General features: G+C 48.5%; 3 protein-coding genes across 3 annotated transcripts; all 3 read right to left on the reverse strand.

The window, feature by feature from the left end:
• Window positions 1–14,833: 14,833 nt before the first annotated feature.
• On the reverse strand, window positions 14,834–20,470 carry LOC135811886 (uncharacterized). The gene is made up of 2 exons (XM_065325129.1): window positions 17,451–20,470; window positions 14,834–16,497 (listed from the first exon to the last, which is right to left on the reverse strand). Exons 1-2 carry the CDS (start codon window positions 20,409–20,411, stop codon window positions 15,679–15,681), a joined length of 3,780 nt encoding a protein of 1,259 aa, XP_065181201.1. The 5' UTR covers window positions 20,412–20,470; the 3' UTR covers window positions 14,834–15,678.
• An 8,168-nt stretch (window positions 20,471–28,638) lies between these two features.
• On the reverse strand, window positions 28,639–36,140 carry LOC135811887 (uncharacterized). The gene is made up of 2 exons (XM_065325130.1): window positions 30,784–36,140; window positions 28,639–29,946 (listed from the first exon to the last, which is right to left on the reverse strand). The coding sequence occupies exons 1-2, from the start codon at window positions 35,788–35,790 to the stop codon at window positions 29,134–29,136; spliced, it is 5,820 nt and encodes a 1,939-aa protein (XP_065181202.1). The 5' UTR covers window positions 35,791–36,140; the 3' UTR covers window positions 28,639–29,133.
• Window positions 36,141–42,278: 6,138 nt separating this feature from the next.
• Window positions 42,279–50,607, reverse strand: LOC135811888 (uncharacterized). Its single transcript, XM_065325131.1, has 2 exons — window positions 45,347–50,607; window positions 42,279–43,912 (listed from the first exon to the last, which is right to left on the reverse strand). Exons 1-2 carry the CDS (start codon window positions 50,339–50,341, stop codon window positions 43,091–43,093), a joined length of 5,817 nt encoding a protein of 1,938 aa, XP_065181203.1. The 5' UTR covers window positions 50,342–50,607; the 3' UTR covers window positions 42,279–43,090.
• Window positions 50,608–56,364: the final 5,757 nt, after the last annotated feature.

A 56,364-nucleotide genomic window follows, 5' to 3' on the forward strand; every position in this document is an offset into this window, starting at 1 on the left:
ACTTGACTTGTCAGGGCTGAAAGCTGAGCAACAATTTGTTGCAGAACAGATTGGACGTTCGACTTCGACCGAACCGCCATGGACTCTTCATCAGGATTGTGCAAGGCCTGTAGTGAGTTCTCTTCGTATAGCTGATACCATACTTCACCAACAGCTTGCACCGCGATGGATGAGAAAGATGTGTCGGCGCTGTGTCTCGCCGTGTCCAAGCCCTTCACCAGATCATATGCAGGTACCGGGCATGCTTTGATGTGCAGCTTTTTCTCTTCTCGCCACATGAGATGATTCTCTCCAAGTAATACTTGCATACTGGCAACTTGACATTCCCAAGATTGCAGGAGACCGCTGCCAGCAGAGAGATTACCAGCACTACGTAGAGTGTCTTTCAGCTGGTCATATGTACTGGATAGCACGGACTGTGACGTCTTCTCTCCAAGCAAGGACAGTGCCATCAAACACAGCATGCGTGACTTGGACACCAGTGGCGAAGTAATGGCACCACTATCAGCTACCAGCAGAGTATTGGCCAGCATCTGGTCTCTCTCAGTGAGCTTGTCCAGTGCATGCGATACCAGGTATGCGTAGCACACTGACCAGGAGTACAGGGAAGCCTCCTTGGCGAATCTTGACAATTCAGTCTTCGACTTTTCCGCGTCGAAAAGACCTTCGGCACGTGATAACAGCATGGAGCAGATGGTGAGACCCTTGTCGAACGTCAACTCTTTGTTTTGAGTGTTCTTCAAGAGATCGGTGACAACTTGGCCGGCAACAAGCGTAGCGCCATCCCTGTGTGCAGCGAATGCTGATAAATACTGCTCCCGAGCTTCCTCGAACAACTTCATACCGCGCACTCCTTCCACGACCCAAACGCGCGTTGTGACCATAGCCGAGAAGAGTGTACCCATAGAGAAGGGCAGGACCAGGTGCAAGAGACGATTATCACCGTAGTCAAGGGCGGCTATCATTTGGTGTGTGCCAGCGCCAGGTAGTTTAGCACAGTGTTGTGACAGCGTATCAGTGATCATCTTCAGTACTGGCCAGTCTCTTCCCACCAGTGTATGGCATAGAGAGGTCACACCAAGAAACAGTGCACTCAGGCAGAGGGCACCGTGTTTGCCTTTGCTCACCTGTCCCTGTGTTCCCCAGCTGAAGATCTGCTCGTTGGCAAAGACACCTCCAGCACACATCACCTTGTCCGACGCCATGTTCATCATCGTCGCTATCATCTTGGCTTTCCAGCTCCGGAGGCGTGGATAGATTGATACTGGAAGATCAGTGTTACAGAAATCACAAGTCACGCGGTACAACTGGGTCAGTGCCAGGGTGCTGTTGAAGAGACTGTTCGTACCCAGCCTGGACGCCTTCTGTAACACATCAAATATCTTGTCACGTGCCCCAGAAAATGCCTGAAGCTTGTTGACGAGGCTCTCCTCGTCAGTGTGGTTCACCTGGATCAGGTGTGCAAAGAGACGACGCAGAAATGCACACCATTTCTCAGCCAGACCCAGGATATCCATAGTACCAGCATTGGGAGCAGGCGGTGCAATCTGAGAGAGGAGATTCTGCAGTAGGATGAGGTGACGGTCGGTGGTCGCGTTACGACTGGCCTTACTGGCTATAGAACTAGGCTGATGACAGGACAGCAAACCAGCTGCCAGGCTTGGTAGCGATGCCGGTGACTTGCAGGATTCGTACAGCTTCAGCAATGATTTCGGCACGTTGCCGAGAACACGCACTAGTCGAGCATCAACACGTTTCAGGGTACTGCTGCTGTTGTTGGTGTTGTTGTTGTTGGTAGGACGGCGGCGATCATTGGAGGCTGGACCACGTGACTGTGTCTTCAGTTCATGTTGCAGCAAGTGAGCAAGAAACTTAGCGTGACCGTCTGTAGCTCCAACGTTGCAGACCATTAGCGCTGAGAGTGCATCGGCTGGAATAGGCTGAGCACCGAACTGATCCTGTGACGGAGGAGCAGGCCATGGAGAAGCTGCTCCATTCGATGCCGTCTTGCAACCGCTGCCATTGCTGCGGGCTTGTGTAGAGGACACGGTGGAATCATGTGCGGCGGCCGCGTCTTGGCTGCTGGCAGGTTTCAGTAGCCCAGTGTCCAGTAAGGCTTGGATGTGTGCAGGGGGCAGCATTGACGCTTGGAAACACTCAACGGGAAAGCAGGACAGCGCCTCGTACGCTGCCGAGATGACGGTGGTGCTGCTCGCAGGCTGTGAGAAGATCATCCTGAATAAACTGGAAATGAGCTCATGATACAGTGCCTCGTCTTGGCGACTTGGCAACTGTTCTCCTTGCAACTCAGCCATGGACCCCATCAGTCTGCAAACGGCAGCTTGTGCCAGCTCCCTGGTTTGCATGCTGAGCTCTTGACCCAATGTAGTCCACACCGCTTTGAACTCGACCACCTCGTTCAATATCATCAAGTGAAGACTGCGAGTGGCCATTGCGATCACCTCTCCACGCACATCCAATCTCACTGGAGCCGAAAGCAGTCTACGGATGATGGGCATGACGTCATTAGCGTGTTGAGATGACCGCGTCTGAGCGATGTCAAGAACTGTTGCAGAGCATGACATCAGCATCTCCGACGATGACGTCATGTGTTCGGCGCACACCGTCAGAACCTTCAGCAACTGCGGAAAGAGACGATCCATCTTCTGCCAAATTTTGCACACGAGACGCAGCGACAGCGGCTGTAGTGATGCTTGTGCCATCAGCCCTGTTATGGTGGCAACCACTGGTGATAGCATGACGTTGTGTGTGACCATCTCAGGCAGAGCGTGTAGAATAGCTAGCTGCACGTCCGCTTCCATAGTGCTGACGTTGAAACAGTGTAACAGCATCTTCAGCAGGTCATGTGACAGCGGAGGGCACGCCACTGCCAGGCTCTGCATAGCCAACACGGACGCTAAGCGTAGCTCTCTGCACGACCACCCAGAGACCAGGACGGAGCTGACCACCATTGCTACCATGGAAAACTTGTACAGGGACGGCGTGTCCAGAGCAGCCTGCGGATTAATCTTCTTCAACTCTGACTTCATATGATCAAACCATAGCTTACACAGCTCGGGTTCGCGTTGAAACAGGAGCGGCAGGCGGGCTGCAGAGCGGATGTACTGTGCCAGTGAGCTGACGAACGGGACTTGAACTGACTCTGCGGCGATGGCGTCTGCGCCATTCAGGCTATGAGCAGCGCCGCCACCTGCAGTAGTATTGATATGACTACCACCAGCCAACACCAGGCTATTCTGTATAGCAGTTTGACACTTGAGAAGCAACGCAGCTGCGGATGACGATGGAGTAGATGATGTAATAGTAGTAGTAGTAATATTAGTACAGTACAAGGGCAAAGCACCCAGCGACTGATCGGCGGCACTGCTCATGAACGGTAGAAACTTCAATAGTAGATTTAGAATGATGGTGGCGAAGAGAGTTGGCTGGCATGTCAATACCACGTACAGACTTGGTACAAACACAACGGCAGTGGTCGCAGATGCATCAATGGACTCGATCTCCTTCAGCATGACGTCAAGAGGTTGATTGTTAGCCGCCGCCATGTCCAAAAGCCATGACGCAGCAATGTGGTACATGGATAACTTATACGACTCCTCAATTGCGGTGGCGAAGACTGACAACCACACTAGCTTCCTGACTCTGCGATAGCATTGCAGAGCGCTCATACTGGATTCAAACCTTGACATATTCCTACTACACAGCCAGTCAATGAGCAGTTTGACAACGTAACACACATAGCTGCTTCCATCACGCTGCTGCTGCTTACCGTTCTCATGCGACGGAACGCCATTTACACTCTTTCCACTCGGTACCACGTCGTCCATGTCGGCTTGCATGGACTCAAGAGCGCTCTCGACCAGAATCTCCACCAGCCTCTCACGATACTCAAAACCCACGTTGTCATAGAGAATGAAGTGGACGACGGGCTCGGCAATGCTCCACAGTCTTTGCTGCTGCGTGTGGGTAGTAGCCGCACTGCTGTGTACCGTGGAGAGAAGGTGACGCAGTGCATGCACCACCGCCACTCTGGCACTTGGGTAGTACCTGAATGCGGACACCAGTGGATGTGAGCCATGGCCGCTGTTGGACTTGGATGAGCTGTTGAGTGCCGACCAGAAATTGTTTTCCTTAGACTCCACCAACAGACTCAAAATGCTGCCAGTGATGATCCATGTACATCTGGCAGAGGAGAGAATACTAAGCAGCCGCTGTGTAACAATCTGTGCTGACCATTGGCCGCAGCGCACACGTCGCAGCAGTACATCGCAGCATTCTGACACAACAGCCACACCCTCGTGCCCACAGCTGTCCAGGAGAAGCTGCAGTTCCGGTGTGAGTTGCGACGCTGAATCAATCGCAGCTGTGTCGCTGATAAGACTTTCTAGACGACCAATAGCCGACGTTTGAATGGAGACTGAGGGGAATGCAAGCCTGGATCTGATTTCTTCCATGACCGCCATCATATATCCGAGGCAACAGGAAACGCAGAGTCAATTCGAATCGATGATCACAGCCGAAACCGCTAAAGTGATTCTTGAACTGACTTGAAATACACAACACTCAGTTCTTCTTGCAAGAATGATCACTGGTAACTTTGTTCATCTGGACAGCAAGCGTCTGCAAGATACAGCAACTGAAAAAGTGAACTACTGAACACCCGATAACGACAACAACGACTGACTGACGTTCGTCTCGCTCACAGCAAAAATGACTGACCTTGCAGAGATAGGCGTATGAACGAACTAAACAAAAATGACACTGTTTGCAAGGGTTTTATCAGATACTAATACACGTGTGCACTGAACTACACGTAGATCTACGAAGCCTAGCTAGCTTGGCCCGCTACTGCGCTAGTCTTGGCCCGGGCGTCACATCCTAGCTAGCTACCTACATGTAGCCTTGTACTTGTAGGTCTATGGTCTACGTGGGGCTAGGCCGTTGGGGGTTGATATCCACGCGTTGTCATTTTAGCTCGAGGTCATCACTTGAACCCACTCAGTGCCCATGCCAGTGAGCAGCCGCCTTGGCTTGGCATACTAGTACTAGTAGTAGTACCTTCTTCTAAGGTCCTTTAGTCTTTAGTCTTTAGTTTAGTATTATAATACTTTACAGATTACAGTCACAATGATTGTCATGATGAGGTGCGACCATAGTCATTGTACCGGCACATGAGTCATGAGTCATGACTGTGTGATTGTGTAGACACGTGCACGTAACAGTAAAAAGTCATGTACTACTCACACCTTTTAATTCTTTACTCTTTAGCACTAAGTGTGACTGTACATTTACCTGGCCACGTGCCACGTGTCATTGCTACAATCATAAAAAGCACGTCGGTAGACTCTACGGTGTAAAAGGTCGTCGGTAGCGATGTAGTCAGGTAAATGCATACTTGTACAAGCCATGTATGAAGCATGCCCAGCCGAGGCAGCTACATGTACTTACACGAATCCGGAGAAATGATTTTAGAAGTTTTCTTTTAGAATACTGGAGATCGCTATGGAAGAAACGTACGCGACGTGAATTTCAAACAGACGAAGGAAACGAGGCAGCTGAAAATCAGATTCATTTTTCAAGCCCATAGCAACTAAGCTTTGGTTCAGTCTGTGGACCTCACCTTCAAAAATCTATGGCCATGCTGATTAGAGGCCGTAGACCGCAGTTCATGCAGTACTTTACCTGTACTAAAAAATAAAATAATTCGGCCGGGAGGGTGAAAATTTGGGGCTGGGCGCGGACGATAAACAATCATTTGTTTTACTTGGCCTTAGCCTACAGATTACAGTGATCATGATGAGGTGCAACCTTGTATATAGTCATTGTACCGGTGTCACATGACTGTGTGATTGTGTAGACACGTAACAGTACTACTAATAATAATAAAAATGGCAGTTCGCATATCACTCATTGCATGAGCTATGAGGTCAACGCATCTGTTAACAATTTCGAGCCAACAGTACTATACCGGTATATCTTTACTTATAAAGAAGAGGCACCTGTGACGTGTGTTTGTCTGTGTGTCACGCAGAAGCGCTGCGGAGCAGCGCTGCCCTGAGCACGCGGAGGGTGCGAACAGTGTAGCTAGCTAGCGGCCGCAGAAGCACTGAGCACGCGAAGCGTGCGAATCGTGTAGCTAGCGGAAGCGCCAGCCACAGAAGCACTGAGCACGCGAATTAAGCGTGCGAATCGTGTAGCCACCACCACGTGCTGAGCACGTGTGCTGTTCATGTACTTGCTTCACCCGGCGCGGCCGCATATGCCACGTTCGGCCAGGCAACGCTGGCGGGGTACCGGGTGCTGCTAGTAGTAGTACTAGTAGTCTATAATGTACTAACACCTTTACTCTTTAGCACTAAGTGCTACATACATATGTACATGTACATGACTGTACATTTACCTGGCCACGTGTCATTGCTACAAAGTACAATCATAGAACTGTGACGTCGGTATGTAGCGAAGTGGTCTGTAGTACCAGGCTGGTCGTTAGTCACGGTGGTCTTTAGTTACAGGTTTTTACTGTAGGCACATGTAGATCTACTTCTGTACCCGCTGAGTGAGGGCACCGGCCCGGGATTTCCATGTACCCGAGGGACCACGACAGTAGTAGTACTAGAGTAGAGGATCGAGGAGCGAGCAGCTGTTTACAGCTGTTGTCGAACAGGGCTCAACTTCCGCGTCATCCATCCCACTACATGGTACTACTACTAGTATACTCAATCTACATGATTGTATAACAAAACTCACACTATGCCAAAGCCGCGGACTGGGTTCAAGGGAGTACGTAAAGGCCTTTACTTGAGAACGGTTTTGTTCAGGGAGTCGTAAAAGCCCGGGAGAGGACACGGGATGCGCGCACGCGGACGATGTTTGCCTCGGCCAGAAAGTGAAGCACGCTAGGCCGGCGCGGCCGGATCTGCTCGATCCACGGCGCTGTGCTTGTCTTCAGGGCAGGGAGTCCTAAAATACCAATATTTTACAACTCGTTGTTGACACCATTATCCGAAACTGGTGGCGAAGGAAGGATAAACATGATTGTATGTCTGTCAGACTCAGTACAGGGGTGGGGAGTTGAGTGTGTGTGTGTGTGTGTGGGGGGGGGGGGGGGGGGGAGGCGTGTGTATGTGCACATGTGCTTGTACTTTTGTGTGTGTTTGTACAGTGTTTGTGTGTGTGCTTGTGTGTGTGCGCGCGAACGTGTGTGTGCATTTTTGTGCACAATTCCGTTATGAAGTACAAATGATAGGTTTACCTTTTGTACACTCGCCAAGACTTCCGTTTCTTAAACGGCTCAAGTCACCGCGTACTCAGTATACGAGTAGAAAAGTGTTGAAATTATCAAGATTTATAAATAACGACCTGCAACCATGTACAATGTAGATAGATAGGGAACACACATTGATTGTTTTTAAAAGAATCCAGGCATTATCATGAATCATGGAACGAGTGCGTAATAATGCTCTATGTTGCGTTTTGACGATGCTGAAGGAAGGGAGCCGTCGCGATTTACTCACAACACACGCACAGAAGTCCACTCGACTGCAATTTCTGACACAAATTCATAAATCCACGAGTACGCCGAGGAAGCTCAGCGGATCTCCACAAGAACTTTCGCCCATCACCTGCAATGGAATATGGGCTGTATGCTACGACCAGCGGCTAACACGGGAAGTGGCGTCATTTTCCACAAATCTCGTTTCATTCACAACCATTTGACTGCAATTCAGTGCAATTTCTGCCACAAATTCAACTCCACGAGTACGAGGAAACTCAGCGGATCTCAACACGAACGTTGGCCCATCACCTGCAATGGAATATGGGCTGTATGATACGACCAGCGGCTAACACGGGAAGTGGCGTCATTTTCCACAAATCTCGTTTCATTCACAACCATTTGACTGCAATTCAGTGCAATTTCTGCCACAAATTCAACTCCACGAGTACGAGGAAACTCAGCGGATCTCAACACGAACGTTGGCCCATCACCTGCAATGGAATATGGGCTGTATGCTACGACCAGCGGCTAACACGGGAAGTGGCGTCATTTTCCACAAATCTCGTTTCATTCACAACCATTTGACTGCAATTCAGTGCAATTTCTGCCACAAATTCAACTCCACGAGTACGAGGAAACTCAGCGGATCTCAACACGAACGTTGGCCCATCACCTGCAATGGAATATGGGCTGTATGATACGACCAGCGGCTAACACGGGAAGTGGCGTCATTTTCCACAAATCTCATTTCGTTCACCCCAACTCAAATAAAAGTGAAGTACAATTAGGGATTTGTCTTGCATTTCCATCGCCTCAGAATAAATTAACTTCGATAAACTGAGAGAGAATGAGTGAGGCAGCTGGAAGATGAGGATGAAAATAGAGATCAGAAGACTCGACGGAGCAATCGTCTCCGTGCTCTAAGAGAAATCGGAGAATGTCCCAATTAGTATTTCAAGAAGACATCACAATTTTCGAAAATAATAATTTCCTTGCCTCGCAACACCGTTCCCTGGCAGCGTTCCCCGGCAGCGCGAGGCAAAGATGTTTTCTGGGAATGTGTGCCGTGTCCTCTCCCGGGCTTTTACGACTCCCTGGTTTTGTTCACAACACCAATTTGTGGGATGGACGACGCATCTCAACTTCCCAAGATAATGTTCCTGTTTCCGGAGCGGCACTCGTTGCGTACTCCCTTGAACCCAGTCCGCGGCGGCTTTGGCATAGTGTTAGTATTACTACTATTGTATACTTATACAGTACAATGATTTTGTAGTGGCATGGATGACGCAGAATTAACAGTTACCGGTAGTTGCAGCCGTGTTCCATAACAGCTACTCGCTCCTCGATCCTCTACTCCGCTGCACGCCAGCCGTCATGCCGAGGCGATAGTCTACTACTACTAGAGAGGTTTTGCAGAGCGAACGTTCGCAATGATTTTCGCGTTCCGGGTTGCGAAAACTATTGCGAACGTTCGCGCGAAATTTGTGTTTTGCATGTTTTTCGCTCCCAGGAATTTTCGCGTGCACTCGCTTGTTTGAGAAGTGGTCTTCATCCGATTATTTTGTTGTTGCGAGTGACGGCACCCTGACTGAGTCATGGCCTGAGACGAGAGCTCTTTGACTACCTTGTCCATGGCCGGAGACTCACAGACAAACGGGTTGGCTTGTGCCGTAATCTGGCGCATCAACACCTGAAATTCAAAAAGGCATCGTTGATGTAACCGGCTCTGAGCAGTGAGAAGACGAGCAGGTAGGAGATCGGGGCCATGATGGTTCCGGAGATGATACAACACGGGCTGCCACAAGTATAGGAAAGCTAGCACCCGCGGACCAAGCCAAGAGTAGAGATCAAGCACAAACATGAGGATTGAGGGTGGCTCACCGCGCACGAACAGTCCACAAAGAGCGAACATTACTGAGAACGTTTGCATGTTTCTCGCTCCAAGAAAATTTCGTGTGCACTCGCTTGTTTTTGAGAAGTGTTCTCCATCCGATTATTTGTTTGTTGCGAGTGGCGGCACGCGCACCAGGTACCCTGAGTCACGGCCTGAGACGAGAGCTCTTTGACTACGTTGTCCATGGCCGGAGACCCACAGACAAACGGGCCGGGTTGGCTTGTGCCGTAATCTTGCGCATCACACCTGAGATTCAAAAAGACATCATTGATGTAACCGATTCTGAGCAGTGAGAAGACGAGCAAGCAGGAGATCGGAGATGGTTCTGGAGATGAAACAACACGGGCTGCTAAAACTATCGGAAAGCTAGCACTCGCGGACCAAGCCAAGAGTAGAGATCCAGCACAAACATGAAGATTGAGGGTCGCTCACCGTGCACCAGGCTGACCAGCGGTCCACAAAGAGCGAAAATTACTTGGAAAGTTTGTTTCGCGTTTCCTGCAACTTTCGCGTTCAAAACTGCGAACGTTCGCACGAAGTTTCGCTTTTCGTGACGTCAAACGAAAATTCGCGCGAACGTTCGCTCTGCAAAACCTCTCTACTTACTAGCGGTCTCCGTGAAAACTGATGTCACACTGATGACCTGTAACTGGTGTAAGGTTGTACATGACGCAATTGTTAGATTGACAGCATGAAACAAGGTGGAGGACACTGTGTTCGAAAACAGTGACCTTACTGCAACCTTCCGCGGTGGGACCGGGGCTCTGCCAACCGCGGAAGGTTGTAGGAAGGTCACTGTTTCCGAACACAGTGACTGTGTCCTCCACCTTGTTTCATGCTGTCAATCTAACAATATGCGTGAACTATAACAAGGTTTATCTAACACTAGTTCTGAACGTGTATTGGGTTATATTATTATACTAAAGTTGTACTTGTAGTTGTAGTAAGAGTGTATAACCCCCTGGGGGGGGGGGGGGGTTATACTCTTGGTTGTAGAGTGTAGCACAGATCATCTCTGACATCAGTTTCCACGGAGACCACTATTAGTCGCTTATAATAGGGCTTGAAAGTGCTACGTCACAGCATAGCAACAATTAATTTGAAAAATTCAAAAACTGGATCCACTTGGATCCAGTTTTTGTATGAATACAAGCACATTTCAAGCGATCTTACTCACAGCAAGGTGATGTAGCCAGTGAAACTGACTGGATTGGCTAATGGGGGCGGGGTGACAACTGGTGGCGAAGAAAAAGTCACACCTGCGTACGACATGCGTGGTTTGCTATGCACCCACACACTGAGGCAATAGCAAAGTCACACTGGTGCTGTTTCCTGATGCTGGTAGTAGCGACACTTGGCTTGCAGCTGCAGCCATGCTAGCTGTAGCTGACCTTTAATGAAATTGCTTTAGACTGGTCCGCTAATGTGTCTTGTACTTCGAAGTATGATTTGCATCCTTTGTGGAAATAGTTGGGTTCTGCGAAGGAGTGTTTCCATCCTGAGCGGGTATAAGGACAGACAATATTTTGAAGAATTGCGTGTCGCTCCCTACATGGGAGCTCGCGAATTTTCCTGCCGACTTGACACTTGACTGACTGACGACAGCCACCCCTGAGAGCACTCCAGAAGTCCATCCAGCCTTCCACTTAGCAAACCTGCAAGAAAGCACCACTCCGGACTCCCTGATCGATACACAGTGTCTTCTAGAACTCACCCCTCATTAGTTCAACTAACTAACTTGAGCAGGCTAAAGAAATGTGTGCACCGAGAAGGCATTTCCCAAATCGGCCCGATTTTTTCACCTAATCGGCTTTGCGATCGGCTAAGAGAATGTCCAAATTCGGCCATATTATGAGCCCCAAAGTCAGACTTCGGCTCAAAGCAGTACTTGAATTCACCGCTTGTAATGCAGTGTCAGGGATTGGTATTATATAACCCAATACTAGTTCAAAAACTAGTATTAGATAAACCTTGGTATAGTTCACACATATTGTTAGATTGACAGCATGAAACAAGGTGGAGGATACTGTGTTCGGAAACAGTGAGCCCAGTGAAGGATCAGGCCGATTCAGGCGCTAGGCAAGGCCATGTAATGGCGCCAGAAGGGTAGATCTACCTGCAAAAGGTGATACCGGTAGGGTAGTGGACCGTATGCGTGATAAAACAAGATGGCGTCAATATCGTGCAGGAGAAGACTGGGGTGTTGGCGTCCAGTGTACAGACACCAGTCACATTTCCTGTGTCTTTTGCAGCATACAGGCTGAGACCTATCACTGTAGAGTCCACTACTGCATGAGTTATATTTGTACCAGGGAGTAGTAAAATACAGGGAGGTGACACGAGCATGTACGGCCAGTTTGACGATTGCCTCAGCACCGTTTTCACCCGGCGGGTGAGATTGGGGTACTATGCGTACCGAAGTGTGTGACACGCGCGCGGATCAGGATTCTCTCGATCAGGGAGTAGTAAAATACCTACCGCCAAAGAGACTCCTACTGCAGCCCGTAGAAATTCAGCGCTGAGAATTTCCAACAATTGTTTGCCTTTACAAAGTTTGGTACTCGACCAAACTACCACTATGTCAGGATAGAAGTCCAGCAAGAGTGGTATCACTTTGGGAGATATCCCTGCGTGCCGTAGATTTTTCCTGTGTCGATACAAGCTGTTTACGACGACGTAGCCCGCATTTCAATCCTTGACATACTTAGGAACATTTTATTCCGAAAAGTGAACACCCGAATCTCTAGCATACCATAATATGAAATGCTCATCATCACAAAGAAGGTAGAGAAGTACTGGTTGATCACAACTGAGGAGAAATTAGTGCCGATCGTGTGGTGTCCTAGAGATTTTTTCGACTTCGAAATCGGTGCACTCGCTTTTCATCTCCAATCGTACACGTATTGTTCTCAAGGAAATCACCTTCGTTCTATTGCTCCATGCCGTCGATCGGGACGAATTTCGGAAAGGTGATACCTTTCCATATGATGATGACACAGATGTATCACAAGAGCAAAACAAATGCTGTTCCATAGGATGGATAGAGCTTTTCTCGGAATTAGTTCTTCGACAAATACTCAAGATTGATTCAGCAATTTGAAACTCGGATGTTGAGCCATAAATAAATGTGGAAGAGAAAAAGACATATGGATACGAGTTAAGAGTAACTCTCCATCACTGTAACATGCTTGTACAATTCGTTTTCGCAAAGCTTCCCTTTCTTTACTTATCTTTGATATTTATGACCCACCCAAGTTGGGTGGTGTGCTGCTTTGCTGCTTCGAATTGTAGTTAGACCGCTTTGTCAAATATCGTACTGGTCTCGTCATCGTCCAGTAACAATCGACATTCTTTGTTCCGTTGGGACTGTGGCTTTTGCTCGTTTTCGTTGCGCTTGCCTTCCCCTCTTTGGTCTTTTCCATAACCTTGAACCTTCCAAGTTGGAAGGCTGTCGGTTAGTGCTACGGAGATGTGTTAAAGCTAGGTGTCAGGACGTCGAATGTTTCAGTACTCTGTCAGTTTTGTGCCTAGTTATTGCACTTTCTGACTGTATATAGTATCATGTTACAGTGATGGAGAGTTACTCTTAACTCGTATCCATATGTCTTTTTCTCTTCCACATTGATTCAGCAGATCATCTTTTTTTGCGAAAGAAAAAAAAACAAGCGCGAGGTACCCATCAAAAATCACGATTAGTGGCGTGTCACCTCCCTGTATTTTACTACTCCCTGATTTGTACAATACATAGCAGGCGTACACGGTGTGCCTCGCAGGACTGCGAGATGCTGCAGAAGACCAGGTTCAACCTTTCTGGAGGGCCATTCACCGACGGCGGGCTACACGATGCTGGAGGAACTAGGTTCCAGTGAAAACCCAAGATTCCTTTGCTCCTGGACGCTCCGACGGGTTGTGATGTCTGCCAGGTGCGCAGTAACTAGTATTTTCATCGCTATAGCGAGGACGACGCGGATCGGCAAAACTCTCGCTCACAGCCATCACCAGCCTCTCAAAAACATCACTTGGCATCCCCCAGAGCCTCTGAGGTATAGGAGAAAGCCAAAACAGCTCACAACAAACAAAAGCTAAAGACGATGGAAAGAGAGCATGTCAACAACAAGACGAACAGGTTGAAGTTCAAATGGTTTTGAACACTCTTACCACCAACTATACCACTTCTTTCAATAAATCGTGACGGCATTTTGTTTTAACGAGTGAGGAGATAGCTTCTTCTGCGCTCTTCCATCGTAGTTCTTCTGAGTGCGCCGGAGAGTACTGAAGTATGAGAAAAGTCAAAACTGAATCCTGAGCTGCGAACCCCAAACATGGCATCAAGACACGTGCCTGTTGCCAAGTCGTTGCTAGCATTTGGCCAATCCCTGCTTCGTAGTAACAAGAGGACATAACCCCAGGGGGTGGGGGTTATGTCCTCTTGGCAGTAACCATTCACGCTACCGTCTGTTTTCTCTTGCTTATTTGGCTGCAGACAGATGGAATAGCGCTCCATCTGATATCCGCACTGCTGCATCATCCCTATTTCGCCCTGCATTACTTTCATTCTTAGGGTACCCCGTAAGAAGACCTTGAGTCGGTGGGGACTGCCCTATTGAAATATGAATAAATACCGGTAAAAATGTGAAAAAGAGGTTGGTGCGACTTCGGCGATAGTACTAGTAGGAAGAAGTCCATCGAACCGTCCACTCGGCAAACCTGCAGGCTGCAAGAAAGCACCACTCCCCGCTCAATACACAGTGTTTCGGGGAATTCACCCCTCATCAGTTGAGTCAGTCAACGGAGCGTCTCTTGAAGTTTGTATCCCTGGTGATGTTTGTGCCTGGAGAGCAGTATAATATAAGTGGTGCTCTTCAGGCACAATCTTCCTCAGCCTACTCAAGGAATCGTTGTTGTACCGTTAAGCTAATGCCAGTAATGGGTTAATGAACAATGCAACACGAATGAACTTTTATAGAACAACCAAGGAGCAACAACTTAGTGACAGTCACTGAAAGGTACAATCACGTGATTTGTAAGGAAGAAATGATAAAATTTTGAAAATGAGCGAACATACACCTAGCGGGTGCTAACAACCGTTGCTAAGGCCATGGTAAAAATTATCTTTGATTTCTCAAGTACGCGGGCACCGATTTTTGGCGGCGTACCGACGAGTTTTTTTTAATTCTATGCAAATGCGCGCATGAAAACGGTCAATCCGAAAGGAATGAATCGAGGAGAATACTAGTACCGGTATTTTTCAACTCCCTGGCCTGAATAATTATGACCATGTACATATGTGTGACCAAGAGTGCATAAACAGTTTATGGACTCTTGGTGTGACCCTATCTTTGGAAATAAAAAAATTGTGGGAAATAAAATATAAAATCGCTCGCTCGCACCGATTTTCACAGGCTCATGACCTGAGAATCAACTTTATTTGTTTTACCATGGCCTAATCAAAATACTATTATGACAAAGTGATGACTGACTGGTAATAGCAGAACAATCCGCAGGTCTATATCTGTGCTTCGTGAATATAATCTCTTGATTATTAAATATGTATGGGCATGCTGGCAGCTTTCTGTCGCTCATCTTCTTTCTTCATACTGGTGATATTGAGAATCTGTCTTTTTCACTCACAAAGCAACTGTTCAGTACGTGGGGTAGTGGTCTACCAGAGCAATCACACTCACCACCGTAGTGGTTTTCCAGAAATGAGTAGAAGCAAAAACCACACTCGCAGCCACATAATAGATAAATAGCCCAAAACATCTAAATCATCAATCAACGAACCGCCAGCAAGCGGGAGAAAACTCAGAAAAGATCGCAAAATCAAGTGAAAACGGCATGGGTGACTGGGCAGCAGGGGAGCGCCTGAAAACAATGACTCCCTACATTCCTAGCCGCGACCGCTCAACCGGGCTAGAGGAAAAACACGCCTTTCGGCCAAAAAAACCTTTCTAATTTATTAATTCCTGCCCCGCTGCCAGTCAGACCCAAGAATAGAGACAACAAGAAATTGTATGTAATAACCGGTGTATGTCATAATCATAAGCCACACACATCGGCATAGAATATCAAGAAGAACAGCGGAAGACCCCCATAACACCAGGGTGGGTGGGTGGGCAACTTCAACTACCACGAGGAAAAACAAAGACCACGATGGCAGGTTCAACGGAGTTGCGTATAACAAGAGCAAACACATGAAAATATCTGTGAGTAAAAAATACGTTTTTTGCACTCTTTCGCTCCGCTCAGGCGTGTAAAAACAAATAGTTCAAGCATTGGACGGCATGTTTGCAGCAAGTACTCTGCGACAATCACGGAGACTGGAAAGACAAATAGCATCACGGTTGAGCTCGCTAACCGCTGTCTCCAGTGCACCGAGCACATGGCCAAGCGCCTTCAGAAACACAGACATGGCCGGAACAGCAGCCAGTGATGTCAGTGAACTGGGCAGACATTCACAGCCAGTGCGCATAAACCAATCGGCGAGCCAGAACCTTGTGGCATGCTGGTCTAGTCTAGATGCGGATAGAAGAAATTGCTTGTCACCACCGGACGCTAGTAACATGTTGTGGAGTAAGCTATCCAGAGGGGGCTGCTGCTGCTGGTGGTCAGGGTGGTCAGGGTGCAGATTAGATGCTGGTGATGAAGTCTTGCCACTGCTGCTACTGCCGCTAGAGGTGAGGGTGGCGGTGATAGTGACACCGCTGTTGACAGCTTGAAGGAGAGATGAGCAGCAGGAGATGATCATATCAGCAATCAAATGTGTTGTCGATCGCTTTGAAGAGCTCAAGCGTTCCAACACTTGCAGTAGCGAAGTAGAGAATGCGGATGTTTGCCTGTGACACGCTAGGCTGCTTAGCAACATGATCATGTCCACTATTTGATCATCCGGGCAGTTATCCACTACAGTTTCCACCGCCATGAGCAACGGTCCAACGCCATTGTCTGAGTGCATGGCTTCAAGCATTCTGAACGCAAACATGCGCAACGTCAACACCTCAGACTGGTGATGATTGGCTTTCCTGGCGGCCTCCTGGCTGTATGCCCTCATCAGGCTTGGTGACAAGTAGATCAGATCAGAGAGAACCTGAGAATTGCATAGAGAACACACCCACACATACACACACACACACACACACAAACACACAAACACACACACACACACACACACACATACACACACACACACACACACACACACACACACACATGCGCGTGTGCACGTAGCCAGAAGAGACGTATTACGTCATTAGTTGTCCAAACATCATCTATTGCCCCCCCCCCCCCCCATAATGGAGAGCTTGTGCATACAGCCGTCGGTGTATGGGAGAGGAGACACTTGCAGAAATTATGCATGAGCATCTAATGACTAGGTCTAGCAACACATCACGTACATGTATGTGACGGCTGCAGTGACGTTAGTGGAGTGATTTGTGCTGTGACAATCAAAGTAACAACCAGTGGTGGTGCACACCCAATTTCCACATTCCAAGCCGTTGTAAATATTCTCTCTCTCTCTCTCTCTCTCTCTCTCTCTCTCTCTCTCTATCTCTCTCTCTCTCTCTTTAAAAAATCTACAACTCGTTTGTTTGTTTACTGTGTTACTCAACTGCCACTACATGCTCTGTCCCATCCGGCAGCCTTGAGAAGGAGAGAAAGGAAAGTCACGTACGAGACAAACAAATAATAGAGCGCATGACTACTGCAAATACTACAACGAATTTGTTTGAGAACAAAATAATGCACTGGAATAGAATTCCCTTCGAAGCTAGAATGGGGTTTGTGATGAGAAATTGAGAATCCTTACAGAAGCTAGGGAACTAGAACTAGGCGGAGAGTTTGGCTAACTGTTACACACTCCTGCAATCAGCTACAAAGTAAGACTAAGAGTATGCGTAATACAACACAAATTAATAACATCATTGTAATACAGAACTACTTGTACTAGTAGTAGTCTATTTAACACCGGAGTGTTAACCTTCATGTAACCTAATCATTCACAACTGACATGCAACAATACACAAACTTCACAGCACTAACCTTGCTCTCGTTAGAGTTGATCCATTGCGTCACCACAGGACAGAGAAGATCTTCCCAGACGATCTCGCCGTGGTCGGTGTGATCGCGACACGAGCTCCAGACGTTCGCGATGGCCTCGGGCAGGAAGGCCGCACACTGGTGTTTCTCCCTGTCAGCAAATAACTCTCCGAGCGATGCACACAGGCACTTTAATTCTACACTCGGTAACTTCCCGCTGTATAGCCTGGACAGGAGAAGCTTCTGATTATCCAGAGAAAACTTGAGAAACGTTCCGTCGGTGATCAGGTTGACCAGCATGGTGCTGTCGTATTCTTTAGCGTAGCTCTTCAACAGTATTGTCAGGCACTCGCTATGAACATCTCCAGGAGCGGACGACATTCTTAGCAGTTTGATCATGACCGATGACCATTCGAATGTGGGTGGGATTTCCACGGCTTGGCACAGCGATCGTAGCAGTGTATGAATACACGGCCACAGCATTGTGTTGACAACGCCATCACCTGTACGAGTAGGAATGGTTACTTGACTTGTGAGGGCTGAAAGCTGAGCAACAATTTGTTGCAGAACAGATTGGACGTTCGACTTCGACCGAACCGCCATGGACTCTTCATCAGGATTGTGCAAGGCCTGTAGTGAGTTCTCTTCGTATAGCTGATACCATACTTCACCAACAGCTTGCACCGCGATGGATGAGAAAGATGTGTCGGCGCTGTGTCTCGCCGTGTCCAAGCCCTTCACCAGATCATATGCAGGTACCGGGCATGCTTTGATGTGCAGTTTTTTCTCTTCTCGCCACATGAGATGATTCTCTCCAAGTAATACTTGCATACTGGCAACTTGACATTCCCAAGATTGCAGGAGACCGCTGCCAGCAGAGAGATTACCAGCACTACGTAGAGTGTCTTTCAGCTGGTCATATGTATTGGATAGCACGGACTGTGACGTCTTCTCTCCAAGCAAGGACAGTGCCATCAAACACAGCATGCGTGACTTGGACACCAGTGGCGAAGTAATGGCACCACTATCAGCTACCAGCAGAGTATTGGCCAGCATCTGGTCTCTCTCAGTGAGCTTGTCCAGTGCATGCGATACCAGGTATGCGTAGCACACTGACCAGGAGTACAGGGAAGCCTCCTTGGCGAATCTTGACAATTCAGTCTTCGACTTTTCCGCGTCGAAAAGACCTTCGGCACGTGATAACAGCATGGAGCAGATGGTGAGACCCTTGTCGAACGTCAACTCTTTGTTTTGAGTGTTCTTCAAGAGATCGGTGACAACTTGGCCGGCAACAAGCGTAGCGCCATCCCTGTGTGCAGCGAATGCTGATAAATACTGCTCCCGAGCTTCCTCGAACAACTTCATACCGCGCACTCCTTCCACGACCCAAACGCGCGTTGTGACCATAGCCGAGAAGAGTGTACCCATAGAGAAGGGCAGGACCAGGTGCAAGAGACGATTATCACCGTAGTCAAGGGCGGCTATCATTTGGTGTGTGCCAGCGCCAGGTAGTTTAGCACAGTGTTGTGACAGCGTATCAGTGATCATCTTCAGTACTGGCCAGTCTCTTCCCACCAGTGTATGGCATAGAGAGGTCACACCAAGAAACAGTGCACTCAGGCAGAGGGCACCGTGTTTGCCTTTGCTCACCTGTCCCTGTGTTCCCCAGCTGAAGATCTGCTCGTTGGCAAAGACACCTCCAGCACACATCACCTTGTCCGACGCCATGTTCATCATCGTCGCTATCATCTTGGCTTTCCAGCTCCGGAGGCGTGGATAGATTGATACTGGAAGATCAGTGTTACAGAAATCACAAGTCACGCGGTACAACTGGGTCAGTGCCAGGGTGCTGTTGAAGAGACTGTTCGTACCCAGCCTGGACCCCTTCTGTAACACATCAAATATCTTGTCACGTGCCCCAGAAAATGCCTGAAGCTTGTTGACGAGGCTCTCCTCGTCAGTGTGGTTCACCTGGATCAGGTGTGCAAAGAGACGACGCAGGAATGCACACCATTTCTCAGCCAGACCCAGGATATCCATAGTACCAGCATTGGGAGCAGGCGGTGCAATCTGAGAGAGGAGATTCTGCAGCAGGATGAGGTGACGGTCGGTGGTCGCGTTACGACTGGCCTTACTCGCTATAGAACTAGGCTGATGACAGGACAGCAAACCAGCTGCCAGGCTTGGTAGCGATGCCGGTGACTTGCAGGATTCGTACAGCTTCAGCAATGATTTCGGCACGTTGCCGAGAACACGCACTAGTCGAGCATCAACACATTTCACGGTACTGATGTTGTTGTTGTTGGTAGGACGGCAGCGATCATTGGAGGCTGGACCACGTGACTGTGTCTTCAGTTCATGTTGCAGCAAGTGAGCAAGGAACTTAGCGTGACCGTCTGTAGCTCCAACGTTGCAGACCATTAGCGCTGAGAGTGCATCGGCTGGAATGGGCTGAGCACCGAACTGATCCTGTGACGGAGGAGCAGGCCATGGAGAAGCTGCTCCATTCGATGCCGTCTTGCAACCACTGCCATTGCTGCGGGCTTGTGTAGAGGACACGGTGGAATCATGTGCGGCGGCCGCGTCTTGGCTGCTGGCAGGTTTCAGTAGCCCAGTGTCCAGTAAGGCTTGGATGTGTGCAGGGGGCAGCATTGACGCTTGGAAACACTCCACGGGAAAGCAGGACAGCGCCTCGTACGCTGCTGAGATGACGGTGGTGCTGCTCGCAGGCTGTGAGAAGATCATCCTGAATAAACTGGAAATGAGCTCATGATACAGTGCCTCGTCTTGGCGACTTGGCAACTGTTCTCCTTGCAACTCAGCCATGGACCCCATCAGTCTGCAAACGGCAGCTTGTGCCAGCTCCCTGGTTTGCATGCTGAGCTCTTGACCCAATGTAGTCCACACCGCTTTGAACTCGACCACCTCGTTCAATATCATCAAGTGAAGACTGCGAGTGGCCATTGCGATCACCTCTCCACGCACATCCAATCTCACTGGTGCCGAAAGCAATCTACGGATGATGGGCATTACGTCACTAGCGTGTTGAGATGACCGCGTCTGAGCGATGTCAAGAACTGTTGCAGAGCATGACATCAGCATCTCCGACGATGACGTCATGTGTTCGGCGCACACCGTCAGAACCTTCAGCAACTGCGGAAAGAGACGATCCATCTTCTGCCAAATTTTGCACACGAGACGCAGCGACAGCGGCTGTAGTGATGCTTGTGCCATCAGCCCTGTTATGGTGGCAACCACTGGTGATAGCATGACGTTGTGTGTGACCATCTCAGGCAGAGCGTGTAGAATAGCTAGCTGCACGTCCGCTTCCATAGTGCTGACGTTGAAACAGTGTAACAGCATCTTCAGCAGGTCATGTGACAGCGGAGGGCACGCCACTGCCAGGCTCTGCATAGCCAACACGGACGCTAAGCGTAGCTCTCTGCACGACCACCCAGACACCAGGACGGAGCTGACCACCATTGCTACCATGGAAAACTTGTACAGGGACGGCGTGTCCAGAGCAGCCTGCGGATTAATCTTCTTTAACTCTGACTTCGTATGATCAAGCCATAGCTTACACAGCTCGGGTTCGCGTTGAAACAGGAGCGGCAGGCGGGCTGCAGAGCGGATATACTGTGCCAGTGAGCTGACGAACGGGACTTGAACTGACTCTGCAGCGGTGGTGTCTGCGCCATTCAGGCTATGAGCAGCGCCACCACCTGCAGTAGTATTGCTATGACTGCCACCAGCCAACACCAGGCTATTTTGTATAGCAGTTTGACACTCCAAAAGCAACGCAGCTGCGGATGACGATGGAGTAGATGATGTAATAGTAGTAGTAGTAATATTAGTACAGTACAAGGGCAAAGCACCCAGCGACTGATCGGCGGCACTGCTCATGAACGGTAGAAACTTCAATAGTAGATTTAGAACGATGGTGGCGAAGAGAGTTGGCTGGTGTGCCAATACCACGTACAAACTTGGAACAAACACAACGGCAGTGGTTGCAGATGCATCAATGGACTCGATCTCCTTCAGCATGACGTCAAGAGGTTGATTGTTAGCCGCCGCCATGTCCAAAAGCCATGCCGCAGCAATGTGGTACATGGATAACTTATACGACTCCTCAATTGCGGTGGCGAAGACTGACAACCACACTAGCTTCCTGACTCTGCGATAGCATTGCAGAGCGCTCATACTGGATTCAAACCTTGACATATTCCTACTACACAGCCAGTCAATGAGCAGTTTGACAACGTAACACACATAGCTGCTTCCTTCACGCTGCTGCTGCTGCTTACCGTTCTCATGCGACGGAACGCCATTTACACTCTTTTCACTCGGTACCACGTAGTCCATGTCGGCTTGCATGGACTCAAGAGCGCTCTCGACCAGAATCTCCACCAGCCTCTCACGATACTCAAAACCCACGTTGTCATAGAGAATGAAGTGGACGACGGGCTCGGCAATGCTCCACAGTCTTTGCTGCTGCGTGTGGGTAGTAGCCGCACTGCTGTGTACCATGGAGAGAAGGTGACGCAGTGCATGTACCACCGCCACTCTGGCACTTGGGGAGTACCTGAATGCGGACACCAGTGGATGTGAGCCATGGCCGCTGTTGGACTTGGATGAGCTGTTGAGTGCCGACCAGAAATTGTTTTCCTTAGACTCCACCAACAGACTCAAAATGCTGCCAGTGATGATCCATGTACATCTGGCAGAGGAGAGACTACTAAGCAGCCGCTGTGTAACAATCTGTGCTGACCATTGGCCGCAGCGCACACGTCGCAGCAGTACATCGCAGCAGTCTGACACAACAGCCACATCCTCGTGCCCACAGCTGTCCAGGAGAAGCTGCAGTTCCGGTGTGAGTTGCGACGCTGAATCAATCGCAGCTGTGTCGCTGATAAGACTTTCTAGACGACCAATAGCCGACGTTTGAATGGAGACTGAGGGGAATGCAAGCCTGGATCTGATTTCTTCCATGACCGCCATCATATATCCGAGGCAACAGGAAACGCAGAGTCAATTCGAATCGATGATCACAGCCGAAACTGCTAAAGTGATTCTTGAACTGACTGGAAATACACTGCACTCAGTTCTTCTTGCAAGAATGATCACCGGTAATTTTGTTCATCTGGACAGCAAGCGTCTGCAAGATACAGCAACTGAAAAAGTGAACTACTGAACACCCGATAACGACAACAACGACTGACTGACGTTCGTCTCGCTCACAGCAAAAATGACTGACCTTGCAGAGATAGGCGTATGAACGAACTAAACAAAAATGACACTGTTTGCATGGGTTTTATCAGATACTAATACACGTGTGCACTGAACTACACGTAGATCTACGAAGCCTAGCTAGCTTGGCCCGCTACTGCGCTAGTCTTGGCCCGGGCCGTCAGTCGTCACATCCTAGCTAGCTACCTACATGTAGGCTTGTAGGTCTATGGTCTACGTGGGGCTAGGCCGTTGGGGGTTGATATCCACGCGTTGTCATTTTAGCTCGAGGTCATCACTTGAACCCACTCAGTGCCCACGCCAGTGAGCAGCCGCCTTGGCTTGGCATACTAGTACTAGTAAAAGTACCTTCTTCTAAGGTCCTTTAGTCTTTAGTCTTTAGTTTAGTATTATAATACTTTACAGATTACAGTCACAATGATTGTCATGATGAGGTGCGACCATAGTCATTGTACCGGCACATGAGTCATGAGTCATGACTGTGTGATTGTGTAGACACGTGCACGTAACAGTAAAAAGTCATGTACTACTCACACCTTTTAATTCTTTACTCTTTAGCACTAAGTGTGACTGTACATTTACCTGGTCACGTGTCATTGCTACAATCATAAAAAGCACGTCGGTAGACTCTACGGTGTAAAAGGACGTTGGTAGCGATGTAGTCAGGTAAATGCATACAAGCCATGTATGAAGCATGCCCAGCCGAGGCAGCTACATGTACTTACACGAATCCGGAGAAATGATTTTAGAAGTTTTCTTTTAGAATACTGGAGATCGCTATGGAAGAAACGTACGCGACGTGAATTTCAAACAGACGAAGGAAATGAGGCAGCTGATAATCAGATTCATTTTTCAAGCCCATAGCAACTAAGCTTTGGTTCAGTCTGTGGACCTCACCTTCAAAAATCTATGGCCATGCTGATTAGAGGCCGTAGACCGCAGTTCATGCAGTACTTTACCAGTACTAAAAAATAAAATAATTCGGCCGGGAGGGTGAAAATTTGGGGCTGGGCGCGGACGATAAACAATCATTTTTTTACTTGGCCTTAGCCTACAGATTAGTGATTACAGTGATCATGATGAGGTGCAACCTTGTACATAGTCATTGTACCGGTGTCACATGACTGTGTGATTGTGTAGACACGTAACAGTACTACTAATAAGTAATAATAATAGAAATGGCAGTTCGCATATCACTCATTGCATGAGCTATGAGGTCAACGCATCTGTTAACAATTTCAAGCCAACAGTACTATACCGGTATATCTTTACTTATAAAGAAGAGGCACCTGTGACGTGTGTTTGTTTGTGTGTCACCCTGAGCACGCGAAGCGTGCGAACAGTGTAGGTAGCTAGCGGCCGCAGAAGCACAGACCACGCGAAGCGTGCGAATCGTGTAGCTAGCGGAAGCAGCCACAGAAGCACTGAGCACCGGAAGGGTGCGAATCGTGTAGCCACCACCACGTGCTGAGCACGTGTGCTGTTCATGTACTTGCTTCACCCGCGGCCGGCCCGGCCGGGTGAAGCAAGTATACTTGCTTCACCCGCATGCCACGTTCGGCCAGGCAACGCTGGCGGGGTGCTGCTATAATATTACTACTATGTACTAACACCTTTAGGCTTTACTCTTTAGCACTAAGTGCTACATACATGTACATGACTGTACATTTACCTGGCCACGTGTCATTGCTACAAAGTACAATCATAGAACTGTGACGTCGGTATGTAGCGAAGTGGTCTGTAGTACCAGGCTGGTCGTTAGTCACGGTGGTCTTTAGTTACAGGTTTTTACTGTAGGCACATGTAGATCTACTTCTGTACCCGCTGAGTGAGGGCACCGACCCCGGATTTCCATGTACCCGAGGGACCACGACAGTAGTAGTACTAGAGTAGAGGATCGAGGAGCGAGCAGCTGTTTACAGCTGTTGTCGAACAGGGCTACAACTTCCGCGTCATCCATGCCACTACATGGTACTAGTATACTCAATCTACATGATTGTATAACAAAACTAACACTATTCCAAAGCCGCGGACTGGGTTCAAGGGAGTACGTAAAGGCCTTTACTTGAGAACGGTTTTGTTCACAACACCAATTTGTGGGATGGACGACGCATCTCAACTTCCCAAGATAACGTTCCTGTTTCCGGAGCGGCACTCGTTGCGTACTCCCTTGAACCCAGTCCGCGGCGGCTTTGGCATAGTGTTAGTATTACTACTATTGTATACTTATACAGTACAATGATTTTGTAGTGGGATGGATGACGCAGAATTAACAGTTACCGGTAGTTGCAGCCGTGTTCGATAACAGCTACTCGCTCCTCGATCCTCTACTCCGCTGCACGCCAGCCGTCATGCCGAGGCGATAGTCTACTACACTTACTAGCGGTCTCCGTGAAAACTGATGTCAGACTGATGACTTGTAACTGGTGTAAGGTTGTACATGACGCAATTGTTAGATTGACAGCATGAAACAAGGTGGAGGACACTGTGTTCGAAAACAGTGACCTTACTTCAGCCTTCCGCGGTGGGACCGGGGCTCTACCAACCGCGGAAGGTTGTAGTAAGGTCACTGTTTCCGAACACAGTGTCCTCCACATTGTTTCATGCTGTCAATCTAACAATATGTGTGAACTATAACAAGGTTTATCTAATACTACTAGTTCTGAACTAGTATTGGGTTATATTATACCAAAGTTGTACTTGTAGCAAGAGTGTATAACCCCCTGGGGGGTTATATACTCTTGGTTGTAGAGTTAGTCGCTTATAATCAATAGGGCTTGAAAGTGCTACGTCACAGCATAGCAACAATTAATTTGAAAAATTCAAAACTGGATCCGCTTGGATCCAGGTTTTGTATGAATACAAGCACATTTCAAGCGATCTTACTCACAGCAAGGTGATGTAGCCAGTGAAACTGACTGGATTGGCTAATGGGGGCGGGGTGACAACTGGTGGCGAAGAAAAAGTCACACCTGCGTACGAAATGCGTCGGTTGCTATGCGCCCACACACTGAGGCAATAGCAAAGTCACACTGGTGCTGTTTCCTGATGCTGGTAGTAGCGACACTTGGCTTGCAGCTGCAGCCATGCTAGCTGTAGCTGACCTTTAATAAAATTGCTTTAAACTGGTCCGCTAATGTGTCTTGTACTTCGAAGTATGATTTGCATCCTTTGCGGAAATAGTTGGGTTCTGCGAAGGAGTGTTTCCATCCTGAGCGGGTATAAGGACAGACAATATTCGGAAGAATTGTGTGTCGCTCCCTACATGGGAGCTCGCGAATTTTCCTGCCGACTTGACACTTGACTGACTCACGACAGCCACCCCTGAGAGCACTCCAGAAGTCCATCCAGCCTTCCACTTAGCAAACCTGCAAGAAAGCACCACTCCGGACTCCCTGATCGATACACAGTGTCTTCTAGAACTCACCCCTCATTAGTTCAACTAACTAACTTGAGCAGGCTAAAGAAATGTGTGCACCGAGAAGGCATTTCCCAACTCGGCCCGATTTTTTCACCTAATCGGCTTTGCGATCGGCTACGGGAATGTCCAAATTCGGCCATATTATGAGCCCCAAAGTCAGACTTCGGCTCAAAGCAGTACTTGAATTCACCGCTTGTAATGCAGTGTCAAGGATTGGTATTATATAACCCAATACTAGTTCAAAACTAGTATTAGATAAACCTTGTTATAGTTCACACATATTGTTAGATTGACAACATGAAACAAGGTGGAGGACACTGTGTTCGGAAACAGTGAGCCCAGTGAAGGATCAGGCCGATTCAGGCGCTAGGCTAGGCCATGTAATGGCGCCAGAAGGGTAGATCTACCTGCAAAAGGTGATACCGGTAGGGTAGTGGACCGTATGCGTGATAAAACAAGATGTCGTCAATGTCAACCAGATCGTGCAGGAGAAGACTGGGGTGTTGGCGTCCAGTGTACAGACACCAGTCACATTTCCTGTGTCTTTTGCAGCATACAGGCTGAGACCTATCACTGTAGAGTCCACTACTGCATGAGTTATAATTATTTGTTCAATACATAGCAGGCGTACACGGTGTGCCTCGCAGGACTGCGAGATGCTGCAGAAGACCAGGTTCAACCTTTCTGGAAGGCCATTCACCGACGGTGGGCTACACGATGCTGGAGGAACTAGGTTCCAGTGAAAACACAAGATTCCTTTGCTCCTGGACGCTCCGACGGGTTGTGATATCTGCCAGGTGCGCGTAACTAGTACTTTCATCGCTATAGCGAGGACGACGCCGATCGGCAAAACTCTCGCTCACAGCCATCACCAGCCTCTCAAAAACATCACTTGGCATCCCCCAGAGCCTCTGAGGTATAGGAGAAAGCCAAAACAGCTCACAACAAACAAAAGCTAAAGACGATGGAAAGAGAGCATGTCAACAACAAGACGAACAGGTTGAAGTTCAAATGGTTTTGAACACTCTTACCACCAACTATACCACTTCATTGCATTCCCAACTCATCACAACCACTTCTTTCAATAAATCGTGACGGCATTTTGTTTTAACGAGTGAGGAGATAGCTTCTTCTGCGCTCTTCCATCGTAGTTCTTCTGAGTGCGTCGGAGAGTACTGAAGTATGAGAAAAGTCAAAACTGAATCCCGAGCTGCGAACCCCAAACATGGCATCAAGACACGTGCCTGTTGCCAAGTCATTGCTAGCATTTGGCCAATCCGTATGAGCGCTCGAGCGCTGCCTACAAAACTCACTGTGAACTCGAAGAAATATTCCGCGCGAAAGCATGAAAAATGACAACTCACTCAGGTCGATGTCGGTACAGTCGTGTACGTCTGGTTCACAACAAACGAGTTCTTCCTCGTATCGATTATGGACTGGAGTCAGAGAGGACATGTCGAAAGTGTAGTAAATGCCAAGGCTGACGAGCGACATGGGTCCCAATATGTTTTGTGACCAAATAGTTTCTTTGAGCTGCGATGCAATTTACTCTCACCATGTGACGAAAACGACATCGACACAGACTCATTCCCAAGGCCATGACTTGGCGAAGCTATCCGTATGACTTCGACAACATTTTGAGAAAAGCAGACGCCTGTGGAAGCTGATAGAAGACGGCGTTGACTTCTAAATTCAAATAAATTGGCGATCTTGAAATACTAAAATAATTCTCAAAAAGAAATCGATCGATCGATGTGCCGGTGTATTCAACACGTAGCTACAGCGCAATGACTTCCGTATTCACTCACACCGTTTCAGTGTTGAGGGTGTGTTCACATGGCGTGAGCCAGTCAAGTGTCAGTCAGTTCGAGAGGAAGCGGGAGCTCCAACAACAACAACCGTGAACAACAACAAGTCTGCTTGATCACCAAAAAAACAATGAAAAAAAGTGTGAGTTGAAGATAGGTTGGGATTTGAACTCGCAACTTCATGGTCAGCAGACAGCATCCATAACCACAAGGCCAGAAAGGAAAAGATAAATCGTGGGTTTTGATAGAAAATCGATACTGGCTTCCAGGGCAAATTGTAAACCATGGGAAAAGGCCGGAAACCTGGCCGAAATTCTAACTCCTTAACGGCTGGTCCAATTGTTCCGAAACCTTCACAGAACAATTTGCCGTGCCCTAACCAGCCCTTTTATGTACTTCGTTGTCCAATTTTCCCTTATCTTCATACTTTTTAAGACCAAAACCTGATTGCTAATCTTTTTGAAACAGACTATAGTTGTAACCCGCCCCCAGTAGGCAAATCAGTCAGTTTCACTGGCTACATCACCATGCTGTGGGGAAGACCGCTTGAAATGTGCTTGGATCCATACAAAAACTGGATCCAAGTGGATCCAGTTTTTGAATTTTTGAAATTGTTGCTATGCTGTGACGTAGCACTTTCAAGCCCTATTGTACATGCATTGGGAGCAGGCGGTGATTATAATTTCTTGTTTTCACTCACAAAGCAATTGTTCAGTACGTGGGGTAGTGGTCTACCAGAGCAATCACACTCACCACCGTAGTGGTTTCCAGAAATGAGTAGAACTTGCGGCAAAAAAACACACTCGCAGCCACATACTCAGTATTAAAATAGATAAATAGCTGAAAAACATCTAAAACCATTAAAGAACCGCCAGCAAGCGGGAGAAAAGGCGGTAAAATCAATTGAAAAAGCATGGCCAGTGGTGAGCATGGGTGACTGGGCAGCAGGGGAGCGCCTGAAAACAATGACTCCCTACATTCCTAGCCGCGACCGCTCAACCGGGCTAGAGGAAAAACACGCCTTTCGGCCAAAAAACCTTTCTATTTCATTAATTCCTGCCCCGCTGCCAGTCGGACCCAAGAAAAGAGACAGCAAGAAATGGTATGCAATAATAATAAGCCACACACATTGGCATAGATTGTAAAGACCCCCATGCTTTCTGTCACTCATCTTCTTTCTTCATATTGGTGATATTGAGAATCTGTCTGTTCAGGTATTGGACGGCATGTTTGCAGCAAGTACTCTGCGACAATCACGGAGACTGGACAGACAAATAGCATCACGGTTGAGCTCGCTAACCGCTGTCTCCAGTGCACCGAGCACATGGCCAAGCGCCTTCAGAAACACAGACATGGCCGGAACAGCAGCCAGTGATGTCAGTGAACTGGGCAGACATTCACAGCCAGTGCGCATAAACCAATCGGCGAGCCAGAACCTTGTGGCATGCTGGTCTAGTCTAGATGCGGATAGAAGAAATTGCTCGTCGCCACCGGACGCTAGTAACATGTTGTGGAGTAAGCTATCCAGAGGGGGCTGCTGCTGCTGGTGGTCAGGGTGGTCAGGGTGCAGATAAGATGCGGGTGATGAAGTCTTGCCACTGCTGCTGCTAGAGGTGAGGGTAGCGGTGATAGTGTTACCGCTGTTGACAGCTTGAAGGAGAGATGAGCAGCAGGAGATGATCATGTCAGCAATCAAATGTGTTGTCGATCGCTTTGAAGAGCTCAAGCGTTCCAACACTTGCAGTAGCGAAGTAGAGAATGCGGATGTTTGCCTGTGACACGCTAGGCTGCTTAGCAACATGATCATGTCCACGATTTGATCATCCGGGCAGTTATCCACTACAGTTTCCACCGCCATGAGCAACGGTCCAACGCCATTGTCTGAGTGCATGGCTTCAAGCACTCTGAACGCAAACATGCGCAACGTCAACACCTCAGACTGGTGATGATTAGCTTTCCTGGCGGCCTCCTGGCTGTATGCCCTCATCAGGCTTGGTGACAAGTAGATCAGATCAGAGAGAACCTGAGAATTGCATAGAGAACACACACACACACACACACACACACACACACACACACACACACACACACATGCGCGTGTGCACGTAGCCAGAAGAGACGTATTACGTCATTAGTTGTCCAAACATCATCTATTGCCCCCCATAATGGATAGCTTGTGCATACAGCCGTCGGTGTATGGGAGAGGAGACACTTGCAGAAATTATGCATGAGCATCTAATGACTAGGTCTAGCAACACATCACGTACATGTATGTGACGGCTGCAGTGACGTTAGTCGGGTGATTTGTGCTGTGACAATCAAAGTAACAGCCAGTGGTGGTGCGCACCCAATTTCCACATTCCAAGCCGTTGTAAATATTCTCTCTCTCTCTCTTTAAAAAATCTAGAACTCGTCTGTTTGTTTACTGTGTTATTCAACTGCCACCACATGCTCTGTCCCATCCGGCAGCCTTGAGAAGGAGAGAAAGGAAAGTCACGTATGCGACAAACAAATAATAGAGTGAGCGACTACTGCAAATACTACAAAGAATTTGTTTGAGAACAAATCCACTGGAATAGAATTCCCTTCGAAGCTAGAATGGGGTTTGTGATGAGAAATTGAGAATCCTTACAGAAGCTAGGGAACTAGAAGTAGGCGGAGAGTTTGGCTAACTGTTACACACTCCTGCAATCAGCTACAAAGTAAGACTAAGAGTATGCGTAATACAACACAAATTAATAACATCATTGTAATACAGAACTACTTGTACTAGTAGTAGTCTATTTACCACCGGAGTGTTAACCTCCATGTAGCCTAATCATTCACAACTGCAACAATACACAAACTTCACAGCACTAACCTTGCTCTCGTTAGAGTTGATCCATTGCGTCACCACAGGACAGAGAAGATCTTCCCAGACGATCTCGCCGTGGTCGGTGTGATCGCGACACGAGCTCCAGACGTTCGCGATGGCCTCGGGCAGGAAGGCCGCACACTGGTGTTTCTCCCTGTCAGCAAATAACTGTCCGAGCGATGCACACAGGCACTTTAATTCTACACTCGGTAACTTCCCGCTGTATAGCCTGGACAGGAGAAGCTTCTGATTATCCAGAGAAAACTTGAGAAACGTTCCGTCGGTGATCAGGTTGACCAGCATGGTGCTGTCGTATTCTTTAGCGTAGCTCTTCAACAGTATTGTCAGGCACTCGCTATGAACATCTCCAGGAGCGGACGACATTCTTAGCAGTTTGATCATGACCGATGACCATTCGGATGTGGGTGGGATTTCCACGGCTTGGCACAGCGATCGTAACAGTGTATGAATACACGGCCAGAGCATTGTGTTGACAACGCCATCACCTGTACGAGTAGGAATGGTTACTTGACTTGTGAGGGCTGAAAGCTGAGCAACAATTTGTTGCAGAACAGATTGGACGTTCGACTTCGACCGGACCGCCATGGACTCTTCATCAGGATTGTGCAAGGCCTGTAGTGAGTTCTCTTCGTATAGCTGATACCATACTTCACCAACAGCTTGCACCGCGATGGATGAGAAAGATGTGTCGGCGCTGTGTCTCGCCGTGTCCAAGCCCTTCACCAGATCATATGCAGGTACCGGGCATGCTTTGATGTGCAGTTTTTTCTCTTCTCGCCACATGAGATGATTCTCTCCAAGTAATACTTGCATACTGGCAACTTGACATTCCCAAGATTGCAGGAGACCGCTGCCAGCAGAGAGATTACCAGCACTACGTAGAGTGTCTTTCAGCTGGTCATATGTACTGGATAGCACGGACTGTGACGTCTTCTCTCCAAGCAAGGACAGTGCCATCAAACACAGCATGCGTGACTTGGACACCAGTGGCGAAGTAATGGCACCACTATCAGCTACCAGCAAAGTATTGGCCAGCATCTGATCTCTCTCAGTGAGCTTGTCCAGTGCATGCGATACCAGGTATGCGTAGCACACTGACCAGGAGTACAGGGAAGCCTCCTTGGCGAATCTTGACAATTCAGTCTTCGACTTTTCCGCGTCGAAAACACCTTCGGCACGTGATAACAGCATGGAGCAGACGGTGAGACCCTTGTCGAACGTCAACTCTTTGTTTTGAGTGTTCTTCAAGAGATCGGTGACAACTTGGCCGGCAACAAGCGTAGCGCCATCCCTGTGTGCAGCGAATGCTGATAAATACTGCTCCCAAGCTTCCTCGAACAACTTCATACCGCGCACTCCTTCCACGACCCAAACGCGCGTTGTGACCATAGCCGAGAAGAGAGTACCCATAGAGAAGGGCAGGACCAGGTGCAAGAGACGATTATCACCGTAGTCAAGGGCGGCTATCATTTGGTGTGTGCCAGCGCCAGGTAGTTTAGCACAGTGTTGTGACAGCGTATCAGTGATCATCTTCAGTACTGGCCAGTCTCTTCCCACCAGTGTATGGCATAGAGAGGTCACACCAAGAAACAGTGCACTCAGGCAGAGGGCACCGTGTTTGCCTTTGCTCACCTGTCCCTGTGTTCCCCAGCTGAAGATCTGCTCGTTGGCAAAGACACCTCCAGCACACATCACCTTGTCCGACGCCATGTTCATCATCGTCGCTATCATCTTGGCTTTCCAGCTCCGGAGGCGTGGATAGATTGATACTGGAAGATCAGTGTTACAGAAATCACAAGTCACGCGGTACAACTGGGTCAGTGCCAGGGTGCTGTTGAAGAGACTGTTCGTACCCAGCCTGGACGCCTTCTGTAACACATCAAATATCTTGTCACGTGCCCCAGAAAATGCCTGAAGCTTGTTGACGAGGCTCTCCTGGTCAGTGTGGTTCACGTGGATCAGGTGTGCAAAGAGACGACGCAGGAATGCACACCATTTCTCAGCCAGACCCAGGATATCCATAGTACCAGCATTGGGAGCAGGCGGTGCAATCTGAGAGAGGAGATTCTGCAGTAGGATGAGGTGACGGTCGGTGGTCGCGTTACGACTGGCCTTACTGGCTATAGAACTAGGCTGATGACAGGACAGCAAACCAGCTGCCAGGCTTGGTAGCGATGCCGGTGACTTGCAGGATTCGTACAGCTTCAGCAATGATTTCGGCACGTTGCCGAGAACACGCACTAGTCGAGCATCAACACGTTTCAGGGTACTGCTGCTGTTGTTGGTGTTGTTGTTGTTGGTAGGACGGCGGCGATCATTGGAGGCTGGACCACGTGACTGTGTCTTCAGTTCATGTTGCAGCAAGTGAGCAAGGAACTTAGCGTGACCGTCTGTAGCTCCAACGTTGCAGACCATTAGCGCTGAGAGTGCATCAGCTGGAATGGGCTGAGCACCGAAATGATCCTGTGAGGGAGGAGCAGGCCATGGAGAAGCTGCTCCATTCGATGCCGTCTTGCAACCGCTGCCATTGCTGCGGGCTTGTGTAGAGGACACGGTGGAATCATGTGCGGCGGCCGCGTCTTGGCTGCTGGCAAGTTTCAGTAGCCCAGCGTCCAGTAAGGCTTGGATGTGTGCAGGGGGCAGCATTGACGTTTGGAAACACTCAACGGGAAAGCAGGACAGCGCCTCGTACGCTGCTGAGATGACGGTGGTGCTGCTCGCAGGCTGTGAGAAGATCATCCTGAATAAACTGGAAATGAGCTCATGATACAGTGCCTCGTCTTGGCGACTTGGCAACTGTTCTCCTTGCAACTCAGCCATGGACCCCATCAGTCTGCAAACGGCAGCTTGTGCCAGCTCCCTGGTTTGCATGCTGAGCTCTTGACCCAATGTAGTCCACACCGCTTTGAACTCGACCACCTCGTTCAATATCATCAAGTGAACACTGCGAGTGGCCATTGCGATCACCTCTCCACGCACATCCAATCTCACTGGTGCCGAAAGCAATCTACGGATGATGGGCATGACGTCATTAGCGTGCTGAGATGACCGCGTCTGAGCGATGTCAAGAACTGTTGCAGAGCATGACATCAGCATCTCCGACGATGACGTCATGTGTTTGGCGCACACCGTCAGAACCTTCAGCAACTGCGGAAAGAGACGATCCATCTTCTGCCAAATTTTGCACACGAGACGCAGCGACAGCGGCTGTAGTGATGCTTGTGCCATCAGCCCTGTTATGGTGGCAACCACTGGTGATAGCATGACGTTGTGTGTGACCATCTCAGGCAGAGCGTGTAGAATAGCTAGCTGCACGTCCGCTTCCATAGTGCTGACGTTGAAACAGTGTAACAGCATCTTCAGCAGGTCATGTGACAGCGGAGGGCACGCAACTGCCAGGCTCTGCATAGCCAACACGGACGCTAAGCGTAGCTCTCTGCACGACCACCCAGACACCAGGACGGAGCTGACCACCATTGCTACCATGGAAAACTTGTACAGGGACGGCGTGTCCAGAGCAGCCTGCGGATTAATCTTCTTTAACTCTGACTTCGTATGATCAAGCCATAGCTTACACAGCTCGGGTTCGCGTTGAAACAGGAGCGGCAGGCGGGCTGCAGAGCAGATATACTGTGCCAGTGAGCTGACGAACGGGACTTGAACTGACTCTGCAGCGGTGGTGTCTGCGCCATTCAGGCTATGAGCAGCGCCACCACCTGCAGTAGTATTGCTATGACTGCCACCAGCCAACACCAGGCTATTTTGTATAGCAGTTTGACACTCCAAAAGCAACGCAGCTGCAGATGACGATGGAGTAGATGATGTAATAGTAGTAGTAGTAATATTAGTACAGTACAAGGGCAAAGCACCCAGCGACTGATCGGCGGCACTGCTCATGAACGGTAGAAACTTCAATAGTAGATTTAGAACGATGGTGGCGAAGAGAGTTGGCTGGTGTGTCAATACCACGTACAAACTTGGAACAAACACAACGGCAGTGGTCGCAGATGCATCAATGGACTCGATCTCCTTCAGCATGACGTCAAGAGGTTGATTGTTAGCCGCCGCCATGTCCAAAAGCCATGACGCAGCAATGTGGTACATGGATAACTTATACGACTCCTCAATTGCGGTGGCGAAGACTGACAACCACACTAGCTTCCTGACTCTGCGATAGCATTGCAGAGCGCTCATACTGGATTCAAACCTTGACATATTCCTACTACACAGCCAGTCAATGAGCAGTTTGACAACGTAACACACATAGCTGCTTCCATCACGCTGCTGCTGCTTACCGTTCTCATGCGACGGAACGCCATTTACACTCTTTCCACTCGGTACCACGTCGTCCATGTCGGCTTGCATGGACTCAAGAGCGCTCTCGACCAGAATCTCCACCAGCCTCTCACGATACTCAAAACCCACGTTGTCATAGAGAATGAAGTGGACGACGGGCTCGGCAATGCTCCACAGTCTTTGCTGCTGCGTGTGGGTAGTAGCCGCACTGCTGTGTACCATGGAGAGAAGGTGACGCAGTGCATGCACCACCGCCACTCTGGCACTTGGGGAGTACCTGAATGCGGACACCAGTGGATGTGAGCCATGGCCGCTGTTGGACTTGGATGAGCTGTTGAGTGCCGACCAGAAATCGTTTTCCTTAGACTCCACCAACAGACTCAAAATGCTGCCAGTGATGATCCATGTACATCTGGCAGAGGAGAGAATACTAAGCAGCCGCTGTGTAACAATCTGTGCTGACCATTGGCCGCAGCGCACACGTCGCAGCAGTACATCGCAGCATTCTGACACAACAGCCACACCCTCGTGCCCACAGCTGTCCAGGAGAAGCTGCAGTTCCGGTGTGAGTTGCGACGCCGAATCAATCGCAGCTGTGTCGCTGATAAGACTTTCTAGACGACCAATAGCCGACGTTTGAATGGAGACTGAGGGGAATGCAAGCCTGGATCTGATTTCTTCCATGACCGCCATCATATATCCGAGGCAACAGGAAACGCAGAGTCAATTCGAATCGATGATCACAGCCGAAACTGCTAAAGTGATTCTTGAACTGACTGGAAATACACTGCACTCAGTTCTTCTTGCAAGAATGATCACCGGTAACTTTGTTCATCTGGACAGCAAGCGTCTGCAAGATACAGCAACTGAAAAAGTGAACTACTGAACACCCGATAACGACAACAACGACTGACTGACGTTCGTCTCGCTCACAGCAAAAATGACTGACCTTGCAGAGATAGGCGTATGAACGAACTAAACAAAAATGACACTGTTTGCATGGGTTTTATCAGATACTACTACACGTGTGCACTGAACTACACGTAGATCTACGAAGCCTAGCTAGCTTGGCCCGCTACTGCGCTAGTCTTGGCCCGGGCGTCACATCCTAGCTAGCTACCTACATGTAGCCTTGTAGGTCTATGGTCTACGTGGGGCTAGGCCGTTGGGGGTTGATATCCACGCGTTGTCATTTTAGCTCGAGGTCATCACTTGAACCCACTCAGTGCCCACGCCAGTGAGCAGCCGCCTTGGCTTGGCATACTAGTACTAGTAAAAGTACCTTCTTCTAAGGTCCTTTAGTCTTTAGTCTTTAGTTTAGTATTATAATACTTTACAGATTACAGTCACAATGATTGTCATGATGAGGTGCGACCATAGTCATTGTACCGGCACATGAGTCATGAGTCATGACTGTGTGATTGTGTAGACACGTACACGTAACAGTAAAAAGTCATGTACTACTCACACCTTTTAATTCTTTACTCTTTAGCACTAAGTGTGACTGTACATTTACCTGGTCACGTGTCATTGCTACAATCATAAAAAGCACGTCGGTAGACTCTACGGTGTAAAAGGACGTTGGTAGCGATGTAGTCAGGTAAATGCATACAAGCCATGTATGAAGCATGCCCAGCCGAGGCAGCTACATGTACTTACACGAATCCGGACAAATGATTTTAGAAGTTTTCTTTTAGAATACTGGAGATTGCTATGGAAGAAACGTACGCGACGTGAATTTCAAACAGACGAAGGAAATGAGGCAGCTGATAATCAGATTCATTTTTCAAGCCCATAGCAACTAAGCTTTGGTTCAGTCTGTGGACCTCACCTTCAAAAATCTGTGGCCATGCTGATTAGAGGCCGTAGACCGCAGTTCATGCAGTACTTTACCAGTACTAAAAAATAAAATAATTCGGCCGGGAGGGTGAAAATTTGGGGCTGGGCGCGGACGATAAACAATCATTTTTTTACTTGGCCTTAGCCTACAGATTAGTGATTACAGTGATCATGATGAGGTGCAACCTTGTACATAGTCATTGTACCGGTGTCACATGACTGTGTGATTGTGTAGACACGTAACAGTACTACAGTCGACCTACCCTTATAACGATATTTGCGTCAGACCATGCTTTATTGTTATAAGGGTAATATTGTTATAAGGGTAACTGGTTCATTTCATACATGTACGTCATAATGCATGGATTTTGTTCATTTTTTACACTCTTCATAGCATAAAATACTGACGTATATGCGCATTGTATGCACAGCAAGGACTTAGGTACCCACTGGTGCCCCCATTGTATTTCAACATGTCCCAGCGACTTATCAAGTGAAGTCTGCCCTACCTGGATAGTGGGCTCTATATATTCCCTGCTAGATATTGTTATAAAATGGAAAATGTCGATTGGTCAGCCCATTTTATATCGTTATAGGGGTAATATCGTTATAGCAATATTGTTATAGAGGTAAGGCATTGTATACAAAAGTCAATGGAGTGATTTGGTTTGGCAGAAAAATATCGTTATAAGGGTAATATCGTTATAGAGGTTATCGTTATAAGGGTAGGTCGACTGTACTAATAATAATAAAAATGGCAGTTCGCATATCACTCATTGCATGAGCTATGAGCTCAACGCATCTGTTAACAATTTCGAGCCAACAGTACTATACCGGTATATATTAAAATTTTACTTATAAAGAAGAGGCGCCTGTGACGTGTGTTTGTCTGTGTGTCACGCAGAAGCGCTGCGGAGCAGCGCTGCCCTGAGCACGCGAAGCTTGCAAACAGTGTAGCTAGCTAGCGGCCGCAGAAGCACAGAGCACGCGAAGGGTGCGAATCGTGTAGCTAGCGGAAGCAGCCACAGAAGCACTGAGCACGCGAAGCGTGCGAATCGTGTAGCCACCACCACGTGCTGAGCACGTGTGCTGTTCATGTACTTGCTTCACTCGGCCGCATGCCACGTTCGGCCAGGCAACGCTGGCGGGGTGCTGCTAGTAGTCTATAATATTATTACTACTATGTACTAACACCTTTACTCTTTAGCACTAAGTGCTACATACATGTACATGACTGTACATTTACCTGGTCACGTGTCATTGCTACAAAGTACAATCACAGAACTGTGACGTCGGTATGTAGCGAAGTGGTCTGTAGTACCAGGCTGGTCGTTAGTCACGGTGGTCTTTAGTTACAGGTTTTTACTGTAGGCACATGTAGATCTACTTCTGTACCCGCTGAGTGAGGGCACCGACCCCGGATTTCCATGTACCCGAGCCCGAGGGACCACGACAGTAGTAGTACTAGAGGATCGAGGAGCGAGCAGCTGTTTACAGCTGTTGTCGAACAGGGCTACAACTTCTGCGTCATCCATCCCACTACATGGTACTACTAGTATACTCAATCGACATGATTGTATAACAATACTAACACTATGCCAAAGCCGCGGACTGGGTTCAAGGGAGCAGTAAACGCCTTTACTTGAGAACGGTTTTGTTCACAACACCAATTTGTGGGATGGACGACGCATCTCAACTTCCCAAGATAATGTTCCTGTTTCCGGAGCGGCACTCGTTGCGTACTCCCTTGAACCCAGTCCGCGGCGGCTTTGGCATAGTGTGAGTATTACTACTATTGTATACTTATACAGTACAATGATTTTGTAGTGGGATGGATGACGCAGAATTAACAGTTACCGGTAGTTGCAGCCGTGTTCGATAACAGCTACTCGCTCCTCGATCCTCTACTCCGCTGCACGCCAGCCGTCATGCCGAGCCGATAGTCTACTACTTACTAGCGGTCTCCGTGAAAACTGATGTCACACTGATGACCTGTAACTGGTGTAAGGTTGTACATGACGCAATTGTTAGATTGACAGCATGAAACAAGGTGGAGGACACTGTGTTCGAAAACAGTGACCTTACTACAACCTTCCGCGGTGGGACCGGGGCTCTGCCAACCGCGGAAGGTTGTAGGAAGGTCACTGTTTCCGAACACAGTGACTGTGTCCTCCACCTTGTTTCATGCTGTCAATCTAACAATATGCGTGAACTATAACAAGGTTTATCTAACACTAGTTCTGAACGTGTATTGGGTTATATTATTATACTAAAGTTGTACTTGTAGTAAGAGTGTATAACCCCCTGGGGGGTTATACACTCTTGGTTGTAGAGTGTAGCACAGATCATCTCTGACATCAGTTTCCACGGAGACCACTATTAGTCGCTTATAATAGGGCTTGAAAGTGCTACGTCACAGCATAGCAACAATGAATTTGAAAAATTCAAAAACTGGATCCACTTGGATCCAGTTTTTGTATGAATACAAGCACATTTCAAGCGATCTTACTCACAGCAAGGTGATGTAGCCAGTGAAACTTACTGGATTGGCTAATGGGGGCGGGGTGACAACTGGTGGCGAAGAAAAGTCACACCTGCGTACGACATGCGTGGGTTGCTATGCGCCCACACACTGAGGCAATAGCAAAGTCACACTGGTGCTGTTTCCTGATGCTGGTAGTAGCGACACTTGGCTTGCAGCTGCAGCCATGCTAGCTGTAGCTGACCTTTAATAAAATTGCTTTAGACTGGTCCGCTAATGTGTCTTGTACTTCGAAGTATGATTTGCATCCTTTGCGGAAATAGTTGGGTTCTGCGAAGGAGTGTTTCCATCCTGAGCGGGTATAAGGACAGACAATATTTTGAAGAATTGCGTGTCGCTCCCTACATGGGAGCTCGCGAATTTTCCTGCCGACTTGACACTTGACTGACTGACGACAGCCACCCCTGAGAGCACTCCAGAAGTCCATCCAGCCTTCCACTTAGCAAACCTGCAAGAAAGCACCACTCCGGACTCCCTGATCGATACACAGTGTCTTCTAGAACTCACCCCTCATTAGTTCAACTAACTAACTTGAGCAGGCTAAAGAAATGTGTGCACCGAGAAGGCATTTCCCAAATCGGCCCGATTTTTTCACCTAATCGGCTTTGCGATCGGCTAAGGGAATGTCCAAATTCGGCCATATTATGAGCCCCAAAGTCAGATTTCGGCTCAAAGCAGTACTTGAATTCACCGCTTGTAATGCAGTGTCAGGGATTGGTATTATATAACCCAATACTAGTTCAAAACTAGTATTAGATAAACCTTGTTATAGTCCACACATATTGTTAGATTGACAGCATGAAACAAGGTGGAGGACACTGTGTTCGAAAACAGTGAGCCCAGTGAAGGATCAGGCCGATTCAGGCGCTAGGCTAGGCCATGTAATGGCGCCAGAAGGGTAGATCTACCTGCAAAAGGTGATACCGGTAGGGTAGTGGACCGTATGCGTGATAAAACAAGATGGCGTCAATGTCAACCAGATCGTGCAGGAGAAGACTGGGGTGTTGGCGTCCAGTGTACAGACACCAGTCACATTTCCTGTGTCTTTTGCAGCATACAGGCTGAGACCTATCACTGTAGAGTCCACTACTGCATGAGTTATATTTGTACAATACATAGCAGGCGTACACGGTGTGCCTCGCAGGACTGCGAGATGCTGCAGAAGACCAGGTTCAACCTTTCTGGAGGGCCATTCACCGACGGTGGGCTACACGATGCTGGAGGAACTAGGTTCCAGTGAAAACACAAGATTCCTTTGCTCCTGGACGCTCCGACGGGTTGTGATATCTGCCAGGTGCGCGTAACTAGTATTTTCATCGCTATAGCGAGGACGACGCCGATCGGCAAAACTCTCGCTCACAGCCATCACCAGCCTCTCAAAAACATCACTTGGCATCCCCCAGAGCCTCTGAGGTATAGGAGAAAGCCAAAACAGCTCACAACAAACAAAAGCTAAGGACGATGGAAAGAGAGCATGTCAACAACAAGACGAACAGGTTGAAGTTCAAATGGTTTTGAACACTCTTACCACCAACTATACCACTTCATTGCATTCCCAACTCATCACAACCACTTCTTTCAATAAATCGTGACGGCATTTTGTTTTAACGAGTGAGGAGATAGCTTCTTCTGCGCTCTTCCATCGTAGTTCTTCTGAGTGCGTCGGAGAGTACTGAAGTATGAGAAAAGTCAAAACTGAATCCCGAGCTGCGAACCCCAAACATGGCATCAAGACACGTGCCTGTTGCCAAGTCATTGCTAGCATTTGGCCAATCCCTGCTTCGTAGTAACAAGAGTACATAACCGCAGGGGTGGGGGTTATGTCCTATTGGCAGTAACCATTCACGCTACCGTCTGTTTTCTCTTGCTTATTTGGCTGCAGACAGATGGAATAGCGCTCCATCTGATATCCGCACTGCTGCATCATCCCTATTTCTCCCTGCATTACTTTCATTCTTAGGGTACCCCGTAAGAAGACCTTGAGTCGGTGGGGACTGCCCTATTGAATATGAATAAATACCAGTAATAATGTGAAAAAGAGGTTGGTGCGACTTCGGCGATAGTACTAGTAGGAAGAAGTCCATCGAACCGTCCACTCGGCAAACCTGCAGGCTGCAAGAAAGCACCACTCCCCGCTCAATACACAAAGTGTTTCGGGGAATTCACCCCTCATCAGTTGAGTCAGTCAACGGAGCGTCTCTGTAAGTTTGTATCCCTGGTGATGTTTGTGCCTGGAGAGCAGTATAATATAAGTGGTGCTCTTCAGGCACAATCTTCCTCAGCCTACTCAAGGAATCGTTGTTGTGCCGTTAAGCTTATGCCAGTAATGGGTTAATGAACAATGCAACGCGAATGAACTTTTATAGAACAATCAAGGAGCAACAACTTAGTGACAGTCACTGAAAGGTACAATCACGTGATTTGTAAGGAAGAAATGATAAAAATGAGGGAACATACACCTAGCGGGTGCTAACAACCGTTGCTAAGGCCATGGTAAAAATTATCTTTGATTTCTCAAGTACGCGGGCACCGATTTTTGGCGGCGTGCCGACGAGATTTTTTAAATTCTATGCAAATGCGCGCATGAAAACGGTCAATCCGAAAGGAATGAATCAGGGAGAATACTAGTACCGGTATTTATCAACTCCCTGGCCTGAATAATTATGACCATGTACATATGTGTGACCCTATCTTTGGAAATAAAAAAAATTGTGGGAAATAAAATAAAAAATGGCTCGCTCGCACCGATTTTCACAGGCTCATGAGCTGAGAATCAACTTTATTTTGTTTTAGCATGGCCTAATCAAAATACTATTATGACAAAGTGATGACTGACTGGTAATAGCAGAACAATCCGCAGGTCTATATCTGTGCTTCGTGAATATAATCTCTTGATTATTAAATATGTATGGGCATGCTGGCAGCTTTCTGTCGCTCATCTTCTTTCTTCATACTGGTGATATTGAGAATCTGTCTTTTTCACTCACAAAGCAACTGTTCAGTACGTGGGGTAGTGGTCTACCAGAGCAATCACACTCACCACCGTAGTGGTTTTCCAGAAATGAGTAGAAGCAAAAACCACACTCGCAGCCACATAATAGATAAATAGCCCAAAACATCTAAATCATCAATCAAAGAACCGCCAGCAAGCGGGAGAAAACTCAGAAAAGATCGCAAAATCAAGTGAAAACGGCATGGGTGACTGGGCAGCAGGGGAGCGCCTGAAAACAATGACTCCCTACATTCCTAGCCGCGACCGCTCAACCGGGCTAGAGGAAAAACACGCCTTTCGGCCAAAAAAACCTTTCTAATTTATTAATTCCTGCCCCGCTGCCAGTCAGACTCAAGAATAGAGAACAAGAAATTGTATGTAATTGTATGTCATAATCAGAAGCCACACACATCGGCATAGAATATCAAGAAAAACAGTGGAAGACCCCCATGACACCTGGGTGGGTGGGTGGGCAACTTCAACTACCACGAGGAAAAACAAAGACCGCGATGGCAGGTTCAACGGAGTTGCGCAGAACAAGAACAAACACATGAAAATATCTGTGAGCGAAAAATACGTTTTTTGCACTCTTTCGCTCCGCTCAGCCGTGAAAAACAAAATGTTCAAGTATTGGACGGTATGTTTGCAGCAAGTACTCTGCGACAATCACGGAGACTGGAAAGACAAATAGCATCACGGTTGAGCTCGCTAACCGCTGTCTCCAGTGCACCGAGCACATGGCCAAGCGCCTTCAGAAACACAGACATGGCCGGAACAGCAGCCAGTGATGTCAGTGAACTGGGCAGACATTCACAGCCAGTGCGCATAAACCAATCGGCGAGCCAGAACCTTGTGGCATGCTGGTCTAGTCTAGATGCGGATAGAAGAAATTGCTCGTCACCACCGGACGCTAGTAACATGTTGTGGAGTAAGCTATCCAGAGGGGGCTGCTGCTGCTGCTGGTGGTCAGTGTGGTCAGGGTGCAGATTAGATGCTGGTGATGAAGTCTTGCCACTGCTGCTACTGCTGCTAGAGGTGAGGGTAGCGGTGATAGTGTTACCGCTGTTGACAGCTTGAAGGAGAGATGAGCAGCAGGAGATGATCATATCAGCAATCAAATGTGTTGTCGATCGCTTTGAAGAGCTCAAGCATTCCAACACTTGCAGTAGCGAAGTAGAGAATGCCGATGTTTGCCTGTGACACGCTAGGCTGCTTAGCAACATGATCATGTCCACTATTTGATCATCCGGGCAGTTATCCACTACAGTTTCCACCGCCATGAGCAACGGTCCAACGCCATTGTCTGAGTGCATGGCTTCAAGCATTCTGAACGCAAACATGCGCAACGTCAACACCTCAGACTGGTGATGATTAGCTTTGCTGGCGGCCTCCTGGCTGTATGCCCTCATCAGGCTTGGTGACAAGTAGATCAGATCAGAGAGAACCTGAGAATTGTATAGAGAACACACCCACACCCACCCACACACACACACACACACACACACACACTGTACTTGTTGCTCACTACCAAAACTGGTCACGTGAGTCCCCCCGGGAGAGGGGAGAGAGACTCAAAAGGAATCTTGGAAAGATGACTCAATTGGTTATTGAACCGCCCAACGACTGACACCCCCTGAAATCCCCAAAACTCTCGGTGGACTTGAAAATGACCCCACTTATGGGCTCACCACACCTCAGTAAGTGGGTGAGGACAAGGTGCAGAAAAAGGATTGACGGCATCAGGGTATCCGTCCCGGGATCCAACTGCAGTTACCCCTGCCCCCAGGGAAGGTAATACTTGCTACTAGTGTGGGTGGCTAGATCAGAGTGGATCTGATAAATGCTTCACTAGCACCATTGATTACACAAGAGTTAATCTAGCCAGAAGCAGTCCATGGTTAACAGGTATGTATACTTCAAATAGAAAGTATATGAACCCTGGAACCAACAAAGGTGGCAGGTACAACATTACACCTTCAAGCAGCCGAGCCTGTTGGCAACAGACCAAACGCAATCAGGCATAAGTGTACCTACCAACCGAACTAGCTGGCACACACACACACACACACACACACACACACACACATGCGCATGTGCACGGAGCCAGAAGAGACGTATTACGTCATTAGTTGTCCAAAAATCATCCATTGCCCCCCCCCCCCCATAATGGATAGCTTGTGCATACAGCCGTCGGTGTATGGGAGAGGAGACACTTGCATAAATTATGCATGAGCATCTAATGACTAGGTCTAGCAACACATCACGTACATGTATGTGACGGCTGCAGTGACGTTAGTGGAGTGATTTGTGCTGTGACAATCAAAGTAACAGCCAGTGGTGGTGCACACCCAATTTCCACATTCCAAGCCGTTGTAAATATTCTCTCTCTCTCTCTCTCTCTTTAAAAAATCTACAACTCGTTTGTTTGTTTACTGTGTTACTCAACTGCCACTACATGCTCTGTCCCATCCGGCAGCCTTGAGAAGGAGAGAAAGGAAAGTCACGTACGAGACAAACAAATAATAGAGCGCATGACTACTGCAAATACTACAAAGAATTTGTTTGAGAACAAAATAATGCACTGGAATAGAATTCCCTTCGAAGCTAGAATGGGGTTTGTGATGAGAAATTGAGAATCCTTACAGAAGCCAGGGCACTAGAACTAGGCGGAGAGTTTGGCCGTAACTGTTACACACTCCTGCAATCAGCTACAAAGTAAGACTAAAACTATTGCGTAATACAACACAAATTAATAACATCATTGTAATACAGAACTACTTGTACTAGTAGTAGTCTATTTAACACCGGAGTGTTAACCTCCATGTAGCCTAATCATTCACAACTGACATGCAACAATACACAAACTTCACAGCACTAACCTTGCTCTCGTTAGAGTTGATCCATTGCGTCACCACAGGACAGAGAAGATCTTCCCAGACGATCTCGCCGTGGTCGGTGTGATCGCGACACGAGCTCCAGACGTTCGCGATGGCCTCGGGCAGGAAGGCCGCACACTGGTGTTTCTCCCTGTCAGCAAATAACTCTCCGAGCGATGCACACAGGCACTTTAATTCTACACTCGGTAACTTCCCGCTGTATAGCCTGGACAGGAGAAGCTTCTGATTATCCAGAGAAAACTTGAGAAACGTTCCGTCGGTGATCAGGTTGACCAGCATGGTGCTGTCGTATTCTTTAGCGTAGCTCTTCAACAGTATTGTCAGGCACTCGCTATGAACATCTCCAGGAGCGGACGACATTCTTAGCAGTTTGATCATGACCGATGACCATTCGGATGTGGGTGGGATTTCCACGGCTTGGCACAGCGATCGTAGCAGTGTATGAATACACGGCCACAGCATTGTGTTGACAACGCCATCACCTGTACGAGTAGGAATGGTTACTTGACTTGTCAGGGCTGAAAGCTGAGCAACAATTTGTTGCAGAACAGATTGGACGTTCGACTTCGAACGAACCGCCATGCACTCTTCATCAGGATTGTGCAAGGCCTGTAGTGAGTTCTCTTCGTATAGCTGATACCATACTTCACCAACAGCTTGCACCGCGATGGATGAGAAAGATGTGTCGGCGCTGTGTCTCGCCGTGTCCAAGCCCTTCACCAGATCATATGCAGGTACCGGGCATGCTTTGATGTGCAGTTTTTTCTCTTCTCGCCACATGAGATGATTCTCTCCAAGTAATACTTGCATACTGGCAACTTGACATTCCCAAGATTGCAGGAGACCGCTGCCAGCAGAGAGATTACCAGCACTACGTAGAGTGTCTTTCAGCTGGTCATATGTATTGGATAGCACGGACTGTGACGTCTTCTCTCCAAGCAAGGACAGTGCCATCAAACACAGCATGCGTGACTTGGACACCAGTGGCGAAGTAATGGCACCACTATCAGCTACCAGCAAAGTATTGGCCAGCATCTGATCTCTCTCAGTGAGCTTGTCCAGTGCATGCGATACCAGGTATGCGTAGCACACTGACCAGGAGTACAGGGAAGCCTCCTTGGCGAATCTTGACAATTCAGTCTTCGACTTTTCCGAGTCGAAAAGACCTTCGGCACGTGATAACAGCATAGAGCAGACGGTGAGACCCTTGTCGAACGTCAACTCTTTGTTTTGAGTGTTCTTCAAGAGATCAGTGACTACTTGGCCGGCAACAAGCGTAGCGCCATCCCTGTGTGCAGCGAATGCTGATAAATACTGCTCCCGAGCTTCCTCGAACAACTTCATACCGCGCACTCCTTCCACGACCCAAACGCGCGTTGTGACCATAGCCGAGAAGAGTGTACCCATAGAGAAGGGCAGGACCAGGTGCAAGAGACGATTATCATCATGGTCAAGGGCGGCTATTATTTGGTGTGTGCCAGCGCCAGGTAGTTTAGCACAGTGTTGTGACAGCGTATCAGTGATCATCTTCAGTACTGGCCAGTCTCTTCCCACCAGTGTATGGCATAGAGAGGTCACACCAAGAAACAGTGCACTCAGGCAGAGGGCACCGTGTTTGCCTTTGCTCACCTGTCCCTGTGTTCCCCAGCTGAAGATCTGCTCGTTGGCAAAGACACCTCCAGCACACATCACCTTGTCCGACGCCATGTTCATCATTGTCGCTATCATCTTGGCTTTCCAGCTCCGGAGGCGTGGATAGATTGATACTGGAAGATCAGTGTTACAGAAATCACAAGTCACGCGGTACAACTGGGTCAGTGCCAGGGTGCTGTTGAAGAGACTGTTCGTACCCAGCCTGGACGCCTTCTGTAACACATCAAATATCTTGTCACGTGCCCCAGAAAATGCCTGAAGCTTGTTGACGAGGCTCTCCTCGTCAGTGTGGTTCACCTGGATCAGGTGTGCAAAGAGACGACGCAGGAATGCACACCATTTCTCAGCCAGACAAAGGATATCCATAGTACCAGCATTGGGAGCAGGCGGTGCAATCTGAGAGAGGAGATTCTGCAGTAGGATGAGGTGACGGTCGGTGGTCGCGTTACGACTGGCCTTACTGGCTATAGAACTAGGCTGATGACAGGACAGCAAACCAGCTGCCAGGCTTGGTAGCGATGCCGGTGACTTGCAGGATTCGTACAGCTTCAGCAATGATTTCGGCACGTTGCCGAGAACACGCACTAGTCGAGCATCAACACGTTTCACCGTACTGCTGTTGTTGTTGTTGGTAGGACGGCCGCAATCATTGGAGGCTGGACCACGTGACTGTGTCTTCAGTTCATGTTGCAGCAAGTGAGCAAGGAACTTAGCGTGACCGTCTGTAGCTCCAACGTTGCAGACCATTAGCGCTGAGAGTGCATCGGCTGGAATGGGCTGAGCACCTAACTGATCCTGTGAACGAGGAGCAGGCCATGGAGAAGCTGCTCCATTCGATGCCGTCTTGCAACCGCTGCCATTGCTGCGGGCTTGTGTAGAGGACACGGTGGAATCATGTGCGGCGGCCGCGTCTTGGCTGCTGGCAGGTTTCAGTAGGCCAGTGTCCAGTAAGGCTTGGATGTGTGCAGGGGGCAGCATTGACGCTTGGAAACACTCCACGGGAAAGCAGGACAGCGCCTCGTACGCTGCTGAGATGACGGTGGTGCTGCTCGCAGGCTGTGAGAAGATCATCTTGAATAAACTGGAAATGAGCTCATGATACAGTGCCTCGTCTTGGCGACTTGGCAACTGTTCTCCTTGCAACTCAGCCATGGACCCCATCAGTCTGCAAACGGCAGCTTGTGCCAGCTCCCTGGTTTGCATGCTGAGCTCTTGACCCAATGTAGTCCACACCGCTTTGAACTCGACCACCTCGTTCAATATCATCAAGTGAAGACTGCGAGTGGCCATTGCGATCACCTCTCCACGCACATCCAATCTCACTGGAGCCGAAAGCAGTCTACGGATGATGGGCATGACGTCATTAGCGTGTTGAGATGACCGCGTCTGAGCGATGTCAAGAACTGTTGCAGAGCATGACATCAGCATCTCCGACGATGACGTCATGTGTTCGGCGCACACCGTCAGAACCTTCAGCAACTGCGGAAAGAGACGATCCATCTTCTGCCAAATTTTGCACACGAGACGCAGCGACAGCGGCTGTAGTGATGCTTGTGCCATCAGCCCTGTTATGGTGGCAACCACTGGTGATAGCATGACGTTGTGTGTGACCATCTCAGGCAGAGCGTGTAGAATAGCTAGCTGCACGTCCGCTTCCATAGTGCTGACGTTGAAACAGTGTAACAGCATCTTCAGCAGGTCATGTGACAGCGGAGGGCACGCCACTGCCAGGCTCTGCATAGCCAACACGGACGCTAAGCGTAGCTCTCTGCACGACCACCCAGAGACCAGGACGGAGCTGACCACCATTGCTACCATGGAAAACTTGTACAGGGACGGCGTGTCCAGAGCAGCCTGCGGATTAATCTTCTTCAACTCTGACTTCATATGATCAAACCATAGCTTACACAGCTCGGGTTCGCGTTGAAACAGGAGCGGCAGGCGGGCTGCAGAGCGGATGTACTGTGCCAGTGAGCTGACGAACGGGACTTGAACTGACTCTGCAGCGGTGGTGTCTGCGCCATTCAGGTTATGAGCAGCGCCACCACCTGCAGCAGTATTGCTATGACTGCCACCAGCCAACACCAGGCTATTTTGTATAGCAGTTTGACACTCCAAAAGCAACGCAGCTGCAGATGACGATGGAGTAGATGATGTAATAGTAGTAGTAGTAATATTAGTACAGTACAAGGGCAAAGCACCCAGCGACTGATCGGCGGCACTGCTCATGAACGGTAGAAACTTCAATAGTAGATTTAGAACGATGGTGGCGAAGAGAGTTGGCTGGTGTGTCAATACCACGTACAAACTTGGAACAAACACAACGGCAGTGGTCGCAGATGCATCAATGGACTCGATCTCCTTCAGCATGACGTCAAGAGGTTGATTGTTAGCCGCCGCCATGTCCAAAAGCCATGACGCAGCAATGTGGTACATGGATAACTTATACGACTCCTCAATTGCGGTGGCGAAGACTGACAACCACACTAGCTTCCTGACTCTGCGATAGCATTGCAGAGCGCTCATACTGGATTCAAACCTTGACATATTCCTACTACACAGCCAGTCAATGAGCAGTTTGACAACGTAACACACATAGCTGCTTCCATCACGCTGCTGCTGCTTACCGTTCTCATGCGACGGAACGCCATTTACACTCTTTTCACTCGGTACCACGTCGTCCATGTCGGCTTGCATGGATTCAAGAGCGCTCTCGACCAGAATCTCCACCAGCCTCTCACGATACTCAAAACCCACGTTGTCATAGAGAATGAAGTGGACGACGGGCTCGGCAATGCTCCACAGTCTTTGCTGCTGCGTGTGGGTAGTAGCCGCACTGCTGTGTACCATGGAGAGAAGGTGACGCAGTGCATGCACCACTGCCACTCTGGCACTTGGGGAGTACCTGAATGCGGACACCAGTGGATGTGAGCCATGGCCGCTGTTGGACTTGGATGAGCTGTTGAGTGCCGACCAGAAATTGTTTTCCTTAGACTCCACCAACAGACTCAAAATGCTGCCAGTGATGATCCATGTACATCTGGCAGAGGAGAGAATACTAAGCAGCCGCTGTGTAACAATCTGTGCTGACCATTGGCCGCAGCGCACACGTCGCAGCAGTACATCGCAGCATTCTGACACAACAGCCACACCCTCGTGCCCACAGCTGTCCAGGAGAAGCTGCAGTTCCGGTGTGAGTTGCGACGCTGAATCAATCGCAGCTGTGTCGCTGATAAGACTTTCTAGACGACCAATAGCCGACGTTTGAATGGAGACTGAGGGGAATGCAAGCCTGGATCTGATTTCTTCCATGACCGCCATCATAATCCGAGGCAACAGGAAACTCAGAGTCAATTCGGATCGATGATCACAGCGGAAACTGCTAAAGTGATTCTTGAACTGACTTGAAATACACAACACTCAGTTCTTCTTGCAAGAATGATCACTGGTAACTTTGTTCTTCTGGACAGCAAGCGTCTGCAAGATACAGCGACTGAAAAAGTGAACTACTGAACACCCGATAACGACAACAACGACTGACTGACGTTCGTCTCGCTCACAGCAAAAATGACTGACCTTGCAGAGATAGGCGTATGAACGAACTAAACAAAAATGACACTGTTTGCAAGGGCTTTATCAGATACTAATACACATGTGCACTGAACTACACGTAGATCTACGAAGCCTAGCTAGCTTGGCCCGCTACTAGTACTGCGCTAGTCTTGGCCCGGGCCGTCAGTCGTCACATCCTAGCGAGCTACCTAGGTCTATGGTCTACGTGGGGCTAGGCCATAGGGGGTTGATATCCACGCGTTCTCAATTATTATTTAGCTCGAGGTCATCACTTGAACCCACTCAGCGCCCATGCCAGTGAGCAGCCGCCTTGGCTTGGCATACTACTACTACATGTACATGACACTAGTACCTAAGTCGAAGTCGTCTAGGTCCTTTAGACTTTAAAAATAGTATTATTATTATTAGCCTGCAGCTATTGGGGTCGATTTCGGCACTTGTGCCAGTGGTTGTGAGACTTGCCCACTCACCCCCACCGTTAGGCGCTGTATCTGCCGCTAGGGTTTATCGGGTGTTAGCGGCCGTCGTGAGTTGCCTTCGGGAACGGATACGATAATTTACTTTTACTTTTACAGATCACTGAGTCATCATGATTGTCATGATGAGGTGCGACCAATCGCCGACCATAGTTATTGTACCGGCACATGAGTCCTCATGGTCATGACTGTGTGATTGACAGATTGTGTAGACACGTAACAGTAAAAAGTCATGTACTAGTACGGTACTAGCACCTTTTAATTTAAGGCTTCTTAGCACTAAGTGCTACACTGTGTGATTGTGTAGACACGTAACAGTAAAAAGTCATGTACTAATACTACTAACACCTTTCAATTTAAGGCTTCTTAGCACTAAGTGCTACATACATGTACATGTACATGACTGTACATTTACCTGGCCACGTGTCATTGCTACAATCATTAAAAAAGCACGTCATTGGTACGTCGGTAGATCTACGGTGTAAAAGGACGTCGGTAGCGATGTAATCAGGTAAATGCATACAAGCCATGTACATGTATGAAGCATGCCCAGCCGAGGCAGCTAGTTACACGAATCCGGAGAAATGATTTAGAAGTTTTCTTTTAGAATACTGGAGATCGCTATGGAAGAAACGTACGCGAAGTGAATTTCAAACAGACGAAGGAAATGAGGCAGCTGATAATCAGATTCATTTTTCAAGCCCATAGCAACTAAGCTAGTTTGGTTCAGTCCGTGGACTTCACCTTCGAAAATCTATGGCCATGCTGATTAGAAGCCGTAGACCGCAGTACATGCAGTACTTTACCAGTACTAAAAAATAAAATACTTCGGCCGGGAGGGTGAAAATTTGGGGCGGGCCGGGCGCGGACGATAAACAATCATTTTTTTACTTGGCCTTAGCCTACAGATTACAGTGATCATGATGAGGTGCAACCTTGTACATAGTCATTGTACCGGTGTCACATGACTGTGTGATTCAGTGTAGACACGTAACAGTGCTATTTTATTATTCTACTACTACTAGGCTAGTACTAGCAGCACCCCCGGCGCGGCCAGCGTTGCCTGGCCGAACGTGGCATGCGCACGGGTGAAGCAAGTACATGAACAGCACACGTGCTCAGCACGTGGTGGTGGCTACACGATTCGCACGCTTCGCGTGCATGCTCAGTGCTTCTGTGGCTGCTTCCGCTAGCTACACGATTCGCACGCTTCGCGTGCTCAGTGCTTCTGCGGCCGCTAGCTACACTGTTCGCACGCTTCGCGTGCAGGACCGGCGGCGTCTTTTCCCAGACCGCTGAAGTCCTGGTGAGGGAGGTTCTTCATCGTTGGAAGGAGAAGGAGGAACGTCTGTTACGCCTTCGGGAGGCTGGTCAGGGTTGTCCATCACCTGGTGGCGGATGAAGCGGCTCAAAACATTCATAAACTTACGAAAAAAAGTGAAAGTGCAAAGCGTCGCCTAGGTCAAGTCTTCAAGTTTTTTTGTATTCGCAGAGAACGGTTCACGTTGAAAAGGAAGCTGTAGATCTTTTGTATCATTTTTTAGGCTAGGTGGCTACACGATTCGCACGCTTCGCGTGCTCAGTGCTTCTGCGCGCGGCTGCTACTGCTACTCGTACTGATCGTGTCTGCTACCTACACTGTTCGCACGCTTCGTGTGCTCAGCACGTGGTGGTGCCTACACGATTCGCACGCTTCGCGTGCTCAGTGCTTCTGTGGCTGCTTCCGCTAGCTATACGATTCGCTCCCTTCGGGTGCTCCGTGCTTCTGCGGCCGCTAGCTACACTGTTCGCACGCTTCGCGTGCTCAGGGCAGCGCTTCTGCGTGACACACACACAAACACACGTCAGCGCTTCTGCGTGACACACACACACAAACACACGTCACAGGTGCCTCTTCTTTAGGCCAACACAAAAATAGGCTTGTTTCCGGTCGGCAACCCCTCAAAAAGGAGACTCGGTCGGCCGGAATGAAATTTTTTTGGATGCTTTTTTTGGTTTCTCAATCGTTGTGGTGTTGATGGACAAGAGCACCTACACATGTACATTGTACATACATGTATCATGGCAAGGATCAATGTCAAAGTTGACTGATTCACTGTTCTTGTACAGCATGTGGTGTATTCCTGTTTTCGTACATCCTGAGAAATCAAGCAAACAGTTCGAGTCCTTCCAGCTCCGTCATTCTAGCTCGTATCGACCCCGGAGATTTTCGAGCCGACAGCTGAGAATCTCTGCTACCTTGTAGGTGTTTCGATTGTGGAATTCGGTTGAGATTGGACTGAGTTATGACTCGTTGAGTGCACTTGCACACATGGCATTGCCACCGTTTGTATACATTTGGGACCAAAAAAAGTTTCAGAATTTGGGAAAAAGTGGCCCGGTCGGGCGACCGGAAACAAGGTCATTATTTGTTTTGGCCATATAAGTAAAGACTAACACCTTTACTCTTTAGCACTAAGTGCTACATACATGTACATGACTGTACATTTACCTGGCCACGTGTCATTGCTACAAAGTACAATCATAGAACTGTGACGTCGGTATGTAGCGAAGTGGTCTGTACTGTAGTACCAGGCTGGTCGCTAGTCACGGTGGTCTTTAGTTACAGGTTTTTGCTGTAGGTCCATGTAGATCTACTTCTGTACCCGCTGAGTGAGGGCACAGGCCCCGGATTTCCATGTACCCAAGGGACCACGACAGTAGTAGTACTAGAGGATCGAGGAGCGAGCAGCTGTTTACAGCTGTTGTCGAACAGGGCTACAACTTCTGCGTCATCCATCCCACAACATGGTACACTCAATCTACATGACTGTATAACAATACTAACACTATGCCAAAGCCGCGGACTGGGTTCAAGGGAGTACGTAAATGCCTTTACTTGAGAACGGTTCTATTCACAACACCAATTATTTGTGGGATGGACGACGCATCTCAACTTCCCAAGATAACGTTCCTGTTTCCGGAGCGGCACTCGTTGCGTACTCCCTTGAACCCAGTCCGCGGCGGCTTTGGCATAGTGTGAGCATTACTACAGTAAGATCGGGCGCCGAAGAACGCAGGGGCTCGAGCGCAGCGTAGGAAAGTTCTTAAATTTTTGATTCTAGCCAGACCGTTCTTATTCACACGCGCGCGGCGAGTCGAGTGATGTCATGACGTTTGTCATGTACATGTACATGTAGTGCAATGTAGTTGTCATGTACTTCTAAACTAGTGGGTGTCGTAAATGGGAATGAATGTATATGTAGCAGTTACTGTTTACACGTGTACATGACATGTACTCACCTCCCATACATGTACAATGTTCCAAATTTTAAAAGTGTTCTTAAATCTGATTACATGGGTTTTATCAGTACTACTACTAGGACACGTAGATTATGATCATGCAGTGGAGCCTCCGCGTTCTAAAAAACGTAGGTCACGTAGATCTACGTAGACCTATGCTGCACTGAACTACACGTACATGTAGATTTTGCTCGTGGGCAATTCATCACTTGAACCCACTCCGCGCCCCCGGCCCGGGCCTGGCAGCGACTCAGCCAGCGAGCAGCCGGCCTTGGCATTATGGCATAATGCCAAGGCCTGCTGCTAATGCCAAGGCCGGCTGCTCGCTGGCTGAGTCGCTGCCAGGCCCGGGCCGGGGGCGCGGAGTGGGTTCAAGTGATGACGTGACCACGAGCTAGATCTACATTGTACGTGTAGTTCAGTGATTTATGCCATCCTAAGCCTTACTACTGAGTAGTGCCGGTCCTTTAGTTTAGTACTTTAATAGTATACATAATAGGGCTTGAAAGTGATGACGTCAAAAACGGCCTGGGAGTAGTAAATTGACATCAGATTTCTATTTTGGATCCACTAAGGTGTGACTTTGCTATTGCCTCAGTATGTGGGTGCATAGCAACCCACTCATGTCGTATGCAGGTGCAACTTTTACTTCGCCACCAGTTGTCACCCCGCCCCCATTAGCCAAATCAGTCAGTTTCACTGGCAACATCACCTTGCTGTGAGTGAGACCGCTTGAAATGTGCTTGGATCCATACAAAAACTGGATCCAGGTGGATCCAGTTTTCGAATTTTTCAAATTGTTGCTATGCCATTGCTATGGAGTGACGTAGCACTTTCAAGCCCTTATGACTCTAGCTAGACTGACTCTAGTAATAATTTTGAAAAATAATAGACTATCGGCATGATGACTGAGGAGTGTGCATGTGGCGAGTAATAAAATATTAAATAGGGGTTGCATCCACCATGCCCACGCGTTCTGAGAGTCAACAACACCAAAACTGAGTGGACAGAGCTGGGTCGATCTGTAGACAGAATTGACGAGCGCTGGAGGACATCCCGAAAGCTGGGCTCACTCCTGGGCGACATTGAGGATGTGACACGTCGCAGGCAATTGGCCGAGGCTGCCTTCCGATCCATGTGGTCTCTTTGGAAGCGCCGAGGACTGATCCGAGAGCCTCTGCGTATGAGGTTGTACTGCGCCTTTATCATGCCGATACTTCTCTATAATTCAGGCACCTGGGGCCTGACGGTTGCTAGCGAACGCTCCCTGGACGCTTTCCATAGAAGGCAACTCAGGTCACTTCTCGGCATCACATGGCCACAAAAGATTAGTAATTTGGCGTTGTATGCCCGATGTGGAGTGGAGCCGGTGTCGGACTTGATCCGAAATTCACGCTGGAGTTTATTCGGACATGTGCTTCGCCTGGGTAAGGACACGCCAGCACGATTGAGCATGGAGCAATACTTTCAGGCACCCGAGGGGAGGTACCGTGGGAGGCCGAGGGTGACACTACCAATAAAGCTCCACACCGATCTGTCCCAGTCGAACAATGGGCACCTGCGGAGTGTTGAGGACTTGCGCCGTCTGGAGCGGATTGCTGTGGACCGTCCAGCATGGAACGCGCTGGTGAAGAGTGTTTGTGCACACCCTCGTCACAAGTAGAAACAGCCATGGCACCCTTATAAACTCATAACAACCATTCTATAATAATATTACTATTTGAATCTTTTAATAATTATCTGGCAACTCAACCTCATACGTATAATTATCTGGCCACCCATTGACCATGATGCTACATGAGGAGACAATATTGATGACATTTTTCCAATGAGACCAATTTTATGACGCTCCATGTTACTGAAGGACTAACTTCGATCATTGGTTTTGTAGAGCCCCATTCTCTAGGAGCTGTCTACATCTGCTTTGTTTCAATGTCCAGCATAAGCGAACGTGTGGATCAAGCATAACTGCTTGGTTGACGCTGCCGCGGGAATGCGTATAATAATAATAATAAT

The sequence above is a fragment of the Sycon ciliatum genome, chromosome 3, assembly GCF_964019385.1.
Source record: "Sycon ciliatum chromosome 3, ocSycCili1.1, whole genome shotgun sequence".
Lineage (NCBI taxonomy): Eukaryota > Metazoa > Porifera > Calcarea > Leucosolenida > Sycettidae > Sycon > Sycon ciliatum.

Excerpts from the sequence above, each read along its gene's own strand:
- LOC135811886 (XM_065325129.1), bottom strand. The coding sequence starts at position 20,411 with ATGGCCACTCGCAGTCTTCACTTGATGATATTGAACGAGGTGGTCGAG. Across the intron at positions 16,498-17,450 it reads TCAACTCTAACGAGAGCAAG|GTTCTCTCTGATCTGATCTA; the intron begins GTTAGTGCTGTG and ends TGCAATTCTCAG.
- LOC135811887 (XM_065325130.1), bottom strand. The coding sequence starts at position 35,790 with ATGATGGCGGTCATGGAAGAAATCAGATCCAGGCTTGCATTCCCCTCA. Across the intron at positions 29,947-30,783 it reads TCAACTCTAACGAGAGCAAG|GTTCTCTCTGATCTGATCTA; the intron begins GTTAGTGCTGTG and ends TGCAATTCTCAG.
- LOC135811888 (XM_065325131.1), bottom strand. The coding sequence starts at position 50,341 with ATGATGGCGGTCATGGAAGAAATCAGATCCAGGCTTGCATTCCCCTCA. Across the intron at positions 43,913-45,346 it reads TCAACTCTAACGAGAGCAAG|GTTCTCTCTGATCTGATCTA; the intron begins GTTAGTGCTGTG and ends TACAATTCTCAG.